A 72,089-nucleotide genomic window follows, 5' to 3' on the forward strand; every position below is an offset into this window, starting at 1 on the left:
AGGGTGAGGGTGCATGAAAATAAAGTTGTATTAAGCCCAAGATCACCCTATATTTTTCTTTCTGATTATAGTGAAAAATCTATGACAACGAAGTTTATGTAACTTTCACATTGAGAATGAACCATTATAAATCTTATGTATTCTCTCTATTTTCTCTTTTTGTGTGTTATTGCTCTCGTAAATATGGATTTTATCCTAATAGGTACAGCACATTCTTTCAACCTAATTATAATCGTTCTGTACTGACTTCTTTGGAACATTCATTGAAACTAGTAACATATCATGTGGAGAGTATAGAGCCCAAATTGGCTTCCCATAAAGCAAGCAAACAGATATGATTTGGCTTCCTGTAAAGCAAGCGAACAGGTATGATTGTCTTGTTAAAGCACCACCCCGACAACCCCACCCCACCCCAAACCCTGTCAGGCTCAAAATAGAAACAAGGAAACCGTCTTGTCTGCATAATCAAGTATGACTAGCATATTTTCATTGCATTTTTTTTTTTTTTTTTATAAAAAAAGTTCATTTTTTTACAAGCCCCAAACATGTTTCTGGTCAGCAGTAAACTATTCACCCATGAACAGCCATGTAAACATATCCCCTTTAACATTAAACACTCATCATTGTCACAATCTCCACAACTCAAAACTAAGAACCATAATTATCAGTTCAAACCTCACACAATTTACACTAAATGTACATATCAGCTCTCAACATCTTCTATTCCAGTTACTGAAGAATATGCAGTTTTGAGTGCAGCTTGCACTTGTGCACAGACCTCTCCATAGCTCTATATCAAGTTATAAATCAACATTCCGGGAGAGATTGAGCAGAAGTGTAAGGAGAAAAACTTGTAGCTGACTCGCTATAATGCAGTGGGTGTGGCGGTCGACTAGATGAGCCAACATAACTCAGTGAGGCATTGCTTGGGCTTGGAATGTATGGGGACAGGTATCTCGAGTTAAGAGGTGATAATGATGGGTAACCCATAGAATGAGGTGAAACCAAATAGGAAGCATGAGATCTTTGGGAAGACGCATTCCTAAGGTCTAGTGAGCTTCGGCTTACACTTAAAGAAGATTGGCGGTAAGACTGAAGGGACTGCTGGATGTAAGGAGTGGCGGACAGGGAGTTGTTCCGAGAAACTGAGAGGGAATGTGATGGTGATGGTGATGGAGCTATATGAATTGCTGAGGATGAGGCTAGAGATGATCTTACAGATGACACCAGAGAAGAGGGAGCCAAAGAGCCTGCGCTGGAAGAAAGCAAAGGTGTGCTTTCTGATGGGGGCTCACCTGTGCTTGTTCTTGCATCGCGCTTGCAAACAGGGCAAAAGGTTCTCCATGACGTAAGCCAAGAGTCCACACAAAAAGCATGAAACTCTACAAATTCAAACAAAAAAAAAAAAAAAACAAAATTATTCAAGATTATTTATAATAATACCATTCAGTGCAGAGGGTAAGCTAATGATATTAGAAACTGGAGAAAACTATATCTCAATTTAGCAATGAAATAAACACAAAATGACAGCAGAACACTAAAATTAAAGCTTTTAAAAAAATCTTTATCTGTACATGCACTGGATATCAATGCTATGCAATACAAGATGTTACCATCAGATGCCAACATCCCATAAACATATAAAAACCAACTAATTGTTGCCAACGAGATATCTTTTTATATAACACAGCATCCAACAGCTAAATAAAATATAAAAGAACAGAATCTCCTTCAGTCTTATACAGCCATTTGGTCAATACAACCTAGAGAAGGGATCCTAGCCCAAAAACTCTACCCAACCTCACAAACAGAGTATAAAAAATAAAATCTTTGACTGCAAGTCCAATCAGTCTTTAACCTTCAAATATTCATCAATCACTCTCCACTCATAAGCACTAAAACAGGCACAAAGCAGCGTTTTCCATGGTTCCCTCCTATCCTTACACAGAAGCCTTTACATCGCATTAGTCAACAAATACATTACCGGCAAACATGAAGTCAAGAAACTCTAAAATTTAAGAGAGAAGCCACCATAAATTCTGACCCACTCTACAGTAGATAAGTGACAAGTCAATTCTTCATCCTGTTTACATTTGACATCAATTTACTAGAACTATCCCCTTTCTCATAAGCCAGTCTAACTTAAGATAAGGATTCCTATTAATCTGCTCAAGGGCTCACAAATTGGCACATTCTCTGAAGGATTCCTACTAAGATCCTCTTTTATAGCTTTCACTTTGTTGCTAAGATAAAGCCCAGGGTTCATTCATCTGAGAAAACTTCCACCATTTTTTTAATCAAAAACAAGATAATTCATTGCTTTAAACTAAGTACAACGAATAATAAAGCATGAGAGATCTTTCAAATATTTACAAAAGAAAACTGATCAAAAAGAAGTATGGTCATAATTCTTAAAAGAAAGCAAAATAAACTGCACATCTTATGAAAGAAACCAACAATGCACAGCCTAAGAGCACTACATATCTCAGAGGAAAAAAAATGCCCAAAATAGATACCAAGGGAATGGGCCCTTGCTTGGCTACATGATCACTTCTTGGTTAGCAACATGAGCAATCCAAGAAAAAGGACATTTCAAGTCACTTGCAACATCAATAATTTTCCGGAATAAAATTACTGAACTTTCTTTCCTTCAACCACATATTCTCGAACATAGGAGTTCTACAAAATCTCGACTTCAACTTCAAAGAGAATAGTTGAACAATCTAAAATGACCTTGATAAAATACTATAAAACATATTTCAGAAATGTTCCCTTTCACTCCACAGAAAATAAAAACCAGTCCAACTGGGACATAGATTACTTCCCCGTGCATACCCAACTAAGTAAACTAGCATCCTGCAAGGAGAACATCTAAAAAATCAAACTTCCCAATAAACTAGGGAGAATTCCATACAGCAGTCGAAATCCTCAAATAATCCCTTCTTTCCCAGGGAAATTGAACCACATCAAAATCTCTGTTATACAAAGAATCATCCCACACACTCTTACAGCCCTAACTCCTCCCAGAGTGTTTTCCTCTCATTCCCACAACAGAACAACAGACCTGAGAACAAACATCCAAAATCATCATAAGAACACCTGAAACAAAATGATATTGAAAAGGTACCCACCTTCATATCCAGAACTTCAAACAAAACTCCCTTCTTCAGCCAGAAAGAAATCCATCCTAAGGATCAGCCCACCTTGATACTACTAGGCTCTTCTTCAGATAAAGTCTCCAATTTAGTTTAATCAAGTCTGCCCCTCTGGGATCTTGAAAAGAATTTTACAACTTTCTTTTACAAGCATTATTTAATCCTCTAGTATTCCATGGGACAGTTCTAAACTTCAGGGATAAACAATGGAGATGATCCAACCATTATCATAATTGACAAAGAAAGAAAGCTTTCACAATTCTCCACCCCTATTTAGAAGATTTCACTTTTTCTTGAAAGCTTCCACAATCAACTTATTACTGATGATGAGATTTGTTTTCATATGACACAGCAGGATCCACATTTCTTTTAAAATCAATAACTCCAACAGGAAAAATAGCATGTCTTAAGATCTGACAAACTATTAATAGAGCATGCCATCTCCCCGGCCCTAATAGAGTTTCCTTCATGAGAAATTCTGTGATAAGACAAAATTTGTTTAGATATCAAGGACAAGCCCCAGCAATGAAATAAGTAGGCTTGTGATACATAAAATCGGCCTGGTGAGAACATAAACTCTCTTGTAATCCATTCTGTTGGATAAAATTTGTCACTGAAAGACAAAAGACCTATTTCTTAAGTTGTATGGCATCTGCATTCTTTATCAAGTTAGTTTGCATTTATTGGACTAAAATTAGCTTCAACATATGGTCACATATGACCAAGGGCAAATAAAAAAGTGGCTTTTGTGGGATTTCAAGGTAATTAAGAAAAAGCCTTGTGTCCAAAGTATATTGTACCTAAACAACATAACCATGTTACAGTGATAGCCTTAAAAAATGGATTCGTCTCTAGATGATTTAATTCCCGGAATGAATATATTTTACCTACGATCAGCCCTAATTGAGTGATAATCAAACTCCAGGACGTTAGTCAGAATTATTGATTTAAATTCAAGATCTAAAGAGTAAAGGGAAAAAAAACTGATAGCATCTTACTAGATATTGTTAAGTTTCAGAACCAAGACATAAAAGTTCATCTTCCAAAAATTCATTGTAAGAGTTCCAATGTTTCTCCAAAAAAGAGAAAAAAAATAGAGCATGGTTAAAAGGAGCCTGCTGAGCAAAAGTAGCGCAATGAATAAAGAAGCTGAGGAGGATGAATCTCCAACATCTATTCAAGAAAGAAATGAAATAATAATAAAAAGGGTATTTAGGTATCATAATTAGTTAGTAATTTGTATTTGTGTTTTGTTTTGAATTTCGGAGTTTTAAAATTCTAGTAAAAAGTTCTAAACTTTCTATTTTCTAACATAATCTTTTTATTCTAGATTAAGGTTATAATCCATGCAGCCCAAACAAAGAGGAGGATTGGCAATGTACAAGCTTCCGAACTTGTGTTGCTTGCCAAGGGAGACTATGCACTAAGATTATTAATGAAGGTAGTAGGTCCAATGTAGATTCAGAGGAACTTGTTGGAAAGCTTAATCTAAATACAGAGAAGCATCGAAATCCCTATCGAGTAGCATGGGCAAATGACACATTTATTTTGGTGAGCTCTTGTTGCTTAGTAATATTTAATTATAGTAATAATTTTGATTTATCAGTATGGTGTGATGTTCTACTGATGAAAGTCACCCACATTATGCTTGGAAGACCATGGTTTTTTTATGGAAGTGTACAACATGATGGCTATGAGAATACAAATACGCTTATGCATGATTGGCGTAAGAAGATTTTCCATTCAATTAAGGAAATTCTACAATCTTTGAACTTAGTAGACTTGAAACCAAAAGAATCATCAAATACTTCCATTAAGAAGCAACTCGAAATTACAAGGCGAAAGAAGTTGGCGATGATGAATCTAGAATGCAAGATGTGATGGAACTAATCTTAAAGTAGCTTGTAGGAGAGCCCAAAGAAGTGCAACAGATGGTTGATTCTAGTAACCTGATTCCCATAATACAAAATAATGAATCATTACCTATGCTAAATCCAAAGCCTGATATTGATCAACTTCTAGATTCTTCATTCCTAGATTTATTTGCCCACCATACACATCATAAGGAGCAACTAGATTATAAAAGGCAAGCTAATAAGTTGTCTACTAGAGACTTTGTGCAAGTAAGGTTGAGTCTTTTTGGAGTTTCTTGCTTATTAACTCCTAAAAATGCTGAGTTGTATGAATGGTCAGTCATGATCTTTGGATTAGTTTATGCCTACGAGCAAGTTTATGGAAGTCTTGGTATGGGTTTTAATTGCCAATATTGACAAGTGTGCATTTATAGTTTATACTCTAATTACTATCTTTCAGAAGTTGTAAAAGCTCCAAAAAACTGGTGCTTGACTTTCCAAAGCATAACATTATTATGATTGGCGGCAAACTAGAAATTAAATCAAGAGCCAATGGAGGCTGGATCTCAAATAAACTAATTGTAATTTTCTTGATTGTTTAAAACTAAAATTGAAATCCTATAGATACTCCGTCTTGTAAGATCCTGAAAGCAGAAAAATTGGCACTTTGTGTGGCATCTTTAATGTTCTTTTAGAGAATGTTGAAGAATGCTTAAAACTTGCTTGTATTTTTATTCTCTCTTTTTCTCTTCTTTGAGTCTCATATTGAAGGACAATCCGCATTTTAGGGGGATTCCAAGGTTTCATTTATTTTGCATCTCCAGATTTTGATTTGCTTGATTGAAAGTATCTGTTCCCTAATCCAAGGCATCAGCTCCTCAATCTAGAAAGGCAATAACTTATATGCCTCCAAATTATAATAACTGCAAATCCTTTATCTCAGGTTTCTAGCAACTAATAGGAAAAAAAACAGCCAGTCTGGAAGTTATGAGCATTCACCAACGCAATCATTAGCCAATCTTAGCTATACCTCCCCAAAGAGATTCTCCAACTATTGATAAAATCCTTTGAAAATCCTATACAAAGAACACCATTCTACCACCTTTTTTTTTTTTTTGATAAATGAGCACAAATATATTAAAGGGCGAAAAGCCACAAAGCATACAGGGAGTATACATAGTAGCCTAAAAACAAAAAACACATGAACAAAAAACCTCACCAGCCCTTAAGGAACCGCAAGCCATTCCAAAAAACCTAAAAGCAAAGAGGACTCCTCTCCCATATACACTCTAGCCCAACTCCACAAATTACATATAAAAGAATTTTTCAAACTTTGTATAGTTAAAAAGTCCCCCTTAAAAGCTAGTCTATTTCTTTCCTTCCATACCGTCCAAAAAATACACAACGGGATGGAGTTCCAAATCTTTTTCCTCTTTTGCCCCACAAAGGGACCCCTCCAACTAAGTAACACCCCTTTAACTGTCTCTGGGAACACCCAATGAGCCCCAAACAAGGCAAGTACGATCTCCCAGAGGACCTTGACCACTAGACAGTGTAAAAGAATGTGATTTACATTTTCCTCTTCACAACCACACAAAAAACAACGATTAGGAAGGTGCCAACCTTGTCTTTGAAGCCTATCCAAAGTTAGGATCTTCTCCCACGTGGCCTCCCAAGCAAAAAAAAGCAACTTTGGTTGGAACCTTATCCACCCAAATGTTTTTTTTCGGGAAGGTGATGGCACTAGGAGCTACCAACAGCTTATAAGCATCCCTAATCCGAAAAGAATTGTGACCCCCTCCTTTCCATATCATCGAGTCCTCTTCTGAAGAAATCCTCAAGTCCCTCAGCAAATGAAACAACTCTCCTATAGCATCCAGCTCCCAATCATTAGAATCTTTGGAGAGTCTAATGTTCCAACCTCCTTGACCAAGGCTTGAATCCCACACTTCATTGACTGTAGCGTTCCTATGGACCGCCAAGGCAAAAAGCTAGGGAAAAGTTTGGGACAACGCCTCAATACCACACCACTGATTAGTCCAGAAGTTGACCTTGGTCCCCTCTCCCACCTTGAACCCTATGTTATCCCAACACCAGTTTGCCTCCTTCAAAATCTCCTTCCAAACCCCCACTCCAAATGTTCCGCGAGCTTCATTAGTTCGCCAACCAAAACCCTCATGGCCATACTTCACCCCGATCACCTTCTTCCAAAGGATTTCTTTTTCAAAGGCAAATCTCCAAATCCATTTGCCCAACAAGGCCTTGTTCAAGAGATTAATCTTCCGAATGCCTAGACCCCCTTTTTCCTTTTGAGTGCACACCACCTCCTAATTGATTAGATGGATTTTCCTTTCCAAGCTTCCCCCTCCCCAAAGAAAGTCCCTTTGTAATTTTTCGAGCCTTTTTGCTACTAACTTGGCTATTCGAAAGAGGGACAATTGGTAAACAAGTATGCTGGCCAAAGTACTTTTAATGAGGGTAATTCTCCCGCCCTTTGACAAATATGGTCTTTTCCAAAGGGCTAACCTTCTTCTCATTCTTTCTTCCACCCCATCCCACATAGACGAGGCCTTGTGGTTGGCTCCAAGGGGCAGCCCCAAATAGACAGTAGGAAGAGACCCCACTCTACACCCTAACTCCACTGCCAATTCATCAATGTCTTCAACCTCCCCAACCAGAATTACTTTGCTTTTAGTTAGGTTTATTCTTAGACCAAAGGTTGCCTCAAACCAAGCCAAAATCCAACTTAGAGAGGTTAGGTGTTCTTTCTTTGCTTCGTGGAAAATAATTATGTCATTAGCAAAGAGCAAATGAGACACATTCATCTCCATTCCCCCCCTTCCTCGAAGACTACAACCTGAAATGAATTCCCCATCAACAACCCTTCTTATAAGTACACTTAGCAATCCTATACCCAAAACAAAAAGGTAAGGAGAAAGGGGATCTCCTTGACGTAGCCCCCTGGAGTTGGAGAAGTACCCTGCTGGCACCCCATTAACCAGAACAGAAAATTTTGCAGTTGAAATGCACCACCAAATCCACTCCATCCAAAGCCCATCTTGTGCAAGACCTTTATGAGGAAATTCCAATTAATGCTGTCATAGGCTTTTTCAATATCCAGTTTACAAATCACCCCTTTTTCTTTACGTTTATGCCAATAATCAATCATCTCATTAGCTATGAGCGAGGCATCCAAGATCTGTCTTCCTCTCACAAAAGCATTTTGGTCCGCAGAAACCACCTTATCTAAAACCTTCTTCAGCTTATTGGTTTGGCCAAAAGCTTATACAATCCCCCTAGAAGGCTGATGGGCCTGAAGTCCCCAAGGTCCTCAGCCCCACCTTTCTTTGGAATGAGGACTAGAAAGGTAGTATTGAGACTCTTAGCAAAAGATTTTTTTTATCAAAAAACTCCTTAAACAGGTCCATAATCTCCTCCTTCACAAAGTCCAAGCAATATTGCCAGAAGGCCACTGTGAACCCATCCGGGCCTGGAGCCTTATCTCCATTCATTTCCATCAGAGCAGAATGAATTTCTTCCTCAATGAAGGGCAGCTCCAAGACTTCAGCTTCATTATAGTTTAGACTTTGAAGGTGCAGCCCCTCAATATCAGCTCTCCAGCTTGGCTCCTTTGAAAGCAGCTGAAACGCATTCACAATCCCTTATCTCACCTTTTGCTCCTCAACCAACCACCCTCCATTGATCTTAATTTTATCCAAGGAATTATTTCTTCAGTGGGCATTGGCCATCCGGTGAAAGAAACCTGTGTTCTTGTCCCCTTCCTTAAGCCACAGCTCCCTTGACACTTGTCTCCAATGAGTTTCTTCCAATATCACCCACTTTTTAAAAGGTTTCCTTAGCTTCTCTTTTCAGCTCCGTCTCACCTTCTGTCAGACTCCTTTCACTCTCCACCCTATCCCAGAATGCGAATTGTTGAAGGGCTGAGTTTTTATTAGCTTCCAGCCTACCAAACACATCCCTGTTCCATTCTTTGATTTTTTCTTTCATGACCTTCATCTTAGTAGCCAATCTAAAACTAGCCCTCCCTCTCCCCCCCGATCCCTGCCACCAGCCCCGAAGAAGATCCTTGAACCCATCAACTTTGAGCCACATGTTTTCAAACCTAAACGGGGAAGGGCCCCGTCTTAACCCACCACCCTTTAGCAAGATGGGAAAATGATCGGAGGTGGGTCTGGGTAACCTACACTGGACAACCCCACTAAAGTGATCAAGCCAATTTTGGGTCACTAAGAACCGATCCAGTCTAACCCAAGATTGATTGTTCCTACCCCCGCTCCATGAGAACACACCCTCTTGCAGAGGGAGATCCAAGAGCTCTAGCTCATCAACAACCTAAGCAAATCTTCTCATTGCACCAGTCAGCCTTCCTTGATTGCCCCTTTCCCTTTGGTAGAGGGTAACATTGAAGTTGCCCTCTAAACACCAGGGGTCATCCCAGATGCCCCTTATTGCCCCGAGCTCTTCCCACAGAATCTCCCTTTCTTTTTTAGAAAATGACTCGTACACTCCTATGAAGATCCAAACAATCCCATCTTCTACATTCCTAAGCCTACAAGAAATTGAGAACTGCCCCATCTCCATCTCAAGAACCTCTAGGGTCCTTTTATCCCAACATATCAAAATCCTTCCTGCAGCTACCTGAGCACCCATGGCACCCCAATCAAGAAACCTCCCAGAACCCAAACTCCTCACCAAACCCTCTGACATTAACTGAATTTTCGTCTCCTAGATACAAAACAAGTCCACTTTCTGGCTCCTGACCATAGCCTTAATCACCTTTTTTTTAGAACTATCATTAGTCCCACGCACATTCCAGCTCAACAGCTTTATCTTCATTGGACTTCCATAATTTGGCACCCTCTTACTTGCACAACACACTTCTTCTTCTTCCCCTCCTCATAATTGATGGAGCATTCAAGCCCTTTCAATTCCCTTTCAAATCTCGATTTCTCCAGAAGTGTTTTGCTATGAACTTTTTCCCTCCTCTTTCTAATTTTGACCAGAAACTCCAAAATATCTTTCTCCAATCCCTCTATCGAAAATCCCAAAAACTTGTTGAACCTAGCTAGATCGCTTTCCTCCCAACTTGCTTCCTCCCATCCTCTACCTTCTTGTGGCATAGACAGAGCTAAGCACAATTCCTCTCTGCTCTCTTCAATACTGTCAGAATTAACCTCTATCAACTCCCAGCGCTTAACTATCTCTTGCTCTGTAGACCCAGAGACGTTACACAATCGAGGTGTAACCCCCTGGGTTAAGTCCAAGCCAGGCCCAGAAAGGTTGTAATACTCCCCCAACGGAGTCCGACCATAAATAGGAGAGGGAGAAAAAAGAGAACCAAAAACCACCGGTCCAAATGAGATAGGGTCGTTTTCATACCTTGCATCTTCCTCCAACAAGGCACAGTCGGTCTTAGATCTCCCATCGGACTGTAACTCCTCCTCAGAAGGCCTCCACATGCCGTCTTTCACCCAGAAAGGGGAAATACCAGCGTCTGGACCCCCCATTAGGCTTTGGCCAATAACCATGGAGGGACGAGCCTCCCCCAACTGGGCTCTAACCATAGCTAAAGGCATAGGCGGGCCTCGGTTGTCCAGCCCAGGCATCACAGTAAGCTCCAAAGTCTTGGCCCGTCCAAAAATCTTCCTAGACGACAGCCCAAGAAGAGACGACCCATTTTCGCAAGGGAAGTCCAAGAAAGGAGCAAGCCCAATGGGCTCTGCTTCCTTAGAACACCAAGAGGGCCCCGCTCAGCCCAGCAAGGTAAGCTTGCCCGATCCTTGTGACCCACCTGGCGACCCATCAAAGCTCCGAAAAGGATCCATATCTTGCCCTGACCCACTTGACTGGCCTTGCGTCCCATCAACAAGGCCTTGAGCCTCGAACTGTCCTTCGCCTCCAGCACACGCTCGCCCGCGCGTGTACAAGCCTCACCCCCAACCTCCTCTCCTGTTGCGACCTTCTTCCCTCTCTTTCCTGCCATCGCCGCTCTCATTACTGGCCTGACCTCCCACCAGAGAGTTAGCGAGTAGCACAACTCTTCAACCCAAACCTCCACCACATTGGGGAGTTCCTCGCCGTTATGCTTCACCAATAGCCGGGCCCACTGCAATTCCTCCATCTTCTTTGTTTGGGAGTTGACTGTGAGAAAACCCCCGCACTCCTCCCCTATCCTTCTCAGAATGTCCCGCTCCCATAAGGAGACAGGTAAGCCTATAACCCGCACCCAAGCTTCACTCTTGTTCTCCCCCTCCCTCAAACATCCCGTCTCCGGCCTCCATTTCTCCAGGAGAAGAAAGATCCCCCCAACTGAGATGCTTCCAAAGTTAATGGCTTGCTCTGCTTCTATCAAGAGCTCAAATTCCATCAACCTTACCCCTCTCCAGTTTTGCTAACCCTAGGTTGCCCTTCAGACTCCAGATTTTCGCCAGATGGGTCCCCCAACTTCGTAGATCATCCCTCTTCGCTGCGCTAGGGTTCCATATCCTAACCACACAGTGAGCCAGTTTGTTTAAGTTCCGGCATAGCTCCTTCTTTGTGACCTCCACCCTAATTGTTGCTCTATCTTTACCCCTCAGCATTTTGACCACTTCCGCAAAGGTTTTCACCATACTTGGCTTCAAACGTAGCTCTTCTTCTTTTTGGCTTATCATTCCTCCATTAGCACAACCCAAGCGCCGTAGTGTCTCCACCATTGAAACCCAATGACCCTTTGCTACTCTTCCTTTAGGGATGAATATGCTAAACCTTTTGTTCTCTAGATCCACAACATCTAACCGGAGGAAACACCCTCCTTTGTTTTGATCTCAAACCAAAGAGTAAGCCTTCCCGTTTTCCTTCCACTTTCTTACCCATTTTACCGTTCTCACATCCTTAATACAGAGGACTAGACAATCGAGGAATAGCCCAAGACTCGCTGGTCCTAGCCTAATCCATGAGGAAATCCCTCTTTTCCTCTCCACAATCGTAGCTTGCAGTCTACCTTTCTTCTCCTCCACCTCAACCTCAAACGACTTCGACTCCACTCCGAAGCCCCCCTTCCTGAAGCTCTTCCAAGGCCCCGCAAGGACCTCGTCCTCTGCATTCTCGGTCGCTCTCGGGAGACCCCACACTCCTCCGTCGCTTTCGCTCTCTCTCTCTACCCCTCTCTCTCTCTCTCTCCTCCATTATTTACTCATGAAAGGTAAGATGTCAAAGAGCAAATGCCAGAAGAACACTCAATAAAATTAAACGATACATTAAAAAAATATGTAGTTAATACTGTACATCAGTAAGCAACATAATGTTTGGTCTGGCAACGAAAACTTACTGTGACGACAAGGCAGAATTCTGAGCTTCTCTCCAACATTATAGTCTTCAAGGCATATGGCACATGTTCTTGAAGTACAATTATCCTCTAAAACAGTTGTAAAATAAGGCTTGGCATTGCCTTCACTAAGCGACTGCTCATCCCATGGAATTCCCGGACACGAGAAACTCTAGGTCGTTGTCGCCTTATGCGATGCCTGCGGACGAAGAAACAAGTAGCCAGCACTGCAGACATGGCAAGTAGGGAAATAAAAGAAATAGCCATGATTGACCATGCTGAATTTTCAAAGCTTGGAATTATCCACAACTCCATGTCAGGAGAACCAGCATACGTTTGGAGTACCATGCCTGAAGCTTTGGAAACAAAGACAGCATGTATTTTTATTCCAGCAGAATTTCCAGCCACTGCATTTTTTTGCATGATTATAAATTAGAGACTCCACAATGAAGCAACATTTTGGTTAACTTAAGAAAATTCATTAAAAAAAAGAAAGCAAAGAAAAGAAAAGGTTTTGGGAAATCAATATTTCCAATCACACTTCAAGCTAGCATACTGGAAATAAAATTCTTCATGATTAAAGATTATATGATTTTCAGTCATTGTAGTTGATTGCAAGTTTCCTTCAGAAATTTATCAAGCAATTTATGTACATTCAATTCTTCTGACCCTAAGGTGGAGTAGAACTGTTTGCAGTTATTTTACTAAGCTAAATTGGGACTTGAAACCTAGGCATCAACAAGCACAGTATAAACATCCTATGCATTACTGCATCAGAAAGAAACTGTAATTTTTCCACCAAGGAGGTAGTACATAAATGGAATTGCACCATTTAAAAAACAATATCCATCAAGGGGAATTATTTGAATATTCATCAGGTGCTTGACCTAACACAGAATCATACTAAGATTGAGGTTTAAATTAACATGAACTCTTACAAAGGGACCAATACAAATGCTGGGGGAACCGCAATATTTAAAATTCAAGAAATTTGCAATTAAATAGTTTATTGTGTCCTAAGGAAATCCCTGGATTCACACACGTGTGAACACACTATTTTATTAAGAAACAAATTCACCCAAATAGAGGAAAATCCCATGGCTGAGTGGACTTGCAGCTAAACACAATAAGTTAAGGACCTAGAATTAAGTCTACTCTCAGGTGACATGTAAAATTTTTCAGTAGTTAAACTACAAGTTTTACCAATACCAGTGAGAAGACTTAACCCAAGACTACTTAAAAATATCACTTTCTTATAGTAATCTCTATTAATTTTTTCTAATCAGTAAGAATGACTGTATATTGAGCCACAGAAAGAACATGCAGTTTTAGAGACTTTACCACATGTCTAGCCCATATTTTTTTGAACAAGAAACAAAATTTTATTCATAAGACACTGAAGAGAGCAAAGAAGGATGAGATATACCTCAGGAAAACAAACAAAGCAACAAGAAGAAAGAGTCAAACCTACAAGGTAAACTTCAAAACATGCCATTCCAAAAAATTCTTTCATAAAATGAAGAGGGCAAGTGTCCCCCAAAAAGACCCCTAGAGATCAACTAGCTTGCCAAAAACTATTTCAAACATAATCACATAAAGATGGGACAAGAGAAGACAGAGGGCAAGGAGTAGGATAAAGTCTGTAAGTTTGGAAATTCAAGTCAACAAGATATATTCTTATGGTTAAAATAAGCTTATCGACTCTTTCGAAGTTTTATAACATATTGCCTAGTCAATAAAGACATAAAATCAAATAATAAAGTTCAAAGGCAAAGATTGGTGGAATACCTATAAATTAATGGTATTTATATTTGACTTCTAGAGAGATTAATTATTTTTCACAGGGTATTTGAGAAACTATAAATTAAAAAAAAAAAAATGAAAACAATTCCAAATTCTTCAATTGCACATCACCTAAATAGGCATTTATGTTATCTTAGATTTTTTTTAATCCATAAGGAGATATTGAGGAGACTGTTTCCTATAGAATTAGCAAAATATTAATGTCACTGAGAAGTGCTACTGGAGAGCATTGTGCGATCAGAGTTGATGAAATACTTTCTAGGATGACATCAAGGAATCATTCTTTTTTATAGGAAAAAACAAGTACATATGTAAAAAGGAAACTCCAAAAATGTTGAGCAATTAGAAAAGAGTATAAAAAGAGGATGGCTTCAAGGAATTATGCTTTGTAGTAAAGAATGTTGAAAAATTAGAAAACAATATGTTCAGTGAAAAGTGTTCTTGATATGAAGATGTTAATCTTATTTTTATCAATAATTAGACAAAAATAAAAAATAAAAAAAATCGAGGATTTAAGATAAATGGGTGAAAAATATGTTCATCAGAAGTGGCAGTAGCAGTAGCACATGAGGAAAAATCATGTAAAACACGGTTCAAACAATGTCTAGTTAAGACTAATAAGTGCACCAATAAGGAGTGATCCGGTTCTAGTTCAACTTTAAGGAGGTAGATAATAAGAGTTAAACCAAAAGAAAGTGGGTTGTAGTGGCATGAAAATATGTGATTGCCAAAACTTTTAACAGAAGGCATGACTTAGGGCAGAATGACAAACCAGGAATCAGGTAGCTGACCCAAATAGTGGCCGTAAAGGCTTCATTGAGCCAAGTTGATTGACTGTATAGCTCAAGCTCAAGCTCAAGCTCAATACACAGTCAATCTAGTGAATTCAAGTGCAACTTAGTAAAACCAGAGCCACCAGCAGGCAGCATTGTCAGATAGAACCCTTTTTAACATCGATAAGCCAAGCAAACCTGGTTTTGGCAAAGGTGCCTGTTAATTTGTCATCAGGGAAACTACTTTTACAGTTTTGCATCATAGAATGAAGCTAGAGATCTCATTTGAGACTTCTTGAAGTGTTTTGGGAGAATTCTTGAAGGAGAGGTCTTGAAGTAATTTGGGAGAATTTTTGAAGGTTTTGACATTTGAGACTTCAAGTTGACCATGATTTCATCTTTGATTGGGAAAAGTTCTCAAAGAATATTCAAATTGTGTTTCCATGTTGAAGATCTTAAGCAAGGAATGATCTCTCAGTGAATGGTGTCTAGAATTGGTAGCAAAATGTTAGCAGGCAAGCTTTGTTGATTGAAAAGGTGATATATGAAAAAATGAGTGTAGGATTTGTTTGGTGGAAAGGAGAGCCTGTCAAGCACGTTTCATTGGGGAGAATGGAGGATTGTGGTTGTCTTTGTCTGAACGTAGCCGAGGAGCTTCATTTGCAGTGGGTTTTTAGAAAGACGAGATAGAATGGTTGCTGGACCATTTAAAGAAGCCTTTGAAGATGGAAAGGTCACTTGGTTTTAACCGTAAATATAGAGGACAAACCAGAGCACATCTTTTGGCGGTGTTATTAAACCCAAATGGTAGAAGTTTTCGAATTACTAAGTTCATGACAAGCCAAAAAACAACCTTTGTTGTTATTCCCAAAGGATATAAGAGATGGGGCCAGACTGCAGTGGGAGAAGCCATAGCAGTTGTGATGTTAAATCCTTTCCACTTTGTAGGCATTAGGAGATTTTAGAAAGTAGCAAATGAGAAGGTTAGGCCAGCTTCGGAGCTCCCAAAACACAGTTTCGCTAGTGGGGCGGATGGGGAGGGACCAAGAAAACAAGGTTTAGAACCTCTGGGCAGGTGGGCCAGGGTGGTGGTCTGTGAACCCTTGGTAGCAGGTGTGGGCAGAATTGCAATGGGCAGAGCTTTAGCCAAAACTGTGGGAATTAAAGGGGTGATTGCCATCACTCCTATTTCCAAGAACCAAATGATTTTATTTGTGGAGTCCACTGATCTAGCAATTTTTTTATATGAGACGAGATTTATTCCAGTGAGTGAAAAGATAGAAGTTAAGGTATATATATGGAATTCGAACATGAATGCTACTATTTTGGGGATGATCTGAAAGGGATGGATTGAGGTGAAGGGGTTGCGTTTTCATCTGATGTCTGAGAAGTTTCTATTTCACTTGGCAGACGGATGGGAAAGGTTATTGAGATCAACAGACAAACTCTAAAGCTAGTAGATTTAACGAAGGTTCGACTTAGGTCAAAGTGAAGGAAAATGCAGTGATTCCCGTGATTGTGAGAGTTTCAAATGGAGATTGACCTTTTCAACATCGATAACAGTTGTTGGAGAAATTATTGACATTCAAGCAGGTAATGCTGAGTTGAATAGAGGCTGGTGCTCTTTTTTTAGTGGTCATGTCACAGGAGGGGCTTGAGAAAGATTGAAGGGCTGAAAGGTTGCCACATTTCAAGCCATGTGGGGGTCGGTGGGAGAAGGTGGAGGATAGCTGCAATCCATGCCACACCAACCAGATTTCAAATTTCAAATCTGTTAACAATTGTGAAAAGCATCAGGAGTGTTCCTAGCTTTGTAGTGGGCCTTTTAATCAATTGGCCCAGTATGGTAAGCAGGTTGTATTAAAAGGGAAGTGAACCCAATTGTTTGAAGGAAGCCCAAGTCGTGGGCTGGGACAAAATAACTTGGGGAACTAGGTGGACCTTTCCTCAGTGAAACAAAGACCATTCCAATCAGAAGAAAGAAGCCCAAAGTTCCTAGTGGACCAAAGGACAATCTCAGGCCAGTCGATGTTGCTTTTAAAGTTTGGCCCTTCTGCTTCCTTGTGTCCAAAGATCCAGAGCTCAATTTTCAGTTCTTTAGAGAACCAAGCTTCACATCTCTTGGGGCTTTGTGCGAGAAGTTTGCCTCCTTTTAGAGGTCTGTTCAATGGAAAAATTATTGATATGAAGTTATAAAGGGACTTCAAAGAGGATGAGTCTTTTGCAACAGGTAGAGATGCTAGATGGGACTCTATTCTGAAGAGAGTTTCGGCAACAGAGGCTGAGAGGTCCTGAAGCAAGGCCATTAATGGATCAAGGTTCAGCTGATCTCAAGGAAAGGGAATGCTTCACCAACACAGAGATGATTTGGGCAGGCTTCAAAGGGGTGGAGGAAGGGGGAAGGCTTCCTCTTTGTGGGTATCCAATCCAGGTTTTCCTTTCTAACCCCAAAACTTGTGCAGTGGCCCAGATTCTAGATAGAACTTCTGATTTGCATCTTCTTCCCCTTGATTCCGTTCCTCTTCTCGCCCAGCCTACACTCAATTTGTTGATTTCTTCAGGTCCTTTCCAGTGTACTTGGTCACAACCCATGTGAATGACGTTGATTCATCATCTGTCCCTTTTGTTAGCAGTCCCATTTCTAAACGTGTGGAGTCCCCTAGAGAGAAAACAAGCGAAGAGTCAAAGGGGGTCTCTTTCCTTAGATCACCACATAGCGACCTTGGTGAGAACATTACCACAATCAGGCCCTAAACTCTTGAACCAGTCCCCTCTTGTTTGGATGGTTTTCAAGTAGGGGGTCTTACACCTAGTAAAATGGCCAAAGTCCAATCAGTTGTGTTCGTTGAACCTTAAGTTAGTCAAATACTGTAAAAAGGGCAACCCTGTGGGCAAGAACAATGCTCATTTTGTGGATAAGTTTAAGAGGAAATATAGACCATTGTCTAGAGCTCTTGGTGACTCTTAGGTGTTTTTCTTATCTCCCGTTTGCAAGAGGTAGGATAGATTCCTATACTCAAATGAGTGGGAGCAAAGTTTCCCTCAAAGTCTCCAAGAAGTGCTTCCTAGACTGACCTCTGATCATTGCCCCATTTGCCTAGATACTAATCCTTTTAAGTGAGGTTCTGCTCCTTTTAGGTTTGAGAACATGTGATTGCTTCATCTAGATTTCAAGGAAAGATTCAATTCTTGGTGGCGGGAGTGTCAAGTTGAAGGGTGGGAAGGTCATAAATTCATGAAGAAGCTACAATTTGTCAAATCTAAATTGAAAGACTGAAATAAGATGTTTTTATATGGAGATTTAAAAGAGAAAAAGATCATTCTTTCAGACATTGTCAAAATTGATTCTAGTTAGTAGGAGAGGAGTTACTGTTGAAAGAAGAGGTTCATTAGGGGCAAAAATCTAAAGTCAAATGGATAAAAGAAGGAGATCGCAATTCAAAGTATTTCCATAAGGTAACCAATGGTAGGCGAAATAAGAAAATCATAAAATCTTTGGTGTCTGAAAAGGGGGCGACTCTAGACAACATTACAAACATTTCAAAAGAAATTGGGCATTTTTTAGAAAGCTATGCTCCAAGCCCCTAGGCAACTCTTGGAGGATAGAAGGTTTGGATTAGTTCCCCATATTAGGAGAGAGTGCAGCTTGGTTGGACTATTCTTTCTTAGAAGAGGAGGTATACTCTACCGTTTTTCAGTTAGATAAAGAAAAAGCACCTCGACTGAATGGATTCGCTGTTGCAATATATCAAGAATGTTGGAACAAGATAAAGGAGGATCTCATGAGGGTGTTCTTGAAGTTCCACACTAATGGGATGATCAATTAAAGTACCAATGTCACTTTCATCGCTCTTATGGCAAAAAATAGTCCAACCAACAAAATCTCATATTTCATACCCATCAGCTAGGTCACAAGTCTTTACAAGATCATAGCAAAGGTTTCATCAAGGGCATCCAACGAGTTCTACATGAAACAATTTGTAAATCTTAGGGTGCATTTGTTGAGGGGAGACGAATTCTAGATGTTGTTTTGGTTGCCAATGAAGTGGTGGATGAGAAAAGGCCCTCAAAGGAGTAAGGGGTAGTCTTTAAACTAGATTTTGAAAAGGCCTATGACCATTTAGATTGAAGTTTCTTAGATTACGTGCTAGAGAGACAAGGGTTTAGAGGTCTTGGATGAGAGGTTTGTCTTTAACAAGTTTTGTAATCCTAGTATATGGAAATGCCAAAGGATGGGTTAAGGCAACCAAAGGTTTAAGACAAGAGGATCCTCTTTCCCCTTTCCTTTTCACCATTGCAGTTGATGTCTTAAGTAGGATCATGCTCATACTAGAGGATAATGATTTGTTAGAGGGCTTTATAGTGGTCAAGGATAGACCTAGTTCCCTTTTTACAATTTGCAGATGACACCATTTTTTTCTCTAGAGCGTTAATGGAAGACCTGCAAATCCTCAAGTTAATCTTGTTAGTATTTGGGCAATTTTCAAGGCTAAGGATTAATTTAGATAAGAGCACTATCTTTGGTATTAATATATGTCAGGATTGGATCTCTAGTTTGTCTTTGATGCTAGGCTATAAAGTTTTAGAATGACCTTTATCTTTTTTTTTTTGATAGACAAAGAGAACCATTAGATTAAAAAACGCCAGAAAACAGGGGGCGCTCCCTAAGTACACAGGCTGTATACAAAGAAGGCCCAAAACAAGGCAACAAGAGAAAAATAAAGTCTAATAAGGATTAGCTAAACAACAACCCTATCACTCAACAAAATCCGAAAAGAGAGATAGTCCAAGTCCAAGTCCACAAATTGTTGAGACCATTCAAGCAGGGATTGAAGAAAAAGTTTCCTCAAGCTCGTATTTGTCATCTCTTCCTCTAGGAAGGTTCTTCGATTTCGCTCTCCCCAAATACACCAAAACAGACAAATAGGCGCCATTTTCAGAATGACCTTTATCTTATCTAGGTCTTCCTTTTGGAGGGAATCTATTGGCAAGTGGATTTTGGGATCTAGTGATTGATTGAATAACAAGGACACTGGATGGGTGGAAAAAAACTTTTTTGTCTTTAGAGGGAATAATAACTTTAATTCAATCTTGCTTGTCTTATATCCCTTGCTATTTCTTATTACTTTTCAAGATTCTAGCATCAGTGGCTTCAAAGATTGTGAAATTGCAAACGGATTTTTTGCAGTTGCGGACGGGAGATTGTAAAAAAGATCATCTCATTTGTTGGGACATAGTGCATAGGATAACGGAGTCGGGTAGTTTGGAGTTAGGGAAGATTGTTTTGCGGAATCATGCTCTATTAGGGAAGTGGCTATGAAGGCTCCCTAAGGAAAGTTCTACCCTTTGGTATTAGGTTATTTTGAGTATTTATGGGACACATTCCAATGGATGGGATGCCAACATTTTGGTCACATGGTCGCATTAGTGTCTTTGGAAAGCCATTGCATATGTTCTCCAAGATTTTTCTCCACGTATACAGTTTATGGTGGGTGATAGAAAAAAAAAATTGTTTTTTGGAAGATATATGAAGGGGAAATCAACCTTTATGTTCACAATTTATAGATCTTTATAGAATTACCACTTCAAAAAATCTCATGATCTTAGCCATCCTTGGCAATTCTTCATTTTTGTCTTGGAACTTGAACTTTCGTCCCAACCTCACGGATTTGGCAATTGAGAGCCTTGAAAAGCTTATATCTTCACTCACCGTAGTGTACTTATCTCCTTCAATTCTAGATACAAGAGCTTGGTCTCTTTCCTCTTCAAGTTTATTCTCAATAGAATCTTTCTCTATAGCCTTGTCCAATTTTCCAATTTCAGTTTCGTTTTCTCTAGCCAGATTTGTACGAAAATCAGAAGTTCCATCTAAGGTTAAGGCTTTCACACGGTTAGTGGCGCACAAGAATGTGAACAATAATGAGATGCTATAGTTGAGAAGACCTTACAAATCCCTTAAACCTGACGGGTGCATCTTATATATGGGGAGTGGAGAGTCAATTGATCATCTTTTTCTACATTGCATAATAACTTTAAGGTTATGACATAAGTTATTTAGTCTAGCCATAATGGATTAGGTTCCACCCAAGAGCATGTGCAACATAATAGCCATCTCTTTTAGATGTTTGGGGAGTTCCATGAGAGGCAAGACCCTATGGCAAATCACTTGCCTCACTTTGCCTTAGATCTTGTGGCGAAATAGAAATGCTAGGATCTTTGAGAAAAAGCAGAGGATGGTAAAGACACTATGAGATTTACTTCATTTCTATTCTTCCTTGTATACATCTTGTACCACTGCATTTAAAGTCAATCCCCTCAATGTTATTCAACTTAATTGGCATTTAGCTTGTAATTAGTTTTTGTATAGGTTCTCTTGTATAGTGGAGGAGTTTATGTCACATTTTCATTAGAGTATTGTATTTTGTAGGGAGGATCCCTCATACTTCTCTTACTGTTTTTATCAATATATACTATTTTATCGTTTCTAATAATTTTTTTTTTTTTTTTTTTAAAAAAAGTAGGGGATTTCATTGGCAAAGGTGAAGCAGAAACTAGTGAACTAAGAGCCACTAAACAAAAACAAGTGAAATACAAGATTATCCAAAAAAAAAATAAAACAATCATCAATCAAGGCATGAAACTCCAACAAGAAAAGATTACACAATGAGAAACGCTATTTTAGGGTAGAAAAGAAAAGAAAAAAAAAAATCCTCCAATCCCTATGGTCCTTGTAAACCAAATGATCCATAGTATAGCTAGGGTAGCCCCTTCCACAAAGTCTCTTGTTGGATACCTTCTTAGAATGTTCACAGGCCTAATTAAGCCAATAAAAATGTCAGCATATGGATCTTTCAACAATCAATCTAAAATATAATTTAAGTTTGAGCTTAGTTCATTTAGCTAGTGATCCTTCAACAAGCGTCTTAACTAGCCAACTGAAGACTATTTGCAAGTATTTTATTTCATTCGATAGCCAAACCTTCCACTAGCAGCAGAGCCAGGGGGGAAGAGATGAAATTTAGTTTCGGGATCATGGTTTCACCTTATAATACCTCAAGGGCTAATGCAACTATTTTAGTAAAATTAATTGCCTCAATTCTCGGGCAAATAGGGGGTTTCCAAGTCCATGCCTAAGTGCTTATTACTTTGAGTGTTGTAATCGCTATCTTATTAGGTTCAGCTACTAGTTGTTCAGAACCCACAAACCATTCTGCTAAAATTTACTGGATTCTGTTTTCTGGAGTTGCAACATACCAAAGTCCTTTGAGACGATCAAAGTTGCAGAAAACAAAGACAACATCATGAGAAGATACGGGCACCATAGGCAGCCCAAGCATCAGAGTGGAGGAGGATTGAAGGCTGTCTTGGGGAGAGTTTCAGTGGCAGTCGCGGCTCTCTTGATCTGCACCGTTTGGTTGCTCTTCTCTTCGTCTTCGGTCAGCAACGGCAATCGTTCCTTTCGATATGGATCTAAGATGAATGGAGAATAAGGAAGCACTTCTCTCTCTGATATCATTCTTCATATCAATGGAGTAAACTGAAGAATCTTTGAAGGAATATAAGAGTGGCCTGGTAATGGAAAGATTTGACGTGGAAAGAAAGGCTTTTCAGGTTAAGTTTGAAGGCATCAATGGGGGAATGTGGGTTTCAATAACAGAGAGAAGCCGAGGTTATGCTGTTTCATTAGGCTTTGGTGAGGAGGAGATGGATTGGTTGGTGGAACATTTGAAGAAAGCTGTGGATTTGGAGGCTTCCAGGGGTTTTACTCGGAAGATGAGGGGCAAAACGAGGACGCATTTGATGGAGATTTGCAACAATGGTAGAGGGAGATTTATGAAAATCACAGAAATTGTTGCAAAAAGAAAACCTCTAGTGCTAATTGTTCCTGAGGGTGTTAAAGGCAATGGGTGGGAAACCCTTAGGAAGGCGATTTCTAGAGTCCAAGATTTGTCTGATCAGGCTGTAAGAGTCTCGAAGGAGAAAGATAATGAGACTCAGGTGAGCAAAGGAATGTACAGAGAAGGGCGGTCCTACGCAGATGTGGTTGCAGAGGAAGGACATAGAAACCGAGCTTCGGTGCCAGTTGGAAAATGGGCAAGAGCTGTAATTTGTGAGAGTAAAGGAAAAATACTTGATTGGTTTGATGTAGGGAAAGGTATTGCGAGGATGATGGGCACGAAAGGGATGGTGTCGGTAACTCCCATTTCCGAATACAAGGGATGCTTTTTTGTGGGTTCTGCAAGGAGAGCTATGTGGTTTCAAGACCAAGGGAGTTTAACAGCGAGAGGAGGGGTTGTTGCGTTGAGGAGATGGTCGCCAAAAGAAAACTCGGTTGTGGGTGGAAAGTTTAGAAGGGGTTGGTTAGAACTGAGAGGCCTTCCGTTCCATTTATGGGATGAGACTCAGTTGAGGTTCATTCTGCAGAAATGGGGGAGGGTAACGAAGGTGGCAAAGGAAACTTTGAAGCTCGTAGACTTGTCGAAGGCAAAGATGTGGGTGGAGATGAATCCAAATGTCGTGCTACCAGCGTTGCTAGAGGTGGAAGATGGAGCTTGGTCATTTACGGTTGCAGTTTCCGTCATCGGAGAAACTGAAGAAGACGCTCTTCTCAGGCCAGAGTCAAATCGCAGCAAGGACGAAGTTACGTCAGCGGAAGGTTGCGTCTACCAGAGGCCAAAGAACGTTGAAGGGCTACGAGCTACTGCTAGGGATAATGAGTTCTGGAGGCCTCGTCAGCGCTTTCGTGCTCAGTCTTCAGCTTCAAATTCAGCTGCTAAAGGGGTGAAAGGAAGGGGGAAGAACTGTTTGGGCCCAACGGCGGGAAGTGTTGACGGGCCAACAAATCCAGAAGCCATTTTTAAAGGCTGTTTTGCTAGGGCCCATTTTGAGGAGAAGAATATTGGGCCTTTTGCGGGGGCGGGTCCAGTCCACGAAACTGAAGCAGGGTCTTCTAACGATGGCCCAGCAACGCCTTCGTCTTCAAAGCTTCAGCGATCAGGAACCTCTGCAAAGGAGGTGTTGCCGTTAACGCGTTCTCAAGAGTCAGCAAAGCTAGAAGGTAAATCAGTTATCGGAAGACGCAAGGCGAGGAGTTGGCCGCCGAGCCTAAAGGTGACGTCGTTTGACCCAAAGAGCAACCTAGATGGGGATGACGCACCGAAAGCAAATCGAGGCTTTATGTGGGGTAGATCAGAATTCAAGAAGGGCGCCCTTTCTCCTGTTTCAGAAAAATCCCGACACATCACCGGGGGGACAGAGGGAGACGAAGGGATCTCGCCTTGCAACTGGGTAAAAAAGGTTTGTCCTCCTTCCTTAGCTTTCTCTGAGAAGGGTCTTCCTTTGGCTGGGGCTTTTAATCCAAATATTTTCTCCGAATCCCTTGTTTCTTCGGTTCTTCCTTCTCGATGTCAGGCTTTTTCTCCGATTCCTTTGGAATCAAGCCCTGTCTCTCAGAGTAGTCCCTTTCCGAAATTTGCTGTTGTTGATCCCAGTCGTCATGTTGGCGTGTCCCGTTCTGAAGGAGTGGAGTTTCCTCTAGAAACCTCTAACCGAAATTCTGAAGACTGTCCTTTATCTAAGGATGCTCTAAGTAGCCGAGAGAAGCTTTGTGCCTCAGGGAAGGCTCCGTCCCCAAACCCAGAACCTCCCATCCCTTCGGAAGGTTTTCAGGTTGAGGGACTCACGCCTGGAAATATGGTCAAGGTTCAGTCGGTTTTGGAGAGTTTGAGGATCAGAATAGTCAGAGAAAATGGAAAAGATGCGGGAGAAGAAAACCAGAGTAATTCTCTTGCGGACAAGGTTTATTCCAGAAGGAAAAGGAGAAATGCTTCTGGAAACCGAGGAGAGGATTAGGTTTGGATGCTGGTTGTTCTGGGTTTTTTTGGTTTATATGAAGATTTTAAGCTGGAATACGAGAGGATTAGGATCCAAGAAGAAAAGGAGGACTGTTAGAAGGTTTTTAAGTACTCACAATCCAGATATTGTGATGCTTCAGGAAACAAAGAGGGAAACTTGGGACAGGAGGTTTATGAGTAGTGTTTGGAAAGGCAAGAGTTTGGAGTGGGCTGCTCTTCCAGCCTGTGGGGCCTCAGGGGGAATTGTGATATTGTGGGATTCTAGTAAGTTTGAGTGTACAGAGAAGGTGTTAGGATCCTTTTCTGTAACTGTGAAGTTTAACTCTGGTGAGGAAGGATCTTTTTGGTTAACTTCAGTGTATGGCCCGATTAATCCGTTGTGGAGGAAGGACTTTTGGTTGGAGCTTCAAGACCTATATGGTCTAACATCCCCAAGGTGGTGTGTAGGAGGGGATTTTAATGTTATTAGGAGGATATCTGAGAAATTGGGTGGGACCAGATTAACTTTCAACATGAGGTGTTTTGATGAGTTTATAAGGGAGTGTGGCTTGCTTGACCCCCCTCTAAGGAATGCGGCTTTTACATGGTCAAATATGCAAGTTGATCCTATTTGTAAGAGATTGGATAGGTTCTTGTTTTCTTCTGAGTGGGATTCCTTTTTCTCTCAAAGTTTTCAAGAGGCGCTTCCTAGATGGACATCTGACCATAGCCCTATTTGTTTGGAAACAAATCCTTTGAAGTGGGGTCCGACTCCTTTTAGGTTTGAGAATATGTGGTTGCTCCATCCAGAGTTTAAGGAGAAGTTTAGAGTTTGGTGGCAAGAATGTACGGGTGAAGGGTGGGAAGGTCACAAGTTTATGAGGAAATTAAAGTTTGTTAAGTCAAAGTTGAAAGAGTGGAATATAATGGCCTTTGGGGATTTAAAAGAGAGAAAGAAGCTCATTCTGACGGACTTAGGTAGAATTGATCTAATTGAACAAGAAGGGAATTTGAATCTTGACCTGGTGTTAGAAAGGACCTTAAGAAGAAGAGAGTTAGAGGATGTGTTATTAAAGGAAGAGGTTCAATGGAGACAAAAATCTAGGGTTAAGTGGATTAAAGAAGGGGATTGTAACTCTAAATTCTTTCATAGAGTGGCCACAGGAAGGAGAAGTAGGAAGTTCATTAAGTCTCTGATTTCTGAGAGGGGGGAGACTTTGAACAGCATTGAGGTTATTTCTGAGGAGATTGTTAATTTCTTTGGGAATCTTTATTCCAAACCGGTAGGTGAGTCTTGGAGGATTGAAGGAATAGACTGGGTCCCTATTTCTAGAGAAAGTGGAGTTTGGCTGGATAGGCCTTTTACTGAAGAGGAGGTTCGCATGGCAGTTTTCCAATTAAATAAGGAAAAGGCCCCTGGTCCTGATGGTTTTACTATTGCAGTTTATCAAGAGTGTTGGGATGTGATAAAAGAGGATCTTATGAGGGTGTTTATTGAGTTCCACACCAATGGGGTAATAAACCAAAGTACAAATGCGACCTTCATTGCTTTGGTGCCTAAGAGAAGTCAAACTTTTAAAATCTCAGATTATAGACCAATTAGCTTGGTTACAAGTTTGTATAAGATAATTGCTAAGGTCTTATCTGGGCGTTTACGCAAAGTTCTTCATGAGACAATATCTGGTTCTCAAGGAGCCTTTGTGGAAGGGAGACACATTCTAGATGCTGTGTTGATAGCCAATGAAGTGGTGGATGAGAAAAGAAGGTCAGGGGAGGAAGGAATTGTTTTCAAAATCGATTTTGAGAAGGCCTATGATCATGTAGATTGGGGCTTCTTAGATCATGTGCTTCAAAGAAAGGGGTTCAGCCAGAAATGGAGATCATGGATAAGGGGCTGTTTGTCTTCTTCTAGTTTTGCAATCCTAGTTAATGGGAATGCAAAGGGTTGGGTTAAGGCTTCTAGAGGTTTGAGACAAGGAGACCCTCTCTCTCCTTTCCTTTTTACTTTAGTGGCAGATGTTCTAAGTAGATTGTTGTTCAGAGCAGAGGAAACTGGGATTACTGAGGGTTTTTCTGTGGGGAGGGATAGGACAAGAGTGTCTTTGTTACAGTTTGCAGATGACACTATCTTTTTCTCTAAAGCCTCTTTGGAACATCTTCAAAACCTCAAGATTATCCTTTTGGTTTTCGGGCAAGTTTCTGGTTTAAAAATCAACTTAGAGAAAAGCACCATGGTTGGTATTAACACTAGGCAGGAGCTATTGTCTTGTCTGGCTTCGGTTTTTGATTGCAAAGTGTCTGAGTGGCCTTTATCTTATTTAGGTCTTCCTTTGGGAGGAAACCCAAAGACAATAGGCTTTTGGGACCCAGTGGTTGAGAGAATTTCGAGAAGGTTGGATGGTTGGAAAAAGGCCTATTTGTCTTTGGGAGGGAGGATTACTTTAATTCAGTCGTGTTTGTCTCACATCCCTAGTTACTTCCTCTCCCTATTTAAAATCCCAGCTTCAATTGCTTCAAAGATTGAGAAGATGCAAGGAATTTCCTGTGGTCTGGGGCAGGGGAAGGGAAGAAAGATCATCTTGTCAGATGGGAGGTTGTTAGCAGACCAAAGGAGTTGGGAGGTTTGGGTTTTGGGAAGATTTCTCTGAGAAATATTGCTCTCTTAGGGAAATGGCTTTGGAGGTTCCCTAGAGAAAGGAGTGGTCTTTGGCACAAGGTTATAGTGAGTATATATGGGACACATCCTAATGGATGGGACGCCAACATGGTGGTTAGATGGTCACACAGATGTCCTTGGAAGGCTATTGCTCAAGTTTTCCAGGAATTTTCCCCTTTGTTCGTCTAGTGATGGGCAATGGGGAGAGAATTCGCTTTTGGGAAGATCTTTGGTGGGGTAACCAATCTTTGTGCTCGCAATTTGCTGATCTTTATAGAGTTATTTCTGTGAAAAACCTCACTATTTCAAATGTCCTTGGCAATTCCTTTCCATTGGCTTGGAATTTAAATTTTCGCCGCAATCTTACCGACTCTGAAATTGATCTCCTTCAGAGATTAATGTCCTCCCTCAGTTCAGTGCGTTTCTCTCCTTCTTTGGCTGATTATAGAGTGTGGTCTTTGTCTTCATCAGGCCTGTTTTCAGTGAAATCTTTTTTCTTGGCCTTGTCAAAAGTTTCTAATCCTATTTTGTTCCTTCCGGCGAAGTTTTTGTGGAGTTCAAAAGCCCCATCAAAGGTTAAGGCCCTCGCTTGGTTAGTAGCTCATGGGAAGGTGAACACCAATGACAAGTTGCAGTTGAGAAGACCTTACAAGTCCCTTTGTCCTCAATGGTGCATTCTTTGCAAGGGAAATGGGGAGTCGATTGATCACCTTTTTCTTCATTGTCCTGTTACCATTGGGCTCTGGAACAAGCTGTTCAAGCTAGTTGGGCTGGTTTGGGTCCCTCCAAGGAGGTTTGTGGACATGTTGGTTATTGCTTTTAAAGGCTTGGGGAACTCCTTAAGAGGCAAGACTCTTTGGCAAGTTGCTTGCCTCACTTTGGTTTGGATAGTGTGGCAAGAGCGAAACAATAGGATTTTTGAGGATAAGGGGAGATCGGAAGAGACGTTATGGGATTTGATTTTGTTCTATTCCTCTCTTTGGGCTTCTTGTTCTGCAGCTTTTAGAGGAGTTCCTTTAAATGTGTTACAACTCAACTGGAGTGAGGTTTGCTCTTCAAAAGTTTGAGTTTGGGGGTTTCTCTTTGTTTTTAGCTAATGTTGGGGGATTTTATGCTGATCAGTTTGTGTAGGAAGGACCTCTCATCCTTCTTGAGGTTTCTTTTGTTTCTTTTTTCTTTCTTTCTCATGTATCTTTCCTTCTATTAATATATTTCTCTTCGTTTCTGATCAAAAAAACATACCAAAGTCCTTACATAGCCTAGTGTTAGCCATGGGCGTTATGCATAATCACAAACCACGGCATCAAATTGCATTTTTTGCAAAGAAGGGAAAGCATATTACCTAACGCTCATCCATCCTTGCTAGTTTAAAAAATAAATAAATAAATATATAAATAAAAATAAAAATAATAATAGAAAGGAAAGAAAGCATGCAAAAAAGGCTTCCATCATGGTCTTTGCACATGCCACCTATCTATCTAAACCAATCCTCAATGAAGCAACCATCAAAATTCAACTTGAGCACAAGTTAAGGGAAAGCCCAAAAGAAAAGAGTAAAAAACCTACCTTGTTGCAAAGAAGGTTATGAGAGACATAACATTATAAATTACATGGAACAAATTCCATAAAGCCACAAATTTTGTTTATGTTCTCAAGAGAAAAGGGAAGAATTCTGTATTTAAGAAATTGGGATGAGTAAAGTTTTCCAAAATGTGTTCTGTACTTCCTCATTATATTATCAAATGTCCGAAAGCAAGTGTTTACTATTCAAGGGTTTTAAGAAAAATATTTTAGGTGATATAACACGAGTTGGAGACTAAAAGGGTATTTGATAAACCAAAAATTAAGATAAAAAACTTCGTTACCGAACTATAAGTAAAAGATTTAAGTACCAAATTTCTAGATTTGAAAAACCTGTTGATATAACCTGAAATTTAAGTGCTGAATTCTGTTCAAACTTTTTGATAAAGAAGTGTAAAAATCCAAATAATTTATTTTATAAATTAGTCCACTAAAAATTATTAAAACTGCATGCTATAATTGCAACCTATAGGAACATCTGCATTTTTGGGTTCTCGGTAAAATTATCCTAATTGAGTTTTACTCTCTTAAAATTCAAACATCAATTATGTGAATATCTAAAATGAAATCTGAAAGTTGAGAAATTTTTAAAACCACTTACTATTGTTTGTGCTAAGTTTTCAGTCAGTAGTCTACTTAATATACCAAGTGTTTCTCAAAGTGGATTTTAATTTTCGGTGACTTAAGATTTATGTTATTGAACAAGCCGACTTAGTCAAATCAACAAATTCTCACTTTCAGCACTTAATTTGTTTATCAACAACACCCAAGATTATAGACATATTTCAATTAGACCTAAACAGATTTTGTGAATGCAACTCAAAGGATAGACTGTAGCTTACAGGTAGTAGTAGTGTTTAGTTATAGAACAATATTAAAGACATGTAACCAATTAAAGATTTTGTTCATTATTATTACTATTAGAAACACACCAAGTCAATTCAATAATAATAAATAAAAAGATCAAGAAAGATGGGACATCCTTTCACAATATACAAATATGATTAAAAGAAGACAAGAACTCCTAAAAGAGAAACAATACAAGCTGGACAACTAAGGACGATTACAAAAATCTAACCAAAACAAACACTAATTACACCTTAAGGAAGCAAACAAAATCCCCAATCAAAGATACCAAATATTTCGCTCATTTTATGATAATATATATATATATATATATAACGCTCATTTTTTTGCCAAAAGGGACCATTTGATTGACTAAGTAAAGAACCCAACAAAAGGAACACCCCAACTCTATAACACTAAAAACAATTTGGCGAAGTGCAGAAACTAGATTATTTTAATAAACAAATTAGATGCTATTCAAGTATAACAAGCATCATCAAAGAGATCTAGATAGTATCTTCCTCACAGTATTGACCAGTATTTACATTTAATCAGAGCTGGAAAGATATAAGGCACCTACTTGATAATCCTAATTTGTTCTTTGTAAAACTAACAACTTGGGAGGTTAGTAAACTAATTCACAAATGGTATTAGAAATCCAATGATGAAATATTTTCCTTTTATCATTTACTAAAAAGGGGGAGAAATCTGCAACCTGAATGTCATTGCTTGCACCAAACATGCATGCCAATCCTAGTAAATCTATAAAAGCCAAGGTCATAAAACTGATCCTAGAGCTTAAAGAAATCTAATTCCTCTCCTTCTCCCATTGTATGGACAAATTATCTTCCCCGTCAATATTGGCTCAAAAAAAAAGAGGGTCATAGCACTCACCTCTTTTTTAATTATTTGATCCTAGGAAGGACAAGTAAAAGTTACAAAATGAAAGTTAAAATTGAATAAAGAAAGCAAATACCATCTTTCAAATAAACACCTCCCAGACATTTTAATCTCACCATAGAATAATTTGTCTACCCTTAAAGGTAGCTTTTCCACCTACAATATGGATTCAATGTGAATTAAGGCATATTTATGATACAAGTATCAGATGATTTATTATCTACTAGAGAGCTAGCAGATGCACCTATAAAATCTCAATTTAACCCCTCACCCATAGAATCTCACTTTAACACCCTCACTTGTAACACTATAGTACAAGAAAGACAAGCTGTAAGCACTCATCTGTTTTTTTGTTGGTGTAATGGCACAGGCCAAAATTTCAGGAGAGGTAAACCAATAATACTGGAATAAAAGGGAGAGGTAAACCAATAATACTGGAATAAATAATAATAATAATAATAATAATAATAATGATGACGATGGTGATGGTGATGATGGAATAAAAAGTGATACTAAGATATGGCCAACATGGCAATTAATAAGTGGCTCATAGGAAAAGGAACTTACTTGCAACCAAAACACCACCATCTTCATTATCATATACAATAGCAGCTGCGAACCCTGCTTTTTGGGCGTTTCTCACTTTATCCTCAAAGCCACACCCTCCTCTAACAATTAATACAAATGGTGAACTAGCACCCTCAACCTTCTCCACTGCATTAGTCAAAGGTGAACATGCATCTAGAGGCTCTGCCACATATAATATCCCGCATTCTCCCGACCCTTTAACTGGTTTAGCTGAAATTAACAGCAAAACCAAAATCAAGAAATGCATAAACATCTTATGATATCACAGCCCACAAAAAGGTGCAGACATATATAAATAACAACCTCCTGTATATCGTTCAATGCTTTCCAGCTCCTTTGAAGAGAAAAGAGAAAACAAAGAAAAGAAAAGAAAGACAATTTCTCATTCAACTGAGAATCTATTTTAAAGATTAAAAATTCCAAAATTTGATTTTTTTTTCCTTTTCCCAGCAGCCAAATGGAGCCTAATACTCAATTTATTCAATATCTTCTAAAACACAGCAATCTAATAAAACACCGATGCTCGGAAAGAGAAAGAAGGAAACGAAAAGGAACAAGTTTTCAAGTTTATATCAGAAAAGACAACTCAACTAAGGCAGACGGTTGTATTACACTATCGGGTGGAGTTTTAAAAATGGAAATTAAAATTTCAGTTCAAGTTTAAAAATGTAAGATTCAAACTTTCGATCCCTTTCCTTTCCTTACGTCTTCTAAGCATCGAAACTTAGCCCAAAACTCAATCTATTCAACCTTCTCCCCAAAAAAACCATTAATCTAATCAAACGGTAAGAATCCATCTGGTACCAAAAAAAAGAAGAGGAATTTCAGAGTTCATACGAAAAAACACTCAACTCAACTAAGCCAAACAATCCTATTACTCCGCCAGAAGAGTTATGGGGATCAGAATTAAAAAAATAAAAACAAAAATCAGATCCATATTATTCGCCTTCTCACGTTTTCGCAGCAACCAAACAGCAGATAGATAAAATAACCATAAATAAATAAATAAATAAATAAACTGACCGAAGTTAGCTTGGATGTCGTCGAAAGAGAGAGTTACGTTGTTCCCAATGAGAACCACATTGGCGAAGGCCACAGAAGCCATTAGATTCAGAAAAGCGCAAAAGGGGAGGACTAGATTCATTGACCTCATTGTATCTGAATACCAAAAACGCAATATTGGAAATCGTTTTTAAAGAGTACAAAAGAGACGAGAAAGTGATGGAATTAGGGTTTCGAAAATGGGAACATCAGCTTCCATTTGACACGGAGGAAGATCTGTCTGGATTGCCGACCCGCTTGTTCAGAGGCCTCGATTTGGGAAGAAGAATTTGGAAGAGGGAGCGAGAAGGGCGACAATCTCAAATTTCTATTATTATTAGTAGATAATGATAATATATATGTGTATTGGGTCTTGTCTGATATTGGATGATGATTATCTTTTCGATTGATGAGGAAGCGTGGGATATACCATTCTATTTTTGCTGTTGGCATATACTGCGAGTGCAACTCTCAATTTCCGCCCTCTTTCAACTTTGCTAAATCACGTCATTAATTCTTCCCTTGTTTTGACTTTCTTAGTTTTTATTTATTTGGACCTTTCCTAATAAATACGATAATTTTTAAAAATTTTAAAAATATTTTCAAATCTATAACATTTTCTTTCTCATATATATATTTTTTAAGATATGATTGTAATGTATTTTACTAAAATGTGATTTCAAAACACAATTTTAAGATACAATCATTTTTTAAAAACTTAAAATATTTTTAAATCTATAATATTTTTTGCCTCGGTACATATTTTTAAGATATGATTATAATATATTTTACAAGTGACTTCAAAATACAATTTTAATATATAATTAGACTGATGATTGAATAAAAACATTATTGATTTATGATTCAATGGTTGAATTACGATGGAACTCACGTAAATGGATAATTTATATATTATTAAAATTTAAAATATATAAATAAATTAAAATTAAATAATATTAATTTTTTATCTTTGAAATTATCTAATTAAATATGAAAGTAATAATATTTTAAATTTTATAAAATGAAATAGGTAAAATATTTAAATGTAAATATATTGAAAATAAAAGAAAATATAATTATTTTAATTTAAATAATTTTATAATTTTAAAAAATATTATGTTATTTTTATTTAATATTATAATTTTTTTTTTTTTGAAAAGAATATATTCTCTTTGTTTGCCATGTATTAGACAGTGTGTAGTCGAGTGGTGGCCATGTCATCTCCTCAGCCTGGGGTCCACAGGTCAAATCCTGGTAAGTGGATCCATATGGGCTTATTTAGATGGGCCTTTTGCCAAAAAACAATAAATAGGTGGTGGCAATGTGGGGGTCGTTCAACCATTCCGTTCTTCGAGAAACGCCCCGTTAATCTGATTCACCGATCCGACCACTTGTTCAAGCGGTTCGGTTCAAGGAAGGGAAACCGGATTAGTTGGACCGACCAGTCTGATTTGATTTTCAAAACATTGTATTTTCCATTGAAGTCCAAGTGAGAAATCTCTAAAATCATATATATATATATATTATGTCTCGAATTCAATTATTTTAACTTTCATATCGATAATGGTTAAAATTTGATCAATTTCATGCACAAGTGACAACAATTCTCTATTGTCAAAAACCTAAATTATGTAGCAGCTTTGACAAAAAAAGAAAAAGAAAGAATTATTACGATTTTTATATTACTTTGGGTATCGTTCCTAATGACTGACTTATAAAAGTTAAAAGTAACATGTTGATATTAATCATTACAAGTAAACTAAATTTATTGATGACAAATTTATTTAAATCATGTTAGTTGATATCAACGAGTTACCTTTAACTAAATAGAAAAAATCAAATATTTTAATTTTTTTTATTTTGCCAAAAAACAAACACAACTTAAAATAATTACTTTTAAATACTAGATTATTTCAAATTTTGTTAATTAACACTTTTATAAATTTATTTTATTTATAAAATTTATTTTTTAAAAAGAATTAAGATAGACGTGTTTAACAAATTTCTAAAAAATAATTTTCAAATCAATAATTAATATTTTAATATATTAACACTAAATCTTAAAAAGATGTAAATGAAATAACCCTACCATTTTTTTTTATATATTTTTTTTATTTTATTTGATTTATTTATTATTTTTAAAAAAGTTTTCTTAATAAACTTATTTGGGAAGTTACTATTTCTATTAAATATCTCCATTTATGGATATGAACAAGCCAAGGACACAGAAATAATGCACTATTACTTGCTTCAGTTGGAAGACACAAGCAGTTCCCATGTTTAGACTTCCTTTATAGAAACTTGTAGAACATCCTACCCAACTACAGTTGAACAAGAATAAACCACATGCTGAGAAATTCAAAGAAAAATATAATGAACCAAAATATTTTGCAAAAAAAAAAAAAAAAAGAAAAAAAAAAAAGAAAAAAAGAAAAAAGAAATAATTATAACAATATTCTACCAAATAGTTCAATGATGATAAACTATATAAATTAAAATAAAAATATAATGAGCCAAAATATTCCCCAAAAAATAAAAATGATATTAAATAATAAAGATAGCAACACTATGAGCAACAATACTATGTTGGAAACCGTTTTGTATTTTTAATAAAATAAAAATATTTTAAATTGTGACCCATTTAAATATTATTTTCCTTAAAATAATGAAACGTGGGGGCACATCTCTTATGGAGTAACCGCCCATGTCTACAGATGTGGGAAATATTACTCGGTTGAAAACTACCCGTAGTCTTCTTTGATGGGAAGAAGAGAAAATAAATAGAGAGATATATGATTAATTCCACAAGAGGGAAAAAGGGTCTCTGATCTACAAGAATAAGTCTGTGAGTTCCATCGGTGCATGAACATAAGGTCTTGTAAGGACTAGCCAACTAATCCTTATTTTGTGTGAATCTGATTGCCATAGCTAGAGGTACGATATTGGATTTTCATTTTATTACTTGTAATTATCAGAGATATTTATCTAACATTTGGTATCAGAGCCAAGGTTATCTAGTTTGGCTTTCAATTCAATATTTATGATCTTAAATGAATTAAGTTCTATATTCATATATGATAAGAGAAATTTATCTTCATATTTATTGGGTATTTCTGATTTAATCCAAATGAAGAAAATTTAGTAGACTCCATATTTATTGGATATTTATGGTTTAATCTATACAGAGAAAATTTAGTAGACATTTCTCATATATGTTTTTCTGCAGTTGTAGTAGACATTTCTCATACGACATGTTATGTTTTTGTTATGAGATTTATCTATCTACATATATTTGCTTTATTTATTCTATTTATATTTATATCTGCTTTAGTTCTCCTATTTATTTATTTGGAGATATATCTGCTTTATTTCTCCTATTTATAATTGAGACGACTTGAACTCGTGACCATGGGTTACCCCTTAAACTAGAATAGTCCTTGAACGATTGGACCAAAGCCCATGACTTGTTAGAGATTGTCTCCTCTAAACTTAAATGTTGGCTCCATCATTGTGAACAACTTGTATAAATTATTTTTATAAAGTAGTATTTAGAAACATTACTGATGACTACTCAAAAAGTGCTATTTGATAGCTTGTAATTAACTCTTTTAAACACTTTTGAGTAGTAGTTATTACCTTTTAACCCAATTAACATATTAAGGACCTTTGCAATCATTTCTAATCAAATTGTGTAAGTTTTGGTGTTTTTGTTAGTAATTTGATCACCAAAGCAATCCGAGATTGAGGAGAGTTCTTTGGAATCCATGACAAAGCAATGGGAAGCTCAGAAACATGAAGAACCAAAGCTTTGAAGCTTTATAGTCCTTTGCCATAAGCAAATCCGGAATGCAAGGAGGGAAAGCAAAGAGAGAAATCCACCATGAAGCATTCAAAAGGACAGCCATTGTCAGCCACTTTTGGAACACTTCTTGGAGCTCAATTTATGCATACTATGTCGTTTCGAAGCTCGGGAAGTCAGCAATCCAATGCTTCAAACGGTGCACGATTCAGAGTTGAAATGAAGGAGTTACAACCATTGGAAGCCGATCACACAAAGCTGAAGGCCAATTTCGCGGGCTGCGAAATTAGCCTTTGGCTGCGAAATCACAAGAGGATGGCTGCGAAATCAGCCTTTGGCTGCGAAATGGTGTCCTTCAAGCTTCCCGATATTTGCGACTGACATTTTGAGATTTTTTTGCTTTAGATATTTGATGTCTAAATCCCTAAACTCTCATTGTAATCCACCTATCATAGGATTCCTTAGTCTTTAAGCAAGAACAAAGGGTAAATAGCCTCTGATATATATTGTTTGTAATTTTCCATTACAAAAAATGTCGGGGAGCTTGTTCTCACAGACAACTTTGTATAGTTTTTTTAAGGAAGTAAAATACAGAGCTTTTGCTCTGCTTTACCTACTCAATTTGATTGTATTGTATTTATATATTTTTCTTACTAGCCAAACAAGCTCTGAGGATGTTTTCTCAAAGAATGAGTGGCTAGACTTTTAGTTCCTTGGAGCTAAGGTTGCCGGGTAAGGCCCCAAATGCAAGAATTGATAGTTTTGTTGTTTCAGCCATTAATGAAGAGAAAGTGTGACCCATTAATGATTTCTATGTTTTTAGTTAACTTAAAACACCTTCAATTCACCTGAGCCAACACTTGGTAAGGCAAGTGATCTCCGTCCATGGAGATGCACTAGTTTATCTCTTGCGAGCTTTTGGGAGGTGACTTGAAGGTAGGATTTTATAGAATTGCCAACACTTGGTAAGCTTTTGGACTCTAAGGAGACATCCATTAGTTATCTCTTGCGAGCTTGAGAAGGGAAGTCCAAGGTTAACGATCACCTTGAATGGCAAATGCTAGGTGAGAGGCATGAGCCATTGCAAGTTGCATCAGTGAGAGGGAATTAGTGCTGAAATCCATTAAAGGGAAGCATTTGTACAACACCGGTTAGAGAATTAACTATATGTTAATTCTCTAATGCGAGGAAAAGAACCAAGTGATCGGAGCTCTGTTTTTGCATGAGGAGCCTCCCTGTGAACCTAAAACTCCAAGGAATGTTTTTCTTCATAAGTAATTTCCATTACTTTATTTTTAGTTAGCTTAAAACAAAACCTTTTTCAACAAAAGTTTATGTTTTCTTCTTAAGCTAACCTTGAAATGAAAAAGCACCAATTTAACTTTGAATTGGTATCAGTTGTAAGTTGAAAACCCTTCCCAGTGAACGATCCTAGAGCCACTATGCTATATTAGCTAAAGTTATCCTAATGCATGGTGATATAGGTTATATATTTTGTTGATTACTCCCTTCTGAGGACCACAATCAAGGAACATCAGCTGGACGTGAATCAGTTGAGACACCAATTGGGACACGAATCAACTACTTATATTTGTTTACCATTGATTTGGTAATTTTTTTGGTGTCATACTAAGGTAACATTTGATTAATTAAGTAATAGCCACAACATTCTTGATTATGATAATGTTAAGTGACAAAAGAAAGTTTCATTTTTGTCACATTAAATTAACGACATCAATATTTGTAAATAATCATAAAAAATAATAATTTTACCCCATAGGGTAATTATTATGTTTTGTGTTTATTTAGGATGGGATGGTAAAAAAAAAAAAAATGTTGCCCATAGGCCTAAAAAAATTACTTGTCTCGTTATAAAGTAATTAAAAAAAAAAATCATTTGCATGTTGTATTTTGTTCCCACGGGAAAGTTTATGATCGCATGTTGATTAAATTAATTTACATGAGTAAATTTTATTTTTTGCTTCATGGCATATTAGTAAGCTTTGTCATTTATTTTGCAGTTCAATATATATCTGTTCCAAATTTTGATTCATCTCGTATACTTTCCTTGAATGGTGATAATTATGCTGATTGGAAGGAGAAAATTCTCCTTACATTGGGGTGCATGGACCTTGATTTAGCACTTCGTGTGGATGAGCCACTGGTTCCTATGGAATCAAGTACCCAAATTGAGAAAGCATCATATGAACATTGGGAGCGATCTAATCACTTAAGTTTGATGTTTATCAAGTCTAGTATTGGGAAAAGTATTCGTGATTCAATTTCTGAATGTGCTAAGGTGAAAGAATATCTCAAGGCTATTGAGCGACAGTTTGAGACTTCTGACAAGGCTTTGGCTAGCACCCTAATGACAAAGATGTGTTCTATGAAGTTTAATGGCACCAAAGGAGTGTGTGAGCACAAAATGGAAATGAGGGATATTGTTGCTCAACTTCAGTCATTAGAGACTAAGATGTTTGAGTCATTTTTGGTTCACTTCATTCTTAATTCTCTTCCATCTAAGTATGGATCTTTTAACATTTCATACAACACACATAAGGAAAAATGGTCCATTAAGGAACTTTTGACTATGTGTGTGCAAGAGGAAGGGAGACTAAATCAAGAAAGGATTGAAAGTGCCCATTTGGTGACTCAAGAAAAGAAACTAGGCAAGAAAGGTAAAGGAAAGCAAAAGACACCTCTTAATCATATTAATAAGAACGATATCAAGTGCTTCTTTTGTAAGAAGAAAGGACACATCAAGAAAAGTTGTCCCAAATTTAAAGCTTGGCTTGAAAAGAAAGGTAATCTCATCTCTTTAGTGTGTTACGAATCTAATATGGTTCATATTTCTTACAACACTTGGTGGATTAATTCTAGTATTACAATCCACGTTGCCAATACCATGCAGGGCTTCTTAAACCAAAGGAAACCAACAGAAAGTGAATGCTCTATCTATTTAGGAAATTGGATAAGTTCACATGTGGAAGCGGTTGGTACCTACAAACTTGTTCTTAGATCTGGCTTTGTTTTAAACCTTGAAGACACATTTTTTGTTCCATCATTTTCTAGGAATCTTATTTCAGTTTCGAGACCTTTACCATATGGTTTTAGTGTTAAATTTGTTGGTATTTCATTTCATTTGATAAAAGACAATGTCGTTGTTCATGATGGCATTTTGGATAATGGTTTATTCAAACTCAATTTAAATCCAAGTTTTAATCATAACCTTACAATTATGAATGGAAATGTTGGCATTAAGTGTGGTGTTATAAATGAGAAATCTTCCAGATTGTGGCACAAGAGATTAGGTCATATCTCTATTGAAATAATTAAAAGATTGGTAAATGATGGAGTTCTTGAGGCTCTTGATTTTACTGATTTTGATATTTGTGTGGACTGCATTACGGGAAAGCAGACTAACATGACTAAGAAGCAAAGTGCCAGGAGGACTTCTGATATTTTAGAAATTATACACACTGACATTAGTGGTCCCTATGATATGTGCTTAAATGGTCAAAGATATTTTATCACTTTTATCGATGACTACTCACGATATATGTATCTCTTTTTGCTTTATGATAAGTGTGAAACACTAGATGCTTTCAAAATCTATAAAGTAGAGGTAGAGAAACAATTGGGTAAACAAATTAAGATTGTGAATTCAGATAGAGGTGGTGAATATTATGGTAAGTACACTGAAAGAGGACAATTATCTGGTCCATTTGCAAGGTTTCTACACGAACATGACATTGTTGCCCAATACACAATGTTTGGCTCACCATACCAAAAGGGTGTGGCTGAAAGACGAAACCGAACCCTAAAGGACATGGTTAGGTGTATGGTTAGTAACTCCAACCACTCATTATCCTTGTGGAGTGAGGCCATAAAGATAACAACATATGTATTAAACCGGGTTCCAACCAAGGTAGTTCCTAAAATGCCTTTTGAGTTATGGAAAGGTTGGAAACCCAGTCTAAGGCATGTACATGTATAGGGTTGCCCAACTAAGGTTAGAATTTATAATCCACAAGAGAAAAAGTTAGACTCAAGAACAGTCAGTGGATATTTCATTGGCTATGTAGAAAAGTCTAAGGGATATAGATTTTATTATCCTTCTCGTGCTACGAAAATTGTAGAATCTCAGAATGCAAGGTTTTTGGAGAATGATGTTACTAGTGGGAGCAATGAATCTCGACACTTAGTGTTTGAGGAATTCCACAATATTGAACCTGCTCTTGAGTCTTCAAGTGGATTAATTATTTTCCCGGATAGTCATCAAGATTTGACAATCCAAGAAACACCAATTGTTAATGAACCACATCATGAGGATATTATGGTCGATTTAATTATTCAACATTCTCAATAACGGAATATTGATATAACATTAAGAAGATCTACTAGAGAAAGGAAGTCTACAATTTTTTCTGATTATGTTGTGTACTTACAAGAATATGACATTGATATTAGTGTTGAAGATGACCCCATTATGTTTTCACAAGCTGTGGGTGGTAGTGAATCTACATTATGGTACAATGCCATGAAAAATGAGATGAATTCAATGGCTAATAATCAAGTCTGGGATCTTGTTGAGTTTCCCAAAGGTGCAAAGGTCATTGGTTGTAAATGGGTTTTTAAGACTAAAAGAGATTCTTTGGGCAATATTGAAATATATAAGGCAAGACTTATAGCTAAAGGATTCACTCAACAAGAAGGAATTGATTATCATGATATCTTCTCTCCTGTTTCAAAGAAGGATCCATTTCGGATAATCATGGCATTAGTAGCTCATTTTGATATGGAGCTACATCAAATGGATGTGAAAACAACTTTCCTTAATGGAGATTTAGAGGAAGAGATTTACATGAAACAACCAGAAGGGTTCATCACAAATGGAAATGATCACATTGTTTGCAAGCTTAAGAAATCTATATATGGACTAAAATAAGCATCTCGCCAATGGTATTTAAAGTTCCATGATGTTATTTCTTCATTTGGTTTTATAGAAAATATTATGGATCAATGTATATACCATAAGGTTAGTGGGAGCAAAATAATTTTCTTAGTCTTATATGTAGATGATATTTTGCTTGCTTCAAATGATTTGGGCTTGCTCCATGAGGTAAAGTGATTTCTCTCGCAACAATTTGATATGAAAGATATGGGTGAAGCTTCTTATGCCATTGGCATAAAGATTGAGAGAGATAGATCTCAATGGATATTAGGATTGTCTCAAGAAACCTATATCAATAAAGTGCTTGAGAGATTTCGCATGAAGGATTGTTCACTTGGTATTGCACCAATTGTCAAAGGTGACAAATTTAGTTTGAACTAATGCCCAAGTAATGATTCAGAGAAGAAAGATATGAAAAATATTCCTTATGCTTCTGCAGTTGGGAGTTTAATGTATGCTTAGGTTTGTACAAGACCTGAAATTTCTTATGCAGTTGGAATGTTGGGCAGATATCAAAGTAATACAGGCCTGGAACATTGGAAAGCTGCAAAGAAAGTCATGCGATACCTTAAGGGGACTAGGGACTACAAACTTACATACAAGCGATTTGATCATTTGGATGTGGTTGGATATTCGGATTCTAACATTGCTGACTGCCTTGATTCTAGAAAGTCGACATCTGGATATGTCTTCTTATTAGTTGGAGGGGCCATTTCATGGAGAAGTGCAAAGCAAACATTGGTTGCTACTTCAACCACAGAAGCATAATTTGTTTCATGTTTTGAAGCAACGTCATAGGCTATTTGGTTGAGGAGTTTTATTTCAGGGCTTCAAGTTGTTGACTCAATTTCTAAGCCATTGAGGATTTACTGTGATAACTCTCTTGCAGTGTTTTTGGCCAAGAATAATAAGAGTGGAAGTCGCAGTAAACACATCGACATAAAGTACTATTAGGGAACATGTTAAGTCAAACAAGGTGGCTATTGAGCATATTAGTACTAGATTGATGATTTTGGATCCTTTAACGAAAGGATTGCCACCTAAGGCTTATGAAGAACATGTTGAACATATGAGACTCTATTCTATTTTGTAAATTTTATGTAATTGAGACACCCTTTGTGTTTTATCGCATTTTTTTGTTGATATGAAAACTCCAATGATTTCAATCTTGTCTTCTCATTTGGTTTTATATATAAAGTTTAGAGAATGAAAATATGCATGTTATGAATGTTAAGTAGACCTTGAATGAGAATTTTGGAAACTCATTCATAAAGGAATGACTCACATATTGTTCTTATTCAAAAGAGAAAGTTACACTGTAATACATGGAAGGTAATACTTGTTCTTAGAGGACTTACCGCCATGATTCATGTGCTTTAAACTCTTTTGATTAAGTATAAGGATTTAGGGAAAAATATGTTATGTATTAATTTAATTAATACATATTAAGTAATTTTTATGGGCAAAGTGGGAGAAATGTTGGAAACCGTTTTTTATTTTTAATAAAATAAAAATATTTTAAATTGTGGCCCATTTAAATATTATTTTCCCTAAAATAAATAAAACGTGGGGCACATCTCTTATGAAGTAACCACCCATGTCTATAGACGTGTGACATATTACTCGATCGAAAACTACCTGAAGTCTTTTTTGATGGGAAAAAGAGAAAATAAATAAAGAGATACATGATTAATTCCACAAGAGGGAAGAAGGGTCTCTGGTCTACAAGAATAAGTCTGTGAGTTCCATCGGTGCATGGACATAAAGTCTTGTAAAGACTAGCCAACTAATCCCTATTTTGTGTGAATCTGATTGCCATGGCTGGAGGTATGATCTTGGGTTTTCATTTTATTACTTGTAATTATTAGAGATATTTATCTAACATACTAAACCATTAAATTAAAATCACTAACTAAACCTAATCAAAGTAGCAATGCCAACATGCATGTTGTAACATGCTAAAAAAAAAAAGAGAGGGGGGAGGGGGGGGGGGGGGGGGGGGGGGGAGGAATTTAATTTTTAGTTTAGTTATTGTTTTTTAAAACAATTTTTTATTCTCTAGAAAAAAAATAAGAAAACATATTTGATAATTAAAACACAGAAAAAAAGAGAAAAGAAAAGAAAAAGAAAAATTTAGGATTTCTTATTATGAATTTTCTTTTAAAAAATTACAACTCGTTGAAATTTAAATAAACATAATAAAAGAAAATAAAGACTAATTTACCCTTACTTCTGAAAAGAAAGAAAATAATTATAATATATTAACTATATATATAAATATGTAGTAACTAAATATGCAATTTTAATATAATAACTAAATATATTAATAACTTCTAACATCCCTCTACAAACTCACGATGTGATTGCGAAAAACATTAAGAGTTTGCTAACCAAAAATCAAAAATGTGAAAATGGATGTGACTTGGTAAACAACCTTGCAATCATATTGTTGTGAAAATTTCTTAACAACCAATTGAGTTTTGTATCGCTTAATTGAAGTACCAAATACCAGGTATCGATCTTATGCAAACAAAAAGTTTCTTAGTCATAGCTTGCTATAAAAGAGGATTAAGAACAACTTCTAGGAGTAGTTGTAGGATGAGGAGAAAGAGAGAAAGGAAAAGAGACAAAAGAAGACACGAAACCATATAAGAAAGAGAAATATAAGAAGAAGAAGAGAGAAACAAAATTTGAATTCATATCCAATAGATAGAGCCAGACAAAATTTGGATTCATATCCAATAAATAAAAATAAGCAAAATTTGGATTCATTCCAACAAATAGAGACAAACATAATTTAGATTCATATCCAACAAATAAAGAGAGAGAAGAGACATAGGAGATAATGAAGCAAAAGATAAAAAATCAGGAGGCACATGGTGAGAAACACTAGAGTCTAAGACCCATGTGGAGAAAGACATACTTGAAGAAGTACTAATAGATTGAAGACAATCATCTCATTCATTAGTTATGATAAACAACAAATAACTACCAAACAAAAGAAAACTGATATGAACCAAATAAAATGAATATGAAATCAAATATGAGGATTGAATAGGAAAAACCAATGCGATCGCCCATTGATATATCCCATGATTAGACACGATGAAAAAGAATCCCATGATCAAACGGTATAATTCGGTGTATGCAATGTATGATAGTTTGATCCACAAAAGTAGTGTATGATATTAAACTCTCTTCCATGAAATTATAAATCAAAAATCCCATTAAAGATCAATTTTGCTATGATATTATTTTGAAATCCAAAAAAGATTCAAGGAGTAAAAATAGAGAAAAAAAGAAAAAAAGAAAATATAGGATTTCTCATTATGAATTCTTTTTTAAAAAAAGGTACAACATCATTCGAATTTAAAGGAACCTAATAAAATGAAACAAAATCTAATTTACTCTTACTTCTAAAAAGAAAGAAAATAATTCTAATATAATAACTAAATAAATAAGAGATATAGTAACTAAATATATAAATATATAGTAACTAAATATATGATTCTAATATAATAACTAAATATATTAATAACTTTTAACAATTAGATCTATTTTTTAATTCCAAATTATTTTTAAAAATTGCTAAAATTATTAATAAATTCAATACAAAATGTTGTTTGATTTAAAGTTCATTTCTTTAGTGAGAAAAATTATAAAAATATAATTATGTGTAGAATAATAATAATAAAATCATTATAAACGAATTTTTATTCATACATTTTTTTGTATTAATTGAATCAATATCTGAGTTTCAAATTATTTTTAAAAATTACTAAACTTGTTAAGGAACCAATACATTAGGTCTTGCTTGATCTAGAGTTTATTTATCTAGTGGAAAAATAAAAAGTAAAAAAAAATCAACACTAGAGTTTATTTCTCTATTGAAAAAATAAGAGAAATATGGTTATATATAAAATGGAAACAAGAAGGTCATTTTTAGACCATTTTTTATCCATAAATTGCTGATATTAATTGGTTTACTATATGAGTCTTAAATTATTTTTAACACTAATTAATGCATCCAATACATTAAATCTTACTTAATTAGGATTTTATTTGTCTGATAAAAAAAAAAACAAAATGATTCTATGTAAAAGAGAAACAATAGAGCAATTTTAGTTCAATATTTATCCATAAGTTTTTGGTATTAATAAGATTACTATGTGATTTTGAAATTATTTTTAAAAATTGTTAGACTTGTTGATGAATGCAATGTATCAAGTCTTACATGATTTGGAATTTATTTGTCAAGTAAAAAAAATAAAAAATATATGGTTTTATGTAGAAGAGAAATAATGTACTTATTCTTAACCAATTTTTACCTATAAATTTTTGGTATTAAATGGTTCACTATTAGATTTTCAAATTATTTTTAAAAATTTTAGACCCATTAATGAATCCAATGCATTATTTTAATATTATTGAGTTCTATGACTTTTAATACTAGTTATAATTGGTTTTTGAGTTTCAAATAATTTTTAAAAACTAATAAATTTTGTATATCAAGTATAATTTGATTTGAAATTTATTTGTCTAATAAAAATTTTTAGACAACTTAAAGGAAATTCATAAAACACATGCAATTCAAAGAAATGTCCTATTTGAAAATTTTTAATTTTTGTATTGGGTGATAAAAAGAGAATGAGAGCATAAAGATATCATATTCTACTTTATTTATGGTTTTATTTTTTATTTTCATTTCTATATGTTTTTCTTTTGTTTTTAAATACTAGTGCAAACATCTTCTACTTGTCTTCTAAAAGATATTCTCCATTTTACTTTGTTCTTAAAAATAGTTTTCAAATAACGATGGTTATATGGTGCTATGAATTAAAAAAAAAAAAAAAAACGGAAAACCATAAGTTCCTAGTTCTTCTTAAGTCTTCAATTATAAGTTCAAGTCTCTATTTGCAATGATCTTCAATTTGAGTTATTTGAACTTTCTTTAAAATTTTCAAGAAAACCCAAAACAATCAACTTGATTTGAACAGTTAATAACTTTAACTTTGTTTTCTTATCATCAAAATTTGATTAGGAGAATCATTAGGCTAATTGCTAACATAATCAATTTCTTCTTTCTTTAACAATTTTGATGGAGAGGATGGAAGAGAAAGAGATCAAGAGGAATTCATTCCTTATGTCTATGTAATTCCCTTTCTTAGAAATATTGATGGAGAATAGAAAAACAAGAAGTAAAAAAAAATTGATTTTCTATAATTCCGATAAAGATGATGAAAAAAATAAGAGATCAAAAGCAATTAATTCCTTATTCTTTATAATCCCTCCCCTTTACATTTCCAATGGAGAAAGTGGGAATTTTTTTTTGGAAGGAAATAATTCCTTATCACCCTACAATTCCCCCTTTTTCGACAATTCTAATGGAGAGGATGGAAAACAAGAGATTAAAAGAAATAATTTTTTCATCTCTCTATAATTCCCATTGTTGATGATTTTCTTGAAATACTCATGAGGAATGATGGGATAAAAGACAACATATTAAGCCAAGCCCTCATCTATCCAAGTCCATATTGAAGATTCCTCTAAAGATGGTTGAAGAAGATAGGCATCTTCATTGATCTTATTCATAAATCATGAAGATACTTCATCTTTGAAGAATCTGTTTATAAATTATAAAAAATAATCCATCATTTTAGAAGATAAATTGTCATTGAAGATTTCCTTTCAAGACTTATGAAGAAGGTGGACATTATATTCATAAATTAAGAAGATAGTGTACTTTTGAAGACCTTTTCCATAAAGGAGATCTTAGTCATATATCACAAGGATAAGTTACTCTAAAGGATTGCATTTATAAATCATGAAAATAATTCAACTTCAAAGGTTCTCTCAAAAAACCAACATAAAAATGTATAAATGCATTAAGTCAAAGGATTTCATTGAAAATATTTACTTATCTCCAAGTTGTTTGTCAAGAGATTTAAGAATTTAATCTTAAATAAAATTAATTAAGCCTAAAAACAAATAAACATAAAACAAAACAAAACAAGAATATAGTACTTATTGGATTAATTAAAGCAGCCGAGGTGTGAAAAAATATTGTCCTTAAACTACATCTGTCCTCTTTAAGGTATCAACCTTGGTGTAGTAAGGAATTGGTGTTCGACTTCTAGGTTCCAATCGCCACGAACCTTGTCTCATGTACACTCCATTGGCAAGGTACACTACAACTCAAAACAGTTATGTGATTAGAATAAAATAAAAAATAATTTTAAAATTCACTTTGTAAAAATCAAACTTTAAACAAAATGGAGATTTAGGGGGGCCGGTTATGTGCGAGGATGTGCATTAAGTTTTCCATATCAAGCCATTTGAAATCGCACTCAAATGGACACATGAGGCTCTCGCTTCTCTCTCCACAAACTCAAGATGTAAAGAAGTGAGCAACGATATAAAAAAAAAGTTTCATTGGCTTCTTGATGTGAGATTGACACCTCTTCTCCACTTAAATTCACACACTCACATACTCTTCCAATGCAAGTATCTTCCAAAAACATCACAAAAAGAAACTTTTTGGCCATTTCAATTTTCAATTGTCATTTGCTTATTTTCTTTCAAATAAAAAGAATTTCTATTAAATTGGAATCCTACTATAAAAAAATTGGTAGGAATTTAAAAAAATTAAAACATTTTTTTGCAAATTGTCAAAGGTAAATTTCTTTTTGTTGAAATTCTAATTTCTATAAAAAAAAAACTTCATAGTTTTTTTAGAAACTTTGATAAGTTTTTTTCTTCTCTAACTTAATTGCCAAGAAAATCCAAATGATGTATGGTAACTTTAAGAAGAAAAATGATAAAAAATATTCAAATTTTACTCACTTTTACACATTGATAGGTCCCGAACTCAGAGTATAAGTCTAAGATACTTTGTTTTCTCTTCGGGTGAGAAACGAACCACAATTTGATTGCAAAGAAAAATATCTACCTTTAACGAAAACATTGGCTGCTTTAAATAAGTAAGGCCACGTACAAACGAACCGAAATAAAATGGAAACTAACAGCTAACAAATGGAACCCAATACACTTAAAATAGAACATAACAAACGGAAATAAAATGACGGAAAACCCTCACTGCAGATAACCCATTTTCTTCTGCACGTAGGACTTTCAACTGCCACAACCCAGTCCAAGTCCAACGGTCCTTCATGTTCCCACTCATCCCAAATATTTGGGATTTGGTTTATGGCCCCTCTTAGATCGTCGTGGCCTATCAATACCCTCCCCATTAAGTGGACGCTTGTCCCCAAGGTCCATAGGAGGAAAACGTTCTAGCAAAGACTGGTTAGTCTCCCATGTGGCGTCCTCGACTGGTAGATGCTTCCACTGGATCAGATTTTCTTCTTCAAATTTATTCCCCCGTTTGACCCAGCGAGTGTCCAGTATAGGATTAACTGGCGGTAGCTCCTGTGAAGGTTCTGTAAGTTCTCCCAAGAAATTTTTTAAGAGTGACACGTGGAAGACAGGATGAATGCGGGCTCCTTCCGGCAGTTGAAGTTTGTATGCGACGACCCCAATCTTTTGTATCACTGGATATGGTCCATAGAAGCGATTAGCTAGCTTCTGGTGGGCTCGTTTGAAGGTTGTCTGTTGTCTGTAGGGGTGCAATTTAAGAAACACCAGATCACCAACTTCGAAGGAAACATCTCGACGTTTTTGATCCGCAATCTGCTTCATGCGATTAATGGAAGTCTCCAAATTAATTTTGAGTTGACGCAACAGTTCATCTCTAGCCTCTAGACTTTGATCTACTTCATGCACCAAAGACATCCCATTATGGTAAATGAGAATTTGAGGAGGTAGACGTCCATATAGTGCTTGAAAAGGGGTCATTCCTGTGGACGCATGATACATTGTATTGTACCAGAGCTCAGCCCACGGAAGGTAGTTGCTCCATTTGCGTGGCCACTGATGAACCATACTCCGGAGGTATTGCTCAACACAGTGATTGACAACTTCTGTTTGTCCATCCGTCTGTGGATGGTAGGCGGAGCTAAGTTGTAGCTTGGTTCCCGACATTTGAAAGAACTCATGCCAGAATTTGCTGATAAAGATGGGGTCCTGATCGCTGATGATAGACTTGGGTAGTCCATGCAATTTAATAACTCCTTCTACAAACCTTTCAACCACAATTTTAGCAGTAAAAGGATGAGTTAAGGCTAGAAAATGTGCAGATTTACTCAAACGGTCGACAACTACTAAGATCGTGTCCTTCCCGTGGGATGTCGGTAGTCCTTCAATGAAGTTTAAGGTGATGTCGTCCCACACTTGACATGGAATGGTTAACGGTTGCAGGAGCCCAGCTGGAGGCATTGTTTCAGACTTAACCTTCTGGCAAGTTTCACATTTCCGGATATACTCTTGCACCGCTTGGTACATTTTTGGCCAGTAGAATTGTTGGGCCAATTTCTTGAATGTCCGCAAGACCCCAGAATGTCCTATTTTTGTATCGTGCATTTCATGGAGTAGTTTCGTCCGTAAGGCAGCATGAGAAGGAATGACGACTCTCCCTTTAAAGAAGAGCAGCCCATTATGCCATGCATACGACCCTTCTAGTTGAGCATTAGCCAGTCGAGTTAGAGATTGGACGTAAGAGTCTCCTTCATAAGCTTTTTTAATCTCATCCCATACGGTCACCACTGGCACATGAAGATGGAGACGAACTGGACTACCAGACTTGCGTGAGAGGGCATCCGCTGCTGAATTCTCGCGGCCTGGGCGATAAATAATCTCATAGTCATAGCCCATTAGCTTGACTACCCATTTCTGCTGTTCTGGCGTAGATACACGCTGCTCTAAGAAATATTTCAAGCTACGCTGGTCGGTGAGAATGAAGAATTTTTTTCCCAGTAGATAAGGACGCCATAGGCGTATGACCTCCACAATTGCAAGCATTTCCTTGGCGTAGGTTGACCAAGATTTTTTTGTAACCCCCAATGCTCGACTCATAAACGCTATAGGCCTGCCTTGCTGTGATAAAACTGCGCCAATCCCTTCCCCAGATGCATCAGTTTCAAGCGTGAATGAGTCATTGAAATTAGGCATAGCTAACGTTGGAGTGGTTGTCATTGCTTGTTTGAGAGCCAGAAAGGCTGCTTCGGCTTCATCATTCCAACCAAACTTTCCCTTTTTGAGCAGGTTGGTCAGGGGTCGCGCTATGATGCCGTAGTTTTGAACAAACTTCCTGTAAAACCCTGTTAAGCCTAAAAAACCACGTAACTCAGAAATATTAGTGGGGTGTGGCCATGCGACCATGGCTGCAATTTTACTGTTATCAACCTTCACTCCTTGATGTGTGACAATGTGCCCCAAGTACTCCAGTTCCTGTTGGCCAAACACGCATTTGCTTGCCTTGGCAAAAAATTGGTGTTGTCGCAAGGTCTCCAATGTTTGTCTAACATGCACCATATGCTCATCCCAAGTGGGACTATACACCAAAATATCATCAAAAAAGACCAAAATGAATTTTCGAAGGTAGGGTCGAAATATTGAGTTCATGATGGCCTGAAATGTCGAGGGTGCGTTACAAAGGCCAAAAGGCATTACGAGATATTCGTAATGGCCGTTATGAGTACGGAAAGCAGTTTTAATAACATCGGAAGGATTTACTCTTACTTGATGATAGCCGGCCCTCAGATCAAATTTGGTGAAGTAAGTGGTGCCATATAATTCTTCCAACATATCATCCACTGTCGGAATGGGAAAACGATCCTTGATGGTGGCGACGTTAAGTGTACGGTAGTTTGTACAAAATCGCCAACTGCCATTTTTTTTCTTCACTAGTAGTACCGGTGATGAGAAAGGACTGGTGCTCGGACGAATGAGCCCCGAATATAACATTTCTTGGACTTGTTTCTCGATTTCTGCTTTCTGAAAGTGGGCATACCTGTACGGCCGGACGTTAATTGGCTCGGTTCCCTCCTTTAGCGTAATACAATGATCCACTTCACGTGCAGGTGGTAAACTTGAGGGCTCCTGGAACACGTCCTCATACTCTTTCAACAACCTCTGCATACCTTGCTGGTTAACTTTAGTTGGTGCATCAGCTGGTGCGGTTTCCATGGTTGGTTGGAAACACACAACAAATAGCGCATGTCCTTGGAGAAACTCCTTCAATATTTTTTCTGGTGAAGCGGCCTGAATGGTTTGCACGTCCACTCCTTGCAGCCTTCGGTCTTGATTTTCCCAAATAAAATCCATGGTCAACTGTTTCCAGTTACAAACCACAGATCCCAGCATTTCAAGCCATTGAACGCCGAGGACAAGATTAAGACATGATAAGGACAGAGAGAAAAGGGTGAGGTAGAATTTGGTACCTTGTAATTCTACCCGTACCTTATCGTAACGCCCCTGACACGTTAGTCTTTCTCCGTTGGCCACCCGGACAGGGAATGTCTCCGTAGGTATGACTGACAACTTGAGCATGTTTGCCAAACGGTTGTTGATGAAGTTGTGTGTCGATCCGCTGTCAATCAAAACCATTACTTCATGGGGACCCATTTTCGCTGTTACCCGCATGGTTTTCGGTGCTGTCCATCCTGTTAGTGCGTGCAAGGTGATCTCTGGTTTAGGTTCATGTTCCTGCACCTCTGCTGCCTCTCCACCGTGGTCATCTTCCAATGTTTGTTGATTAGTACCATCCCCACAATACACGTTACCTGCATGCCCCTCCAAGAGTAAGAGCTGTGGTTTTTGACATCTATGGCCTGTTGTAAAACGTTCATTGCAGTTGAAACAGAGACCTTGTGCTCTCTTCCTCTGCATTTCTTCCCAAGACAAACACTTAATGGGTTTCGCAGGTATAGTAGGAGCTACACGAGTGGCTTGTGGAAGAGCTATTGGATCTCTCACAGGTGGTAACCGCATGAACCTTCTTTGCCGTGCGAGTTGATCGTCCCTCATTCGTGCCAAGTTAATGACCTCTTTGAGCGACTGTGGCTTAAACATTCGGATCCCATCCGCTATTTCAGCCTTCAAGCCACCCATGAATGTCCCCACCAATGCTTTCTGAGTCCATCCTTAGACCCTGTTGCCGAGCTTTTCAAACTCGTGCTGGTAGTCCCTCAAAGTTCCCAGTTGCTTGATCCTTGAGAGAGCTTCATCAAAGTCTTCGCATCCTGATGGTCCGAAGCGAGCCCATAATTCCTCTTCGAATTTCCCCCACGAAATCACGTGTCCTTCTTCCTTTAACGTCCTGCGAAGCCACTGCCACCATTGGCTGGCCTCCCCTTCAAGGTGGTAAGCAGCCATGGAAACCTTTTGGTTTTCTGCAGTGCTCTGGTAGTCAAAGAATTGTTCTACCCGATTGAACCATTCCGTTGGATCGTCTCCAGAGAAGCGTGGAAATTCTAGCTTGGATGATTTGGACGAGACGATCTGCCGACCTCCATTTTGGTTTTCTCGGTGGTAATTGCCCTAATTTGAGGACTCCGGATTAGCAAGCAACACGTTCGAAAGTCGATTGAGAGCTTCCTCCAGATGGTGGAGTTTGTCGATCATACCCAACTCCATTCGCTGTAGTTCTTCCTGAACTACACCGAGTCCAGTCTCCAAGTGCTCAATTCGCTCCTTATTGGTTCCCATAAGAAATGCTCTGATACCAATGATAGGTCCCAAACTCAGAGTATAAGTCTAAGATACTTTGTTTTCTCTTCGGGTGAGAAACGAACCACAATTTGATTGCAAAGAAAAATACCTACCTTTAACGAAAGCATTGGCTGCTTTAAATAAGCAAGGCCACGTACAAACGAACCGAAATAAAAGGGAAACTAACAACTAACAAATGGAACCCAATACACTTAAAACAAAACATAACAAACGGAAATAAAATGACGGAAAACCCTCAATGCAGATAACCCATTTTCTTCTGCACGTAGGACTTTCAACTGCCACAACCCAGTCCAAGTCCAACGGTCCTTCATGTTCCTACTCATCCCAAATATTTGGGATTTGGTTTATGGTCCCTCTCAGATCGTCGTGGCCTATCACACATTCAAACATGTGTATGTGAACAAATTTTGAAAGAGCATTTGTGGAGTGATAGCAAAATTCAACCACTTAGTGACCACAACGTGTAATAGTTACAAAATGATGTGTGCCCACTGATGACCAAATTAAAAATTCACTACATGTCATAAAACATCTAATAAATTAACACGTGGCAAAAGAAAATTGTCAATTGATAATAACTCCATCAAATCAAATTATGACATGTGTTACATAGGTCTTAAATAAAAGGAAGAAAAGTTATCTTTAAATTTAAATAAAGAAATATTTTTTTTTTTGTAGTTAAGCTATAATTATAAAAAAAATATATATATAAAAATGATGAATTTGATAATTAGAAAGGGAATTATCTAGTCTTCTTAAGAATACATTAAAAATTATCCAAATATGTTTTTTTTTTCTCTAAATTTTCTAAATATTAATTTTAAATAGAGGATAATATTTTAAGGGCTAAGACTACTAAGATATGCCTCAAAATCTCCTTAAATATTTACTTTAATTAAAAAATAGCATTTATAAGGGATAGAAAAACCATTCAAATATGTATACTTTGATCTTCTTAACTTTCAAAATCACAATTAACAGACATGAGAATAATTTCATACTTAAAAAGAGTGGGAGAAAACTTGATTTAATGATTTAAGAATAAGTTTGACACATCCTTAATATGAGATTAAGCATTTATATTGAGATTAAACATTTTTCATGTCCTCGATGAACATATAGGCCAAAGTCTAAGTTTAGGTTCAAGTCTAAATTGAGTCAAATTGCTTCTCAGAAAATCCAAAGACTAGATAGGGATTATATTCCATTCCTCAAAATTAATCGAATTTCAATTTGATAACATATTTACAAGAGGATAAAAGAAATGTCAGAAATATCTTTATAAATGTTTTCAAGCATAAAGAAACAAATTATGAAATTAAGATTGACATACCAGATGTAAGACAAAATGAGATTGTTTTAGAGATTATGTATCCTCCACTTTACGTTTCTATATGGCAAAGTCTATTAGATCTGGTTATATAAACCGCCTTCAAATTCATATATCTTTACTCATTGATGACTTCATGTTTTTTATTCCCTATATGACATGTGACAATAAAACTTATATTAGTGAATTTGAATGATATTTTGGACTTTATCTTATAGCACACCACGTGACAACAAAGCTTCCTTACAAATTTGAATGATAGCTTACACCAAGATTTTTGGGACCATTGAGGAAAATACTTAAGGTTGGGCCTTTCAAAAGTGTAATTTAAAGATAAAATGGTATAGAAGATTTACAACACATACATAATTCAATCATGAAAGGAATTTTGGCTAATAATAATTGGTTATTCTCTAATAAAGTGGAATTCATAGAAATGCCCTTGTCCATGAACAATGAGTTTTCATGGCATATTAGAAAGTTATGAAAAAATAAAGATTTAAAGATATGATAAATGCTTGACCCATTTTTGTTATTTTTAATTTTTAAGTTTAAATTTAAAATTTAACACATGTAATTTACACAAGTTTGTAGATAAATAACATTGTCCATCCCAATAAGACAAATCGTCCATCCCAATAAGACATGTGTTGTGGTAAAGATGTGTTATGAAGGGATAGATAGATCACTAGCTTAATAAAAGTTGAACTAAGATAGAAATTTTATGTGATATCTTGTATTGGATAAGGAAAAAAGTTCCTGACATTATATAAGTATAAGTTCCTCTGAATTCTATAGATTTGTTTTAAAGCTATAAGGGTTCCTTTGGACCCATAACGACTACACAATTGAATATGGATCGTTACAAATGGTATTAGAATTGATATTTGATCTTGGTGTGAGGTTTGTTTGACCTCCATGATGGGTGTTTGTCTATTTAGTCTTGTAATCATATGAGACACAACGAAGACATTATGTCTACATGAGGGTTGCTTGTGATATTCAATATCGGATAAGGGAGAAAGTTCTTGACACTATATAAGTATGAGTCCCTCTTAATTATATAAATGTGTTTTAAAGTTGTAACGGTCTCTTTGGGCCTAAAGCGGATCCTATGAGACACAATGAAAACGTTGTATTTACATAAAATGGTGTTTGTGATATCCCACATTAGATAAAAAAAAAAATTTCCTATCCCTACACTATATAAATATGAGTCCTTATAACCTTATAAATGTGTTTTAACGCCTCACCCCAAAGTAGATAACATTTACATGATTAAAAATGAGTCATTATATTTTATATATTTACTTAATTTTCTATTAATGGCTTTAATTAATTTTTATTTATTTATTTATTTTATTTCAACAAACCAAACACAACCCTTTCTTTTGTATCTTGTGGTGTATTATTTTTTTCCAGGATAAGGTTGTTGGATCTCAATGAGATCTGACGTGTGTTTTGGCAGAAAACACACAGACAAAGTTTCGTGTTTGGATAAATATAAGCTTATATTGTAGAGGAGTGAGGTCCCATTTATCCTATACAATTGGATTAATTAATACAAGATTACAGCTGGTTCCACTTTTTGTTGCCACATTATTTGACAACAAATAGTTTGTGAAAAGGAACACATTTGAAAACTCAAGCCATAAATTTAATTCATAATAATAAAAATTTTATTTTACAAAATAAGTATATAAAAAAATTAATAAAAAAATAAATTTAATATACATGGGTATGTATATTCCATAGGAAGGGATCACTTATTCAATACCGTCTTTAATTAAATATAAAATATGATAAATAATAAGATAATTTATTTTACCTCGCACCAATCAATGATAAGAGAGAATATCTCTAATCATATTTTATATTATATTTCTTAACCAAATTCTATCTTTAAGCATTTTGCTCTTTTTGTTGTTTATTAAAATATTAATAATAATAATTTTTTTAAAAAAGGAAAGCAACTCGCCCTGAATAGTCTAAAAGGTGGGAGTTCCCTTATCTTGATAGCAGGCAACAAACAATTAACAAAAATGGATGGCCCTGTGTGAGGGCGCTGAGCAACCTCCATAATTTTTCCGGTCATCTCCCAATTATTTATTACCGATCATATAATACCTCTCTTTGTTATATGATTTTGATTTCATTTCCCAATTATAAAATGTTCAACATTTTTGTTTTTTCTTTCCCCAGCATGTGTAGCCTCTGGCATTCATTTCGATCCGCCAGCTCTTAGGTCAACTTTGGATGGCATCATGATTGGTATTGTTCTCACCGAAGAGTGTGTTCATGGTCTGGGACAAGTGAGAAGAGAAAGAAATGGCGATGGAGAAGATGGAAGTGATGTTAAGGTTTTTAGGGTTGCTGTTGCTGTTGCTGAATGAGCTGCTATACTGCATGGCAGAAGGCAACATAAATTACTATGACTTTCTTGTAAGTACTGCTCATCTTGCTGCTCATGGCCTAAACCGCTCAGTTATTATCTTCTTCTTCTTTTTTATTATTTTTCCTTTCTTTAATTTTCATTTATGGGGTTGCTGATTTTAGCTACAAGACTCTAACTTTACGAGGCTGTGTAGCACAAAGAGCCTGTTGACTGTAAATGGAAGTTTTCCTGGGCCGGTGCTTCGTGCCTACAGAGGTGACACGGTGTATGTGAATGTCCACAATCAAGGAGAGTATAATATAACCATTCATTGGTAATCTCTCTCTCTCACTCTCTAGCTTCTTCTTTTTTTTTTTTTTTGCACAATGGTTATATGTTGCTATTAGACCACCAAGAACTACATCTTGGAAACATAGGATTGTCAACACAACAGTATAGTATTGTGATCATTAATACAAATTTGTAGTCTCCTTATGGTATCATAGCTTTGAAGCTGTCCTCCCTTGCTTAACCCATCAATGGCTGAGGGAACTACGGTAGATAGTGTCCAAAGGTTGCTGCTATTATTACAATCACTCAAGTTACCCAAGGAGTGAATTTGGTCTCAACGTGGCTGCATACCCCTCAAACTGACATCCTCATACTTCCCTAGTGGCATACTCAAATTTTCTAATTGCTTCGAGGAGATGATCTAATAGGTTCATTGTTGAAAGAACCTCTTCTTGTTTTTCTGTTGTTGATGATAAAGACCTCATCATATACGCACTTAAGGGGCTTGGATCTGATTCCAAGAACACCGTGGTTGTAATTAGAGCTTGTGAAAATCTAACAACATTTGAGAAGCTTCATGAGAAACAAGTTGAGTATGAAATGTTTCTCAAGCATTCATATTCCCAAAGTAAAGTACCCTTCACTATCAATTTCTTCCTCCAACTCAACTCAAATAGTCCTTGCAAGTTGCAACAACCATAATAATAAAAATGGCCAAAAAGGTCCCACTAATTCACACGGGCTTATTGGTCCAAGAATTATAAAACATGGGCTTCCATCAAGCCTGAAATCTTCTTCCATCATGTGCCAATTCTATGACAAGTGGGGCCATACTACAAAGAAATGCCCCAAAATCTGTCCACAATATATTTGCAACTATACTATTGCTATAGGAACATCTACTTCAAAACGATTGGTAGACCTCATTGCTTTAGATCATATGACCAATGATCCAAAGAACATGAAACTATACTAAAGAGAGTCAATTGTACTCATTATCCTATTAATAACGAGTTAAGATTTAGGTCTATGACTTACTATTTATTACATGCAGACTCCCTATAAACTAATGTTCATAATATAATGGAATCGTGCTATCAACCCATCAAAATTTCCTTTTTTAATTCTTGAGTTACAAATTCTCCTATTATGTGATCAATAAACATACTTTAACTGATCATAAAAAACATATATCAAAGGGAATATTCACCTTTAGTAGTTACAAATTTCATGATCACATCATGTCTTTTGAATATATAGCTCAAGAGGACACATTGTCTCAATTTTATGGGATATTAAGGTATCTCTATTGAGAATACCCGTTGCCACCAACTTTCATCAACAGTGACCGAATTCATAGGGAATATATATAAGTTAAAGCCTCTTATTAATTTCAACACAAACTTAATATTTTCTTAAAGTTGAGACTTATGCAATATGGTAGTTTGATGAATCATGACAACCTCGATAGCCTTTCGTCATGATTTACCGTAGGTCTTGTCTAATTTGTAACTGTGCACACTAATGCACTTACAGTGGGAACTCCATCATGACGGTAAAGACAAGTTGTCCTTCCAATTAAGAGAGCATTACGGTCTCTACTAGATTGTCCAAATTCCTGAACAAACTATGAACAACTTATCATCTTGCAAGGAATCCATGATTTGTATCTTCTATGTATCTCTTAATGCAGTCAAATCATATACAATGCATACAATGGATAGAAAAGTGGAAGTTCATGTTTAACTTTGTTACATCATGTCTTGCTTTCAAGGGCTTTATCCTAGTAATAAATCTTCCTATTATGTGATCAAATGACATACTCTAACTCACAAAGAAAATTTGTCAAATTCTATTAAAGGAATTACTACAACACCACAGATTTCATGATCACACATCCTTAATATTACTTAAAGGGACATACCATCTCAAAGTTCATAAGATATCATGGAAGAAAGCACTTGTTATTACATGCTTTTATCAATAGTGACCTAATCTATAGGAAATATATGATCATTTTAAAATCTCATTCATAAGTCAAAGTCACTACAAATTTAGGCATAAACTCAATATTCTCTTAAGTTTGAGATAATACAATATAATAGCTTGGTGAACTCATGAATACCTAATAACCTTACATCATGAATCACCATAAGTTTTGTCCAATGTATAACCATACATACTAATGCACTCACCATAAGAACCTTATTTCGAGAACTAAGTCCATACATCCCTTTAATTATGAGGTAGTGCTTTACATCCTTAAATGAATTACTTAAGTTCACAAACTGACCATGAACAAATTATCTATGTGCAAGAAACTCATGACTTGGATTTTCCGTATAACTTTTAATGCATCCAAGTCATGTACAACGCAAAATATGTTAGACAAGAATACTCATAAAATGTAATGCATGAAATAAGAATAGATAAAAATAAAATTGGAATATCATTAAATAGATAATAAATTCCAAATTTGTTATATCATATAATACTTTTAAGGGTTTTATCCGAACAATTTGTTGGCCAACCCTATGTTAATGACACTTAATAGGTGGCCACCAATGGGGTGTCAATGCTCAAGTCAACATCCACCATGGCATACTCGTGGCACTTCGTGGGTCACCAATGGTAGCATATCAAGGAGCCTATGCTTAGGGGAGTCACACAAGCTCTTTCCAAGGAGTGGTGCCTCATGCTTGAAGTTGTCGTGGTAGCCAGGCACCTGTGGCCAAGGATATTGTAGCAATCTATGTGGTGGATGTTATTTGAGCTTGAGCAATGGTGACAAAGCAAAATGGCCCTTTTTTACTAACCAAATTTGGGAATGCTTTTATGGATGCCAACGTACTTAGCATGGTGAGACAACCTATGCAAGTTTGCTCTTCAATTTGGGCCAATCTACCATTGGCCTATACATTGTAGGCTAAGCCCTGCAATGTTGATTAATTATAAAAGAGGCATGAGCGATTCAGGGTAAAACCCTAATCAGCAACACATGTTCTCCTGTATCTTTTCCATGGCTTCCCATATGATCTCTCTCTCTCTCTCTCTCTCTCTCTCTCTCTCCCTCCCTCTTTCTCTCTCTAATAAAAAAAGTAAAGATGCTAGGATAGCCTCTCACATGGGCAGAAATTGCTTTTAAAACGGATTACATCAAATTTTAGATTCTGTATCGAGATCCAAATAGTATTTAAAAGAAAATGCATAAAACCATTTGAGGAGAAATCATTATTAATTGCTTTATTCACAAGGTTTATAGCTCATGCAAATCACATATCCAAAGTAGATAATTGCTCTAATGGCGATAGCAACAACACTTCACTTATGTGTGACTAGGTTTCAAGAATGATCCATAGAATGAACAGACTCTTATACTACTTTAAGGGATCATTGGTAAAAAATTTTGAAAAAAACCAGCAGAAAAATAATCACAAAATGTGCCCCAGTTTAAATCAATAAAATGCAAGAATCCCTTAGGTTAAGAGTTTTTGTGTATGGCCTATATCGGATCCCCTACACACTAAATTCAGTATATATGTGAATCATAGGCCATATCTTATGGCTTACTAATTATCATCTACGTCATTCAAAACTAAGTTATGATCCAATGATGGAATGCTGCTTCCGATCTATTGATCAACTTTTTTGTGGCACAATTTCTATGTCATATTTGATTAAAATCCAATTAATTTGCTCATAAATCATGACCTCATTAAGACTCTTTTTTTTTTCTATAGAAAAATGAAGAAAATTATATATGAGCTCAAGATCATGCATGTTTACAGGCATGGAGTGAAGCAACCAAGAAATCCATGGTCAGATGGTCCAGAGTACATCACACAGTGCCCAATCCAACCAGGGTCAAACTTCACTTACGAAATCATATTTTCCACAGAAGAAGGAACTCTGTGGTGGCATGCTCATAGTGATTGGTCACGTGCCACCATCCATGGTGCCATTATTGTTTTACCCAGAAAAGGAACTTCCTACCCTTTCCCTGAACCTGATGAAGAAGAAACAATAATATTTTGTAAGCAACATTTATATATATAAGCAATATATATACATACATACATACATATATAGATGATCTATATATATGTAAATATATATATATATATATCAAAGAACTTAACCTTATCTTCATGTTTTTTGTTTCAATTTCTGAAATAGTTTCTTTTACAGTTTTAGATCTCTTTTCACTTATCATAACGTTTGTTTTCCCTTCAATGTACTTGTAGCATCATGGTTCAAGGGGGATGTTATGAAGATGTACAATGAGGCTGTAGTAACAGGAGTACCAAAACTATCAGATGCTTTTACCATCAATGGTCAACCGGGAGATCTATATCCATGCTCTAATGGTATGTACTTAGAACAAAAGCATCAAATTTCTACCATTTCAAGTATCAAATAACCCTGAACATATATTTGAGCAAGAGTCAAAAGGCTCTATGATTTAAGTAGTATAGAATCTGGATTTCATCAACTTGTTTATGTTGATTTCATGTCACAGAAACCACATATCGTCTGCTGGTTCAATATGGCAAGACCTATCTTCTCCGCATTGTCAATGCCATCCTAAATGAAGAGCTCTTCTTCTCAGTAGCAGAACATAACCTAACAATTGTGGGAACTGATGGGGCATATATCAAACCTGTAATCACCAATTACATCATGATAATCCCAGGGCAAACCCTGGATGTCCTAGTAACTGCAAATCAGCCTCCTAGTAACTATTACATGGCTGCCAGGGCTTTTGTCAGTGGTACATTTTCCTTCCACAATGGCACCACCACAGGGATTTTCCAATACACCAACTGTTGTAGTCTTCCACTATCTATTCTCCAGTACACAAGCTGCTGTAGTCCTCCACTGTCACCTTCCTTTCCAAACCTTCCAAGTTACAAAGACAGCGCTGCTGCATTAACCTTCACAAAGCGCCTCAGGAGCTTGGCGAATCAAGATTACCCCGTGAATGTTCCACAAAACATCAATACCCAAATCATTATGACAGTTTCTTTAAATTTATTGCCTACTCCTGAAGCCTCATGTGCAAGGGTAGTTGGAAATAGGTGTTCTGGAGGCTTGAACAACATAAGTTGGGTCATGCCATCTACTGCTATACTGCAAACCTATTACAGGTATTCTCACTTTTTCCACTTCTAACAATTTGATTAATATGCTCTAGAAACAACTTAACAAATTTTCATATAGGCAAATGGAGCAGAATATTTTCACCTATGATTTTCCCGACCAACCTCCATTGTCTTATAACTACACAGGAGAGAATTTGCCCTCTAGTTTATTAGTAGCAAGCCAAGGAACTAAGGCAAAGGTGGTAAATTATAATGAAACAGTGGAGATAGTGTTCCAAGGGACTAATGCAGGGGGCAGAGCAGAGAATCATCCCATGCATCTTCACGGTTACAATTTTTATTTGGTAGGTATAGGGTCAGGGAATTTCAACAATGAGACTGACCCCAAGAACTACAACTTGAATGATCCACCCTATGTTAACACCATTGGGGTTCCCAAGAATGGATGGGCTGCCATCAGATTCAGAGCAGAGAATCCTGGTATGTCCTTCTATTTAATAAAATGCTCATGCCTTGGGCTTTTCTTGTTTAGCCTAATCCGTATAATAAAGCAAGTGAGACCAACTTGGGTAATTTTTTCAGGGGTATGGTTTATGCACTGTCATCTAGAAAAGCATGCAACTTGGGGTATGGACATGGTTCTTATAGTAAATAATGGAAGCACTGCCGCAACCAGCATTCGCCCACCGCCTGCTTACATGCCTGATTGTTAAGTTTAAGTGGCTAGTTGGCTCCGATTCCAACTTTCCACCTTCCATATGCTAACAGTAAGAGAATAATAAAAATCAATATGATTTGGTAACTGTTACTTTGCTATATATTTTGTTCATGTCTCTTCCAAATTAAGAGATCTCTATCAACAATAATGTTAATAAAATAATGTTGGGCTTTGTGCATGATCAGAAGTCATTGTGTGTTTACAGCTCCTAGAACCATTGAAAAAACTATGATCAATAAACTTGAATTTCTGAACAATAGTTGGGCTTTTGTGCATATTTAATTAGAAAGTTTTCCATATTTGTGGATCCTGGAACCAATTTTTGGTTGCAGGCACAGCTATAACAAACAGCTTGTGTACCTACAGTCATGTGTGGGCTTAATGAATACCTAAAATAGATAGTTTTCCATATTTGTGGATCCTGGAACCAATTTTTGGTTGCAGGCACAGCTATAACAAACAGCTTGTGTACCTACAGTCATGTGTGGGCTTAATGAATACCTAAAATAGATATTTATATATAACCTATGTCTAGTTACTATAGTATGGCCACTAGTTAAAAGCTTGTCTACTATGGCATGTAGGGTATTTAGGTTTCGATGTGTACTTGGCGCATTTCAACTTCTTTTGCATTTAGAGAAGGTCGTATGTATTATAATTCTGTAAGAGTTGTATTCAGCATTTTGGTGGGTTGCTGCATTATTAGGAATTTATTAATATTTTCTTCAGAAAGTGCTAGGGTTATAACTTGGATGGATTTGTTGGGTTGATGATTAACCCGAATCCCACCCAAATTAAGAAACAATCAACGAAACTTAATTTAACCCGATCTCTAACTTAAAGTGCTCAACTCAATCCCAACCCAACTTCATTTGTCTAAACTCGGGTTAATTGACCAAGTTAAACTTAGGTTGATTTGATGAAATTTGAATTCATTAGGTTAGACTTGGATTGGTCGGATTGATTAGGTTGTATGATTTAAAATTCATTTATAGTAGTTTTTAAAAAACTTATTTTTTCTATATATTTATACTAAAATTTAAATAGTAAATAAGACAAAACTTTGAGATAACAATAAAAAAGTAAAATAAACTTATATATTTTTTTTAAAAAAGAAAAAGTATATGATATAATTATAATTTGATTTTTTTTTAAATTTAAAAAAGAAAATGAATATTATTATATAAGATAATAAATATTATAAATACTATAAAAATATTAAATTGGGTTTAGATTAGGCTTAGGTTGTATGACCCTTAGTCCAAGCCTAACCCAAATTAAGCTTAGATTGAGAAAACTTAACTCAAACTCAATGCAAATATTGACAATGTTTGCCTTAACCCATCCAAACATCTTATTAAATTCGGATTAGATTGAGCCAACTTGCTTAAGTTACACCCCTAGTCAATGCACAATATTAGGAGAAACCACCCCTTATTATATCTAAGAGGCCTATTTACATTTGGACCACATATAAGTTGTTAAAAAGATTTGCTCAAATACATATAATTAATTATGGAACAAAAAAATCAAGTATTTTACATATAGACTCCATAATGAGAGAACTTCTAGAAACAAAATCACAATGGATGGAGTTTGTAAAAACTTTACTATTTGGGAACAAATTACTTAGGTCTATTTATCAATTATTTTTTAAGAGAATTTTATGTTTTAGAACAAAGAAAAAAAGAAAAAAAGAAAAACATGTTTTACAACCAAAGAACAAAAAACTAAATTTTATTCTTAAAAATAAAAAATATAATGTTTTCAATTTTTAAATTTTTTTAATTGTTTTTTAAGAATTATTTTAAAAAATAACTATATAAATATGGAAAATAGTCAAAAATAAAAAATAAAAAATAAAAACAAAAACTATTTTAAAAAATACACAAATAAGTTAAGAATATTTCAAACTTTTAAATAGATTTTTATTTTAAAAATTAGTATAACATTTTTAAAAATTATTTTGGAAAAGACTTTTGAAGAATCGGATAGATTGAGCAGGAGACAGCATTAGCAGTATTGTTTAAAAAAAAGAAAATGCTGCCATGGCCATGCACGGATGCGTGGCTGGAAGCCAAGGCACCTCGGCAAATAGCGGAGCTTTCGCTCTCAGTACACAAATTCTGACCCGTGTGGCTGAGGTGCTTCACGTAGGAGACAGCATTGTCTTCAGCATTTACTGCATTAAATGGCATGCATCTAACTCCTTTGAAAGCTTAGAGTAAGCGGAAAGATCTCCTGACGTTTTGTATGCATGCACAGGACAGTAGGAGTAGGAGCTCAACCTCCGTATTATTACAGAAAGCTACTGCAGGTTGGTCGCTGGGCTCCTGCATCGAAGGAGATGGACGTATACTAGTCAACAAAGGTTATTGGCATTTGGGATTGTGTTGAATATGCGTGCTGTCTGCCTCACACCCACATCCACCGCAGCAAGGCACGCAACGTGAAGGCCTCTTAGGGGCAGATACGGAAGCAGGAAATGGATTGTTTCACATGCCAACATTAATAAATATCTAAGAGTTAGGTGCCCTAGCTTTGTATAAAATTTTAATTCTGCTTATTATATGATAGTAGGTTTGTAAGACATCACCCAATGTACCTTAAAACACCAATTTTGTTTATATCCAAATATTAAAGTAATTCTTTAAAAAAATATTCTAATGAAAATATTACTAATAAAAATGCTATAGATTAAAAACACTTTTATATACATATAAAACATTTTCAGTAATGGGATACAAATTTATTTTTGAAAGAAGCTAATTCTAAATTTGAGTTAAAAAATAATGTCAAATAAATGATTATTTCGACTGTTAAAATTCTAAACCCTATTTGGTAATTGTTTTTGAAAACGGTTTTGAAAAACAGTTTTTTAAAATAATTTTTGAAATATTATTTATAATATTTTATAAAATAAATTTTTTTTTTGAGAATTTGAACTATTTTTAATGTTTTTAAAAATATTTTTTTTATCCAATGCTTTATTTTAAATTATTCTTCAATTGTATAATTATTTTTAAAAATATAAAATAAAAAAAACAAGTAAAAATAATTAAAAGCAACTAAAAGATATTATTATTTGAAAATATTTTGTTTTTAATTTTTAAGAACAAAAGATCAAAAACAATTCTTTTGTTGTCAAACACATATTTTATTTTATAAAATAGAAAACTATTCTTAAAAATATTATCAAACAATTCCCTGAGAAATTGGCTTCCAATCCCAACATTTCAAGAAACACTCCAAACAACACCAATCCAAGTCACAACATGTGTGTGATAAGGAATAAAGAACTTTTTATTGTGATGAAAACATAAAATGCTTTAAGATTTGTTTTATAGTAGGAAAGAAAAAAATAAAAGGAACTCAATATGGCTATGAAAAATAAGAAGAAAATCAAGTATAATAATAATTACTTAAAATTATATACATTTTAAAATTTCTTTATTCATGATATTGGAGAGAAATCAAGAAAAACAAAATTAATTTAGTAAAACATCCGTGAAAATTTTGTTAAATGTATACTCACTTTTCTTCTCTTTTCTTTTTCTTTCTTTATTTTCATTGTCTTATAATTTTTTTTTTCAAATTTTCTAAGATTCCAACCAACTCTTACCCGCATTTAAATTTATTTTTCTAAATTAATTCTGTAAGAAAATATCTATGTCGGGAGAATTTTTGTCAAGAATCACCAAAACTTATTAACCGGCCAATAGGTACGACATTTATTGAAGATAGAGTTGAAAGTCAAGAGAGATATTATGACTTTTTTCAAATTTTTAAAATGATATTATTTTATTATATTAATTTATTAGAGGCTCGGGTAGAAAAAAAAAAATTCAAATAACACGCTCCTAGATAATTTAGATATATGACTATTCTTAGTATTTCGAAACCAAAAATATAATATTTTTTGTATGAGAAATTTCCATACGCACCGTGTCAGTCCCATTTAACTTTTTTTTTTTTTTTTTTATAAAAAATTTATTTATTTAATTATATTAAAATAAATATATTTTATAAATAATTAAAATATTATAAATTTTTATAACTTATTTTAGAAGTATTTTATTATATATATATATATATTAAAAATAGAAATGTAAAAATTAAATTAAATTAATTTTTTAAATTAAAATTTATATATAATTAGGGAAGGGCAGGACAAGACAATATCCAAATCTACTCTGAACCCATTCCTGGTTTTTAAAAATTTTTTAAACCTGTTAAAAACCCATTTATTTAAATTTTAAACCTATCTCATTAGGGATGAGTATTCAAAAATCCCGTTCCATTGTCATCCCTAATGATATTGCAAAAAATATTTAAAAATAGTTTATAGTATTTATTAACATCAACAAATATCCATTTTTTAAAGAGATAAGTTAAGTTTACATATTAAATTTTAAAGTTGTCTTTTAACACATAACTTTAAATTTGAAAATTTATAATGAAATTAGTTTTTAAAGGGACAATTTCAATATAATTTAAGGATAGTTAACTTGTTTCTTGGAAAAACAAGTTTAATACAAATTTTAAAATTTAAAGTTGCTTTTTTGAACTTTCTTATTTTAAAAAATATTTTTTAAAATTATTATTATTATTATTTGCTTAAAATCCCCTTAACTTGACACAATCTCATCAATTATTCAAATTATTTCATTGCATTTAAAGGCAGTTTAAAAGGATAGCCATGTGGTGATGTTTTGTACGTGATACTGACCACAAAATCCTTGCTTACGATCAACATAAAATATCTTTCTTACTGAAGTTTTTTTGCCTCTTAAGACTGCATTAAGGCTTTGTTTTGAAAACAGTGAGCTAGTAGTCAAAAACATCCACAGAAGGTATTAGAGTAGGACCCTAAAGATTAGTATATAGTAATTTAAGTGGCTTGCTTCTAGCGGGTGATGAACCACTAAAAAGTAATTATGACTTTCAATGCAATGGCATGAGTCACAAGTAATATGAAATTTAGAAGGGAAACTCATAGGACAATTCTTGTAAGACACCACATAATGGAAAATTTGATGGGATGGATGACCAAGATGACAATGTTAATTTTGAAGACTTGATTTTGCGCCGACATATGCCTATGGTTTGGTGTTAAAAGTCTATGTTGTCCTTGCTTTGTTTGTGGATGAAAGGTGCCCACGTCCTCAAATGATTGACAACAAAATGAGATAGAGAAAAAATTCAATTGATGGGTTATCATGTCTACAAATTGAGAGACAGAAGGGAAGGGATAGGGGAACATGGTGGTGCTCTAAGATTTTCTAGATAGATAACAATATACTCATTATGAATGATGTAAGGTTATTGACATCAATAAAAAATCAATCCAATTTAGGACTAAGATATTGGATGAATGTTAAACATATACTCAAGTATCCTAAGAGAAGTAAAGATTATATGCTTGTGTTCCATTAAGATGAGTTAGTACCATTTGGGTATATAGATTTGGACTTTTAGTCTAAGAAGAACTCTTGTAGAGCAAATTCTAGGTATGTGTATACTAGAGTGTTCGGTGCTACTTTTAAAGCAACAAATGGCTTAGAATGTTCCTTATGGGACTAGGGGTAGTTCCCTTGGCAATATCATCCATAATTCTATTTTATAAAAACGAGATGGTGGAACTATTTAAAGAAACAAAAAACCATCAAAAGAGAAAACACATAGAAATGAAGTACTACATGTTTTGTGAGATAGTTTATAGAAGTGACATAACTATGGAGTAAATTTGTTTTGCAGTGCCTAGTCTATTGTTAGGGCTAGTGAGAGATTGTTGGGATATAAACCTTAAAATTATAACATGATTTAATAATAAATGGATTATTTTAGTTCTCCTTTCTTTATCTCATTTATGCATTATAAATGTTGAGGATTTAGGTTTAACATCTCTTATATTGTATATGATTTAGGTGTATGAGTTGCACGAAAGATCCAAGTCATAGGTTCCTTTTAAGTAAATGATTTGTTTATAGTTGGTTCATGAGCTTAGGTAATTCATTTAAAGTTGTAGTGTACTACCTCTTAATTAAATGAATGATTGGTTTGATGGAAACTCTGGATTACTTTGTTCCCTATCATTGGATCATACAATCCACCTTAGGCTTCTCTAGAAAATATTCTAGCAAAAACAATGGTAACAAAATCCATATAGAACAATAATCTAGAGAAGAAAACAACTCATACCTAAATTTAGATGTTCCTAGATCAATTGTAGTCCATAGAAATCATTGAAGAAGAATTTGAATCTATAGAAGACATCGTAGGTTTTGTCAACCCACTAGTCTTCCACCCGAACTCTCCTCATATATAGTCGGGCACAAGAAAAGTGTGTTACTTTCTCTCTAAAGGGTGGCTAGGGTTTCTCTTTGGAGGCTCTTTTTGGAAGATGATAGGAAAAAATCGAAACTCTAACCCTTAATAGGGGTATTTATAGGGCTCCTCGTGAGCTTAAGTGATTTGAACCCTAATTGGGCTTGAGTCATCTAATCTAACTCAACTAGGTCCCAATTAATTAATTAGCCTATTAACTCATTAACCCATCTAATTAATTAATTATCAAAATGGCCTTATGCACACCTATGAACCAAAAAACCCAAATCCCTCAAAATAAGTGTGCCTCTGTGAATTAGGAGCTTGAGTGGGGACCATAGGACCCATAGGAAAATGTTGAATAATTTAGAATCCAATTCTAATGTTGATTCAATACTTCACTAAAGAGAATCAATTGCACTATAGTATCTTATGAAATTACAATGAGCGTAGCTCAGGTCCATGCCCTACTATCCATTGCATGCAGACACCATATGAATTGGTGTCCATAATCTAACAAAGTAGTGTTATCCTTTAGAATCCAATTCTAATGTTGATTCAACACTTTAATAACTATTCTCAATAAAGACACCATGATATCTCATAAATTTGAGATAGTACATCCTATTGGGTGATCTTAAGGATATGTGACCATGAAATTTGTGGTCGCAACAATTCCTCTAGTAAAATTTAACATATGCTTTTTGTGAGTTAGAATATGTTTGTTGATCACATAATAGGAAGATCTGTAACTTAAAGATTCGAGAGGTAATCTTGAGAGGTTGATAAACACATGCCTTCTTAGATTACAAACATCAATTCATAGTGAGTTTGCATACTTTGGATAACAGGTCATGGACTTGAGTACTTATGTCTCCTTGTAATATACATAAGAAACTGGAGTGTAGTTTACTCTCTATAGTAGGATGTTTAGTCAACTTCAAAATTAGATTATGAGAGAGCTACTATTTTCCTATAGGTCCTAGTAGTCTCCTCTTGAGGTCGTACTCCTTGATGGAACGATTTATGAAGCTTGATTTTCTAGTTTACTTGTGTGCATAAGGACATTTTGGTAAATATGTAAAATTGCATAGGATCTTGTGAAAGGTCCCTTAAGATTAGACTAATTGATTAATTGAAATCTAATTAGGTTAGTTAATTAATTAATTAAGACTTATGTGGGCTAGTTTAATTGACCTAAACCTATGGTGGATTCAAGTCATTTAAGCTCATGAGAAACTTATAAATACCCCTTTTTAAGGCTAAGACTTTAGTCTTTTGATAATCTTCTTATTCACTTAGAGAGGGAGAACTCTAACTATCAACCTCATAGAGGTTTCCATCCCTTTAGTGCTAAGATTCGAAGAGAGAGCCATTGTGGCGGAAGATCAATGAGTTCATGAGATCTATGATGTCTACTACAGTTTGGATTCTTTGCTTTAATGACTAAATCTAATATGTGAATATCTAAATTTTAGGTATGACATTGATCTCTAGATATATATATATATATATATATATATATATATATGTATGTATGTATACTGCATGCACCCAAACCAGTCTTGGGAAAGAGAGTATAGTAATCTAGGATTTCCTTACAGTATCAACATGAACAATATGCTTAGTCTCCATATTAGCATCAACTTGAGATAAGACAACAATCTTAGCTAGGAACCATAGCAATATTATCATTAGGTTGCTTGGTCAAAATCTTTATAATAGGAGTATTAGTAATCAAAACCTCTATGAATGGACAAGTACTATAAGGAATCTCCTTAGAAAGTATCTCCTTGAAAGGTGGAATGAAAATGTGCAAATGATCCATGATCCATGATCAAATGCAAACAAGAGATGATATAGTCCATTTTTCACTCCAATGAAGAAGTAGTTGGGTGTGCAGTGGAAGAAATCATCTCTATAGTTAACGACATAATTGGTGAAGTTTGAGGAACAAACTATAATAGTATCTAGGGAAAAAGAAGTAACAATTTTTATACCAAGAGAGGGAGCAGTTGGAATTGGAAAAGCTGTAGAAGCTAGCATCTTAGTAGGCAAAGTAAATTACTTGACTAGAAGATCTCTCTTTGTTCCACAAATATGCCATGTTGGGCAATTTGTTTTTTTGGGTTTTCTTTCCCATTAAAACATTAAAATTTTTGTGGTTGACAACCTATCAACATATGCATTAACTTAATTCTTTGTGTATACATTTTTACATATGTGAAAGAATGATAAAATCTACCATTCAATGTTTCTTTTATTATCTTTAAGATGAAGTTTGTTAGTTGATTTATAAGAACAAACTCATTTGAAGGAACTTAAATGTTTTTAGTGACCTTTTTTTTAGAGCAAATTCAAAGGTTGTCTTGAGATGTATCTTGACATGGATGTTTGGTATTTTTTATTGATCCTATTATGAGACTAAGCTTAGCAAAAAGTGCATTGATCTTGACATCTTACTATTGATTGTGTTTTGCAAGTTTTTCAATAGCTTTGGTCAATCTTACAACTTTCTCTACAAAGAATATGCTTCAACTATCATGACTCATATGCCAATATTATTTAATGTTGCAAGGGTCCCTTATGAAGATCCACATGAAGATTTATACATAGATTTGATGTCTTACTTGTCTTCTTGATTGAACAAATACAAATGGTTTGAAGATGTTCCTTGAGAGATGGTTATTTGTGGTATCACTTACTTAACCATGTCCTTCTTATTTACCTTAATGAGGCCATTGAGATGACTAGATTCTTAAGAGAAATCACTTTATGATATGTACTTTCATTAAGAGAAGAAGCAATTTGAGTTTGTTGTTGGGAAGCTCCTACTTCTCAAGTTTGTTGTTAGGAAGCTGCTTTTATTTTGCTTCAAGTTATGGTGTTAGAACTTTTCTTGGACCCTATGTAGAGATTTTTGACTTGTAAAAAAGAAAGGAGAGGTAGAAATTATTCCACCAAGTCTTTCAACAATTTATATACAAACTTTTCTTAAAGAAAACACTAGTAGTCAAACTAAAAATTTATTAATTTTAGAATAAGATACAATATCTTAGTATTCTTTTGACTCTTTTAATAAGAAACTTGACTTGGTTCTTGACTTGCTTTGAAGCTTAGCGTGTCTTGGCTTAGGCATGGACTTTAGTGTGTCCTTGCAATTGGGCTTAGATTTTGGCTTGTCTTGGATCAATCTTAAAGTTTGGC

The 72,089-nt window shown here is 35.8% G+C and overlaps 2 protein-coding genes across 3 annotated transcripts; one reads left to right on the plus strand and one right to left on the minus strand.

Annotated features, from left to right (window-relative positions):
- Positions 1 to 517: 517 nt before the first annotated feature.
- Positions 518 to 32,723, minus strand: LOC117906069 (receptor homology region, transmembrane domain- and RING domain-containing protein 2-like). Its single transcript, XM_034819013.1, is given in 5 exon segments — positions 518 to 1,382; positions 12,339 to 12,446; positions 12,449 to 12,742; positions 31,295 to 31,525; positions 32,339 to 32,723. Coding segments are annotated over 5 exon segments (1,338 nt in total). The 5' UTR covers positions 32,469 to 32,723; the 3' UTR covers positions 518 to 807.
- Positions 32,724 to 56,100: 23,377 nt separating this feature from the next.
- Positions 56,101 to 62,739, plus strand: LOC117907456 (laccase-15-like). 2 transcript variants are annotated; one of them, XM_034821001.1, is made up of 8 exons: positions 56,101 to 56,160; positions 56,273 to 56,512; positions 56,627 to 56,778; positions 60,524 to 60,768; positions 60,980 to 61,102; positions 61,255 to 61,882; positions 61,956 to 62,317; positions 62,420 to 62,739. In XM_034821001.1, exons 2-8 carry the CDS (start codon positions 56,399 to 56,401, stop codon positions 62,548 to 62,550), a joined length of 1,755 nt encoding a protein of 584 aa, XP_034676892.1. In that variant the 5' UTR covers positions 56,101 to 56,160; positions 56,273 to 56,398; the 3' UTR covers positions 62,551 to 62,739. The 2 variants fall into 2 exon arrangements, with proteins under 2 accessions (XP_034676892.1, XP_034676893.1); XM_034821002.1 differs by lacking the exon at positions 56,101 to 56,160 and having other exon boundaries at positions 56,448 to 56,512; positions 56,659 to 56,778.
- The last annotated feature ends 9,350 nt before the right edge of the window (positions 62,740 to 72,089 follow it).

This window comes from Vitis riparia, chromosome 18 (genome assembly GCF_004353265.1).
Source record: "Vitis riparia cultivar Riparia Gloire de Montpellier isolate 1030 chromosome 18, EGFV_Vit.rip_1.0, whole genome shotgun sequence".
Taxonomy (NCBI): domain Eukaryota; kingdom Viridiplantae; phylum Streptophyta; class Magnoliopsida; order Vitales; family Vitaceae; genus Vitis; species Vitis riparia.

What these genes read in the sequence shown, in the direction of transcription:
- LOC117907456 (XM_034821001.1), top strand. Translation starts at nt 56,399, where the DNA reads ATGGCGATGGAGAAGATGGAAGTGATGTTAAGGTTTTTAGGGTTGCTG. An exon ending in TCTATATCCATGCTCTAATG is followed by an intron (nt 61,103 to 61,254) that starts GTATGTACTTAG and finishes TTCATGTCACAG; the next exon opens with AAACCACATATCGTCTGCTG. An exon ending in ATTCAGAGCAGAGAATCCTG is followed by an intron (nt 62,318 to 62,419) that starts GTATGTCCTTCT and finishes TAATTTTTTCAG; the next exon opens with GGGTATGGTTTATGCACTGT.